The sequence below is a fragment of the Homalodisca vitripennis genome, unplaced genomic scaffold, assembly GCF_021130785.1.
Source record: "Homalodisca vitripennis isolate AUS2020 unplaced genomic scaffold, UT_GWSS_2.1 ScUCBcl_2571;HRSCAF=7477, whole genome shotgun sequence".
NCBI classification, from domain to species: domain Eukaryota; kingdom Metazoa; phylum Arthropoda; class Insecta; order Hemiptera; family Cicadellidae; genus Homalodisca; species Homalodisca vitripennis.
In genome coordinates, this window is record NW_025778687.1 from 6,255 (window position 1) to 70,140 (window position 63,886).

The following is a 63,886-nucleotide window of genomic DNA, read 5'->3' on the forward strand; positions in this document are numbered from 1 at the left end:
TTTCGAGGTGATAAACAACCAGGCGACGAAACCAGATGCTCAGTAATCGGGGGAAAGGGTAAAGCTTTCTTAGCCTAATTAAGGGCACAAAGAATAGGCTTACTCCTCTAACATCAACAAGTGGGCACACAATAAGCTCAGAGCTTGGACGTGTGAGTGATCTATTGAATCCTACCCCAATATCACCAAAGCAAAAAAAAAAAAAAAAAAAAATAACCCTGGCAGTGTGTGAAGTGCATCTCAGATGCTGCCTTCAGAGTTTTTAGATAAAAAAGTGCTATTTATTGGATGATATCTGGATGATATTTATACCAATGTAGTCAGTAGGTACTAAACTACAGATTTATACATATTATAGGTCTTTATTATCTGTAATTTAACAAGATTGGTAAATGCTCCATCAAAAATATAATTTCGAAAGCATGCGCCAGTGCCTGGAGAAACTACCAAATACGTAATTTCTAACCAGTTACAGGACTGATATCTACACCATTGCCAAATGTCACCAAATACAGAAATTAATTATATCTTCAGCACTGTAACTGCCGTTTCAATTCTACTTGTTTACAAATAAACATTCTCCCAAACCCTTACATCGGGTCCAGTAAATTGTGTAAAATACATTGTTCGGTTAAAGATTATAAACTTCTTTATAATTTGATGAATCAAAATAAAATGTATCTCCTTGAAAGATGAAGATCTAATACATCGAAAGAACTGTCATTAAGGTATTTTGTGCTGCAGGGTTGGTAACAGTTTCTAAACGAAGATGGAGGTAATTTCTCTCACCCACAACGGGCGAAGAGCCAATTTGCCTTTTCTATGATTCTTGTTTATTATATTTTATATTATTGTTATCTATTCAAAAGAGAAAATAATGAACAGTGTAAAGTACATATTGTATGCCAGTAAAAACATATTATATGCAAATAATAGTTTCATTTCATCCTAATAATAATTATAAATGCGAAAGTGCCTTTGTTAGTCTGTTTTGCTCTCATGCATTAACTATTCAACCGATTGTATTGAAATTTTATTTGGACATTGCTAGGGTCCGTGGGATGAATATAGGCTTATTCTTATTTCGCAAACTTTCTGGGCTAATGCCTTACTGGTCTCTAAGGCAGCAAAAAAAATCCCATTTTGATCTTTCAGGGTTCGCCACTCAATCTAAATACTCAAATTCACGGCTAATTCACGGTTTTTCACGTTAAAAAAATTAAAATTCAAGGTCGGAAAGTTTTCATAAACAACGTTACCGGTACAAACAAAATCGTGTTGTAGAGGGGCGAAGTTGAGACGTAAACACTACAGACGCGGCAGAGCGGTAAAATACAATATAAAACTTCTTCCCCATTTGACTAACGATGTCATTGGTCGTGCAGGAATTGACGGAAACGTCTAAAAGAACGAAATAACAATAGGATCTTCGGTTACGACGCAAGCAATGAGCGGCGAGCGCCCGATTTTATGTGCGATTTGCTACATAATGAATACTAACAAGGCATATTATTTTTACAAAACATCATCATAACAGTCATACAAAGCAATGACAAAGACAAATTTCAATATAATTAGCATGCACATAGCTCATAATTTTCTTTAACTTACAAGTTTGTTGAAATCTGAAGAGAACTTCAGACACAGGTTAGACAAGATGCAGGGTGACAGGATTCGTACGTTGGCTAAGGCTAACTCGTTTGTGTCCATGAAGTACACTTGCGTGATTATTAAATTATTTTCTTGTTTAACACATTATTATTATTTCGATCAATTTCTTCCACAGGAAAATTTTCACATAATCACAGGTTCACATTTTAATTAGTACATAAGAAAAGGCAATTTTATTGAAATTAAAATAACATATAAACGTTAAATGTATAAAAATTATATACAACTTGGTTATAAGAAAAGTTATTTGGTACCAGTTTATACAAAAAAAAAATTATATTTGTACACATAAATAAAGAAATTGATAAAAATGTCTAGAAATAAAAGTGAATTACGATTTGCACTTTTTGCTAAGTTCCTGTATCTTATCGTCTAACTCAGCTGCCCTTTTCCTGGCGTCGGACAAAACCTGGAATTTTTTGTGCTTCCAATTCTTTTTTTTTCTATTGCAGCTTGCTTCCTCTCTTTCTCAGAATTAATTTTGTCTTTCATTTCTTCTCGTTGTTTTGCCAAGTGCTCCGAGTAGTGGGCGTGGGAATTTTTGGGCAGCATGAACTAATTCATTAGTGATTTCCATTGCCTCCAATCCTCCTGCTGCTGATACGCCGTCACAAACTTTTCTCAACGCGACTAAACTCTCCTCCTTCAAGTTTTCAACTATACACTGTTTGTTGACAGAGAAGCCTCTTTCAACAGAAGAATTTTCCGTGAGAAAGTGTCAGAATGAGTTGAATGAAAAGCTTTAAATCTTTATATCAATTCTCACAATAAGAATAAGATTGGAGTGCCGAGCTGGGGAAACAAATCTTTCATGTTGAGGACATGAAACCAGCTGTTGTCCGAGGATGGGGGAGTGGAGTACACGATATACCCCTCCCCTTCCACTCTCATTGACAGTAGACAACAAAGGTTATTTTTACCATAACATCGCTGCACCACATTACAATAAATGAACCTTGTATGATATATTTTTCATCTGCATGAAATGATTAATAGCGTTAACGTAGTCGTATGGAAACCCGACAAAATTATACTTGGACGACTTCCTCGATTTGTAGTTTTGTAGTAATAAAGCTTAACACTACAAAGTTACTTGACGTTTGTTGTTTCCTGGTTAGAAAAAAATGCAATAGTTTTTTTTTCCAACGTTTTTATAACATGACGTTTCATTTGTAATATTTTACTAATACATTATACAATTTAAACACACATTCACCATAAAAGATTTAAACCGTGTACACTCGTAATATCCATGCAGCTTAGGAATCATAAAAAATATTATTGATAAGGAAAACGCATATCAACTACCCGTTTAATATCTAAAGAGATGGAAAAATATAAATTGTTTTCTCAAACGACCTTACTTGGTAATTAAAACAGTTATATAGGCCTATAAAGTTATGGTCTCGCTGCGTTAATTGATATGTGTCGTGTAGGTTCTGCTTCCGTCACATTATTATACTATTTATTTACGCAAGACCCTAAATTAATTCAATTTATTGTCCACCATAAATTAAAATTTTTTATAATTATTACATTGTGTTAACAGTCATTACACACAAACGATATAGATAATCGTACTGAATAGCATTTTTCTCATTAATATTTAAATAAAATAAGGATTTAATAGAATGAAATTAAGTTAAAATGTAATTTAACCAATGGGGCCATTTCTAAATTTGCCCCTTTCAAATCTGCAGGAGGGGATGGAATCTTTCCGGGCCCTGCTTCAACAAGGGCCGGAGAATTTCCTTACCCTTCTATGGTGAACTATTCAGGGCGAGCCTAGCTTATGGGTACATACCACAAGTCTGGCGTCTCAACAGGGTGGTCTTCAATCCCTAAAAAAGGAGAGAGCGGACTACTCTGCTGTCCCTAAATCTTTTCGTCCCATCAGTTTATCTTCGTTTCTACTGAAAACATTAGAAAGACTGGTGGAGAGGCACCTGAGAAAGGGAGTTCTCTCAGACACTCCCCTTCATCGCAACCAACATGCATACCAGCAAGGCAAATCCTGTGAATCAGCACTGCACCAACTAGTCAGTAGGATTGAGGATAGCCTGTCCGCCAAGGAATTGGCATTGTGCACCTTCATAGACATTGAAGGAGCTTTTGACAATGCCAAATTCACTGCAAATGGTAAGTGGAGCACAGCGACGTGGCCTCGAGCCAGCCCTGTGCCGGTGGCTTAGGGCCATGCTGTGCTCCAGACGGATCAGGGCCGATCTCAATGAAGAATCGCTTGTGATCGCACCCACAAGGGGATGTCCTCAAGGAGGCATCCTGTCACCTTCTACTGTGAGAATCTAGTAGTAGATGGTCTACTTGAGGACCTTACTAATAATGGAATCTATGTCCAAGGATATGCAGACGACATAGTCCTTATGGTACAGGGAAAATATACAAATGTTGTTGTTGATATCATGAATACCAACCTTTCAACATGTACACAACTGGTGTCAGGGAGAGGGGACTGAAAGGTAAATCCCTCTAAGACAGTAGTTGTACCATTCACTAGGAAAAAGAACCTAGAGTCTCTTTCTAGGCTGAAACTCGCATCCACTCAGCTTGAGTGGTCAAAGACAGTCAAATATTTAGGACTGACTCCAGACCATAAGCTTACGTGGAATGATCATCTTAATAATATCCTGCACAAAGCAAAAGTGGGCGCTCATGACGTCCAGGAGACTTGCAGGAATCTCATGCGGGCGTAAAACCCCATATAGCACTATGGCTCTACAAAGCAGTTGTAAGGCCTCAAATCACTTATGGTTCATTAGTCTGGTGGACAAAGGTAATCAGGTAACTGCCAAAGCCAAGCTTGAAAGCTTACAAAGGCTTGGCACAATCTTTGTAACCGGAGCATTCAGGAGCAGTCCTCAGCGACCCTCGAGGTGGCGTTAGGACTTCTACCTCTTGATGTCCATATAAAAGCTGAAGCGCGTAAGTCAGCTTATCGGCTGATGGTTGCTGGCTGCTGGAGGAATGGCGCGTCTAACACGAGCCATGGCGCCATCACTGAAGCTGTAAATCCCAAGCGCTATTCTCGAAATGGTCTCCGACATAATGAGAACGGAGTTCGTATTCAATAAGCCATTCTCTGTTGACTTCTACTCCAGAGATGAGTGGAAATCGCAAGATAACATCCCAACAATAAGAAAGAGCTTTGTCTGGTACACGGATGGCTCGCTTATTAAGGGTAGAACTGATATGGAGTGTTTAGTCAATCCCCTAGAACTGCCCTTTGCGGCAGTTTGGGTCGGAACTGCTCCATATTTCAAGCCGAAATCTATGGTATCCTAGCCTGTGCCAACCTAGGCCTCACCAGAGGGTACCAGGGAATGAACATCTGTATATTGTCAGACAGTCAGGCAGCTCTTAAAGCTCTTGACTCCAACAGCATTGGATCCAGGCTTGTGTGGGAGTGCTTTAACACTCTCTGCAAGCTTGGATCACGCAACTGTGTGCGTCTTGGTTGGGTACCGGGCCACACAGGCATAGGTGGCAACGAATGCGCCGACAGGCTTGCCAAAAGCGGAGCAAGCATGCCATACACTGGTCCAGAACCGAGTTGTGGTATAAGCAAGTCAAGCCGCTTACCAAAGTATAAACAAATGGTCCAGGAAGACACACCGCTTGCAGAGTCACCAAGGACAAGCACTCGGCAAAAGACTGCTTGCCGATTCTAGCTCTGGCTTCACCAGATGGGCTGATGGGGCTGGGCAGGGGATCGGGTTAAGCAAAGTGATTCCTTGATCACTGGACACGGCCACTTCAGGGAAACACCTAAACACTCTAGGTTTACGAAATGAGGACTCGGAGTGTAGACTCTGCAATAAGTCTGAAGAGACTGCAAAACACATAATACTGGACTGTGAGAGACTGGGAGCAAGGAGAAGGGCTCTTTTCGGTGATAAACAAACCAGGCGACGAACCAGATGCTAGTATCGGGGAAAAGCTTCTTAGCCTAATTAAGGGCACAAAGATAGGCTTACCCCTCTAACATCAAAGGGGCACACAATAAGCTCAGGTTGACGTGTGAGGATCTATGAATCCACCCTCAATATCCCAAAGCAAAAAAAAAAAAAAAAAAAAAATAACCCTGGCAGTGTGTGAAGTGCATCTCAGATGCGCTTCAGAGTTTTTTAGATAAAAAAAAGTGCTATTTATTGTGGATGTGAAGATATCTGGATGATATTTATACCAATGTAGTCAGAATAGGGTACTAAACTACAGATTTATACATATTATAGGTCTTTATTATCTGTAATTTAACAAGATTGGTAAATGCTCATCAAAAATATAATTTCGAAAGCATGCCGCCAGTGGCCTGGAGAAACTACCAAATACGTAATTTCTAACCAGTTACAGGACTGATATCTACAACCATTGCCAAATGTCACCAAATACAGAAATTAATTATATCTTCCAGCACTGTAACTGCCCGTTTCATTCTACTTGTTTACAAATCTAAACATTCTCCCAAACCCTTATCATCGGGTCCAGTAAATTGTGTAAAATACATTGTTCGGTTAAAGATTATAAACTTCTTTATAAATTTGATGAATCAAAATAAAATGTATCTCCTTGAAGATGAAGATCTAATACATCGAAAGAACTGTCATTAAGGTATTTTTGTGCTGCAGGGTTGGTTAACAGTTTCTAAACGAAGATGGAGGTAATTTCTCTCACCCACAATAACGGGCGAAGAGCCAATTTTTTGCCTTTTCTATGATTCTTGTTTATATATTTTATATTATTGTTATCTATTCAAAAGAGAAAATAATGAACAGTGTAAAGTACATATTGTATTGCCAGTAAAAACATATTATATGCAAATAATAGTTTTCATTTCATCCTAATAATATTATAAATGCGAAAGTGCCTTTGTTAGTCTGTTTTGCTCTCATGCATTAACTATTCAACCGATTAGTATTGAAATTTTATTTGGACATTGCTAGGGTCCGTGGATGAATATAGGCTTATTCTTATTTCGCAAACTTTCTGGGCTATGCCTTACTGGTCTCTAAGGCAGCAAAAAAAATCCCATTTTGATCTTTCAGGGTTCCCACTCAATCTAAATACTCAAATTCACGGCTAATTCACGGTTTTCACGGTTTAAAAAAATTAAAATTCAAGGTCGGAAAGTTTTCATAAACAACGTTTACCGGTACAAACAAAATCGTGTTGTAGAGGGGCGAAGTTGAGACGTAAACACTACAGACGCGGCATGAGCGGTAAAATACCAATATAAAACTTCTTTCTTCCCATTTGACTAACGATGTCATTGGTCGTGCAGGAATTGACGGAAACGTCTAAAAGAACGAAATAACAATAGGCTTCGGTTACGACGCAAGCAATGAGCGGCGAGCGCCCGATTTTATGTGCGATTTGCTACATAATGAATATATAACAAGGCATATTATTTTTACAAAACATCATCATAACAGTCATCAAAGCAATGACAAAGACAAATTTCAATATAATTAGCATGCACATAGCTTCATAATTTTCTTTAACTTTACAAGTTTGTTGAAATCTGAAGAGAACTTCAGACACAGGTTAGACAAGATGCAGGGTGACAGGATTCGTAACGTTGGCTAAGGCTAACTCGTTTGAGTCCATGAAGTACACTTGCGTGATTATTAAATTATTTTCTTGTTTAACACATTATTATTATTTTCGATCAATTTTCTTCCACAGGAAAATTTTCACATAATCACAGGTTCACATTTTAATTAGTACATAAGAAAAGGCAATTTTATTGAAATTAAAATAACATATAAACGTTAAATGTATAAAAATTATATACAACTTGTTATAAGAAAAGTTATTTGGTACCAGTTTATATACAAAAAAAAAAATTATATTTGTACACATAAATAAAGAAATTGATAAAAATGTCTAGAATAAAAAGTGAATTACGATTTGCCACTTTTTGCTAAGTTCCTGTATCTTATCGTCTAACTCAGCTGCCCTTTTCCTGGCGTCGGACAAAACCTGGAATTTTTGATGCTTCCAATTCTTTTTTTTTCTATTGCAGCTTGCTTCCTCTCTTTCTCAGGAATTAATTTTGTCTTTCATTTCTTCTCGTTTGTTTTGCCAAGTGCTAGCCGAGTAGTGGGCGTGGGAATTTTTGGCAGCATGAACTAATTCATTAGTGATTTCCATTGCCTCCAATCCTCCTGCTGCTGATACGCCGTCACAAACTTTTCTCAACGCGACTAAACTCTCCTCCTTCAAGTTTTTCAACTATACACTGTTTGTTGACAGAGAAGCCTCTTTCAACAGAAGAATTTCCGTGAGAAAGTGTCAGAATGAGTTGAATGAAAAAGCTTTAAATCTTTATATCAATTCTCACAATAAGAATAAGATTGGATGGAGTGCCGAGCTGGGGAAACAAATCTTTCATGTTGAGACATGAAACCAGCTGTTGTCCGAGGATGGGGGAGTGGAGTAACACGATATACCCCTCCCCTTCCACTCTCATTGACAGTAGACAACAAAGGTTATTTGTTACCATAACATCGCTGCACCACATTACAATAAATGAACCTTGTATGATATATTTTTTCATCTGCATGAAATGATTAATAGCGTTAACGTAGTCGTATGGAACCCGACAAAATTATACTTGGACGACTTCCTCGATTTGTAGTTTTGTAGTAATAAAGCTTAACACTACAAAGTTACTTGACGTTTGTTGTTTCCTGGTTAGAAAAAATGCAATAGTTTTTTTTCCAACGTTTTTATAACATGACGTTTCATTTGTAATATTTTACTAATACATTATACAATTTAAACACACATTCACCATAAAAGATTTAAAACCGTGTACACTCGTAATATCCATGCAGCTTAGGAATCATAAAAAATATTATTGATAAGGAAAACGCATATCACTACCGTTTAATATCTAAAGAGATGAAAAATAAAATTGTTTTCTCAAACGACCTTACTGGTAATTAAAACAGTTATATAGGCCTATAAAGTTATGGTCTCGCTGCGTTAAATTGATATGTGTCGTGTGTAGGTTCTGCTCCGTCACATTATTATACTATTTATTTACGCAAGACCCTAAATTAATTCAATTTATTGTCCACCATAAAATTAAAATTTTTTTATAATTATTACATTGTGTTAACAGTCATTACACACAACGATATAGATATCGTACTGAATAGCATTTTTCTCATTAATATTTAAATAAAATAAGGGATTTAATAGAATGAAATTAAGTTAAAATGTAATTTAACCAATGGGCCATTTCTAAATTTGCCCCTTTCAAATCTGCAGGAGGGGATGGAATCTTTCCGGCCCTGCTTCAACAAGGGCCGGAGAATTTCCTTACCCTTCTATGTGAACTATTCAGGGCGAGCCTAGCTTATGGGTACATACCACAAGTCTGGCGTCTCAACAGGGTGGTCTTCATCCCTAAAAAAAGGGAGAGCGGACTACTCTGTCCCTAAATCTTTTCGTCCCATCAGTTTATCTTCGTTTCTACTGAAAACATTAGAAAGACTGGTGGAGAGGCACCTGAGAAAGGGAGTTCTCTCAGACACTCCCCTTCATCGCAACCAACATGCATACCAGCAAGGCAAATCCTGTGAATCAGCACTGCACCAACTAGTCAGTAGGATTGAGGATAGCCTGTCCGCCAAGGAATTGGCATTGTGCACCTTCATAGACATTGAAGGAGCTTTTGACAATGCCAAATTCACTGCAATGGTAAGTGGAGCACAGCGACGTGGCCTCGAGCCAGCCCTGTGCCGGTGGCTTAGGGCCATGCTGTGCTCCAGACGGATCAGGGCCGATCTCAATGAAGAATCGCTTGTGATCGCACCCACAAGGGGATGTCCTCAAGGAGGCATCCTGTCACCTCTACTGTGGAATCTAGTAGTAGATGGTCTACTTGAGGACCTTACTAATAATGGAATCTATGTCCAAGGATATGCAGACGACATAGTCCTTATGGTACAGGGAAAATATACAAATGTTGTTGTTGATATCATGAATACCAACCTTCAACATGTACACAACTGGTGTCAGGGAGAGGGACTGAAAGTAAATCCCTCTAAGACAGTAGTTTGTACCATTCACTAGGAAAAAGAACCTAGAGTCTCTTTCTAGGCTGAAACTCGCATCCACTCAGCTTGAGTGGTCAAAGACAGTCAAATATTTAGGACTGACTCCAGACCATAAGCTTACGTGGAATGATCATCTTAATAATATCCTGCACAAAGCAAAGTGGGCGCTCATGACGTCCAGGAGACTTGCAGGAATCTCATGGGGCGTAAAACCCCATATAGCACTATGGCTCTACAAAGCAGTTGTAAGGCCTCAAATCACTTATGGTTCATTAGTCTGGTGGACAAAGGTGAATCAGGTAACTGCCAAAGCCAAGCTTGAAAAGCTTACAAAGGCTTGGCACAATCTTTGTAACCGGAGCATTCAGGAGCAGTCCCTCAGCGACCCTCGAGGTGGCTTTAGGACTTCTACCTCTTGATGTCCATATAAAAGCTGAAGCGCGTAAGTCAGCTTATCGGCTGATGGTTGCTGGCTGCTGGAGGAATGGCGCGTCTAACACGAGCCATGGCGCCATCACTGAAGCTGTAAACCCAAGCGCTATTCTCGAAATGGTCTCCGACATAATGAGAACGGAGTTCGTATTCAATAAGCCATTCTCTGTTGACTTCTACTCCAGAGATGAGTGGAAATCGCAAGATAACATCCCAACAATAAGAAAGAGCTTTGTCTGGTACAACGGATGGCTCGCTTATTAAGGGTAAGAACTGGATATGGAGTGTTTTAGTCAATCCCCTAGAAACTGCCCTTTGCGGCAGTTTGGGTCGGAACTGCTCCATATTTCAAGCCGAAATCTATGGTATCCTAGCCTGTGCCAACCTAGGCCTCACCAGAGGGTACCAGGGAATGAACATCTGTATAATGTCAGACAGTCAGGCAGCTCTTAAAGCTCTTGACTCCAACAGCATTGGATCCAGGCTTGTGTGGGAGTGCTTTAACACTCTCTGCAAGCTTGGATCACGCAACTGTGTGCGTCTTGGTTGGGTACCGGGCCACACAGGCATAGGTGGCAACGAATGCGCCGACAGGCTTGCCAAAAGCGGAGCAAGCATGCCATACACTGGTCCAGAACCGAGTTGTGGTATAAGCAAGTCAGCCGCTTACCAAAGTATAAACAAATGGTCCAGGAAGACACACCGCTTGCAGAGTCACCAAGGACAAGCACTCGGCAAAAGACTGCTTGCCGATTCTAGCTCTGGCTTCACCAGATGGCTGATGGGGCTGGGCAGGGATCGGGTTAAGCAAGTGATTCCTTGATCACTGGACACGGCCACTTCAGGAAACACCTAAACACTCTAGGTTTACGAAATGAGGACTCGGAGTGTAGACTCTGCAATAAGTCTGAAGAGACTGCAAAACACATAATACTGGACTGTGAGAGACTGGGAGCAAGGAGAAGGGCTCTTTTCGGTGATAAACAACCAGGCGACGAACCAGATGCTAGTATCGGGGAAAAGCTTCTTAGCCTAATTAAGGGCACAAAGATAGGCTTACCCCTCTAACATCAAAGGGGCACACCCAATAAGCTCAGGTTGACGTGTGAGGATCTATGAATCCACCCCAATATCCCAAAGCAAAAAAAAAAAAAAAAAAAAAAATAACCCTGGCAGTGTGTGAAGTGCATCTCAGATGCGCTTCAGAGTTTTTAGATAAAAAAGTGCTATTTATTGGATGATATCTGGATGATATTTATACCAATGTAGTCAGTAGGTACTAAACTACAGATTTATACATATTATAGGTCTTTATTATCTGTAATTTAACAAGATTGGTAAATGCTCATCAAAAATATAATTTCGAAAGCATGCGCCAGTGGCCTGGAGAAACTACCAAATACGTAATTTCTAACCAGTTACAGGACTGATATCTACACCATTGCCAAATGTCACCAAATACAGAAATTAATTATATCTTCAGCACTGTAACTGCCGTTTCATTCTACTTGTTTACAAATAAACATTCTCCCAAACCCTTACATCGGGTCCAGTAAATTGTGTAAAATACATTGTTTCGGTTAAAGAATTATAAACTTCTTTATAATTTGATGAATCAAAAATAAAATGTATCTCCTTGAAGATGAAGATCTAATACATCGAAAGAACTGTCATTAAGGTATTTTGTGCTCTGCAGGGTTGGTAACAGTTTTCTAAACGAAGATGGAGGTAATTTCTCTCACCCACAACGGGCGAAGAGCCAATTTGCCTTTTCTATGATTCTTGTTTATATATTTTATATTATTGTTATCTATTCAAAAGAGAAAATAATGAACAGTGTAAAGTACATATTGTATGCCAGTAAAAACATATTATATGCAAATAATAGTTTCATTTCATCCTAATAATATTATAAATGCGAAAGTGCCTTTGTTAGTCTGTTTTGCTCTCATGCATTAACTATTCAACCGATTGTATTGAAATTTTATTTGGACATTGCTAGGGTCCGTGGGATGAATATAGGCTTATTCTTATTTCGCAAACTTTCTGGGCTATGCCTTACTGGTCTCTAAGGCAGCAAAAAAATCCCATTTTGATCTTTCAGGGTTCCCACTCAATCTAAATACTCAAATTCACGGCTAATTCACGGTTTTCACGGTTAAAAAAATTAAAAATTCAAGGTCGGAAAGTTTTCATAAACAACGTTACCGTACATAGAAACAAAATCGGTGTTGTAGAGGGGCGAAGTTGAGACGTAAACACTACAGACGCGGCAGAGCGGTAAAATACAATATAAAACTTCTTCCATTTGACTAACGATGTCATTGGTCGTGCAGGAATTGACGGAAACGTCTAAAAGAACGAAATAACAATAGGCTTCGGTTACGACGCAAGCAATGAGCGGCGAGCGCCCGATTTTATGTGCGATTTGCTACATAATGAATATAACAAGGCATATTATTTTTACAAAACATCATCATAACAGTCATCAAAGCAATGACAAAGACAAATTTCAATATAATTAGCATGCACATAGCTCATAATTTTCTTTAACTTACAAGTTTGTTGAAATCTGAAGAGAACTTCAGACACAGGTTAGACAAGATGCAGGGTGACAGGATTCGTACGTTGGCTAAGGCTAACTCGTTTGAGTCCATGAAGTACACTTGCGTGATTATTAAATTATTTTCTTGTTTAACACATTATTATTATTTCGATCAATTTCTTCCACAGGAAAATTTTCACATAATCACAGGTTCACATTTTAATTAGTACATAAGAAAAGGCAATTTTATTGAAATTAAAATAACATATAAACGTTAAATGTATAAAAATTATATACAACTTGTTATAAAGAAAAGTTATTTGGTACCAGTTTATACAAAAAAAAAATTATATTTGTACACATAAATAAAGAAATTGATAAAAATGTCTAGAATAAAAGTGAATTACGATTTGCACTTTTTGCTAAGTTCCTGTATCTTATCGTCTAACTCAGCTGCCCTTTTCCTGGCGTCGGACAAAACCTGGAATTTTTGTGCTTCCAATTCTTTTTTTTCTATTGCAGCTTGCTTCCTCTCTTTCTCAGAATTAATTTTGTCTTTCATTTCTTCTCGTTGTTTTGCCAAGTGCTCCGAGTAGTGGGCGTGGGAATTTTTGGCAGCATGAACTAATTCATTAGTGATTTCCATTGCCTCCAATCCTCCTGCTGCTGATACGCCGTCACAAACTTTTCTCAACGCGACTAAACTCTCCTCCTTCAAGTTTTCAACTATACACTGTTTGTTGACAGAGAAGCCTCTTTCAACAGAAGAATTTCCGTGAGAAAGTGTCAGAATGAGTTGAATGAAAAGCTTTAAATCTTTATATCAATTCTCACAATAAGAATAAGATTGGAGTGCCGAGCTGGGGAAACAAATCTTTCATGTTGAGACATGAAACCAGCTGTTGTCCGAGGATGGGGGAGTGGAGTACACGATATACCCCTCCCCTTCCACTCTCATTGACAGTAGACAACAAAGGTTATTTTTACCATAACATCGCTGCACCACATTACAATAAATGAACCTTGTACGATATATTTTTCATCTGCATGAAATGATTAATAGCGTTAACGTAGTCGTATGGAACCCGACAAAATTATACTTGGACGACTTCCTCGATTTGTAGTTTTGTAGTAATAAAGCTTAACACTACAAAGTTACTTGACGTTTGTTGTTTCCTGGTTAGAAAAAATGCAATAGTTTTTTTTCCAACGTTTTTATAACATGACGTTTCATTTGTAATATTTTACTAATACATTATACAATTTAAACACACATTCACCATAAAAGATTTAAACCGTGTACACTCGTAATATCCATGCAGCTTAGGAATCATAAAAAATATTATTGATAAGGAAAACGCATATCACTACCGTTTAATATCTAAAGAGATGAAAAATAAAATTGTTTTCTCAAACGACCTTACTGGTAATTAAAACAGTTATATAGGCCTATAAAGTTATGGTCTCGCTGCGTTAATTGATATGTGTCGTGTAGGTTCTGCTCCGTCACATTATTATACTATTTATTTACGCAAGACCCTAAATTAATTCAATTTATTGTCCACCATAAATTAAAATTTTTTTATAATTATTACATTGTGTTAACAGTCATTACACACAACGATATAGATATCGTACTGAATAGCATTTTTTCTCATTAATATTTAAATAAAATAAGGGATTTAATAGAATGAAAATTAAGTTAAAATGTAATTTAAATTCCTTACATTAGATTAAGGATTTGTATACTTTTTTTATTTTATGAAAACAATAATAGGACTATATCTGATACAATAAAACTCCAATACGAAAAGTGTTTACATTAAACGACAATCTATCAAGTAATTAAATTGTGTTATTAATCTCGCGTTCAATCCGAGAATGCCTTGTTTACAGCCGCGTAGCGTAGCCAAGGCCCGGAAACCTGGCGACAGACAAAGACAGGCCTCACGTGATTTGAACCGGAAGCGTCATCTCCCACCGGCCCTTCCTTTTCCTCATTTGTTTATAAACCATATTATCAGTAAAATCGCTCAGATAGCAGCACCTGTCAAACTTCGTGGTCTATCCCCTACATTGCGTGCTACTTTTTACTTTGCAATAGCGAAGGTCAACTTTCCCCATATGATCGTCTGACGACGACCCGTGTTGATTTTATTTATTCAAAAGTTGTAGAGATTTTCACGGTATGTAAACAAAATTCACGGCTTATTTAAGGTTTTTTCACGGTGAACGAAATTCACGGCTTATTCCCGGTTTCACGGTTTTCACGGTCGGGTGGGGACCCTGTCTTTAGAGTTGTATAATATGAATTGAAAGAGCCTTATAACAACATATTCCACATGTATTTTTATTCACAGATATTTGTTCAAACAAAATATACTATAGAAAAAAACTAATACATCTTTTTATTAGTTATTTAAAAAAAACTATACAATTTTTTAGTGAAAATGTCAACAAGCACTCTGTTAGATATTATGTTATATTTCATTTATTACTCACAGTATTTTAATTTTCTACTTATTTTCAATTACCTAATTAGTTTCTTACATGGAATATATTTCCTATAAAAACATAAAAATCTACTATAGGCTCTAAATTTGTAGCTTGTTTTTGGGGTTTTCACTAAAAGTATGCGTTTTTTTATTATTTTTTTGCCTGCAAATAATTACATCCTTATAGGTATGGTTCCCTATATTATTAATTTCTAATAGTATATTCTTTTTACAATATAACAATATTTTTTAATTTTACACTTACTTACTCTAAGCTATAGAAAAAATACTTTGCCTATTACAATTTTTGTAACATTCGTTTTTATACAAAACGTATTGCAGAAATTCTAATTTTATCTATACCAAGAAACTAAGCACACACCCTTTTTCTGCATAGAATTTTTCACATTTTGGCTGTTTGAAATTTTTAACAAGCTTTTTGTACTGCCAAAAAGGGGTTAAGGTTAAAAGTTTTTTACCAGCTCAAACCAAACTCAAACAACACTGTAACGACTTCTAACTTTATCATGTTTAAGTTTGTAATATTGCTCAACTACAAAGCCAATACCGCTAAAAAATCCAGTTATCATGTAACCCTTGTAATCAAAATAAATTGAAAAGATTACGAATTTAATCTTTGACTTTTGATTCTGTTTTTTTCCTTGACCATTTTTACCAAAACTAAAAAACTCATAGCGTAGCGACTATTGTGAAGGCAGAATAAAGCGAGAAAGTAATTTGTTTTTTTTTTACTAAAAAGCTGTTGATCTCTTACTGAGCCATGTTAGTGGTAGTGATGAGATCGTAGCTTCCACACCAAGAGAGGTCCAGCTTGACAAGATGTCGACAGCGGTCAGAAAGTGACGACAAGGTGCCATCGTTGACACAATGCCAGTAGGGCTGTACAGACATTACAGTTTTCAGGACATTAGAATTAGTCATATATAATGAGATATATAAAATTAACAACATCAAAACTCAGTAAAAACATTATTTAGTCACCTCAAGAAATAATAATATAACAACTAGAATAAATACTTTATTATAATAATCAGGTATTAACACAATTGCAGTGCTGTTTTTCTTACAATACTAGGAAAGAATGCATTTAACTAAGAAAATAGATGGCTTTCAACTCTTTGTTAAATGTTTATAATTTACAATGTATGATGTGAAAGAATTATAGGATCTCGGACATTTGCCATTTTTATAGTTTCAAATTTCTTGGTTCGTGTCACATGTTTGTGCTTTTGTTCCTGTGCAGTAACATCTTCGGTTCATTCTCTCTAGAGTGAACTTCATGCTGTTGGTATAAAATTTTGAGTGGTAGTCAATTGCAACACTTTTTAGTTTATACGTTTTTTGTGATGTATTAGGGTTCTTTTGACATCTGAAGAAGAGGATGGATTTCAATCCTCAAAACGTAGTGCTTTTTAACATATAACGATGTAAATGTTCAAAATCCTATTATCCAAGATTTCCAAGTTAGTGTTATGCAATACACTTGATTCCTCTCTACATCTTCAAGGGCAATGTCATGAAGTTCTTGAGATAGCATTTGATTCTGGTTACTCAGTGACTCCTACTAAGCTTCGAGCAGCATCAGATAGAACTTTCTACTGATAAGAGGGTTCGGAGGTTTGCTAGTTATTTGAGATAACAGTATACCGAGGCATTTTATAAAGTAAGAACCTTTATGAAGTGGAATAAAAGAACCATTATTTATTAACATACATTTTATCAGAAATTAAAAGAACATACTTTAATAGTATATGCTTAATATATTATCAAACACTCCAATAAATGAAAAATTTTTATTTTGTGAGGCCTTTCGTGCTCAAAGAACACATCGTCAGACCCACATAACTGAAATAAAAGTAAATTAATAATACAAACAATTTAGATTTAAATAAAAACATATGTCTTGAAAAATACAAAGACATATGTCCTCACAAAATAAAAATTTTTCATTTATTGGAGTGTTTGATAATATATTAAGCATTTAGTTTCCAATAAGAAGAAGCTGGTAAAATGTATTTAATAGTATAGTTATAATTAACATTTAAACATTTGTTACGCTGTGACACCAAGTGGAGATGGTCCAATAATTCCCAATGAAAAGAATTTATGTTCCAGCTACAACACGAGGCCGAATGTAAATCAGAACGACGCTACTAGAGAATATCCTCTGTGGCAATTTTAAATGGTGCATTTCGTTTGTTATAATGTTACACAATACCTCTCAGCATTTATTATCATTTTTTTGGCAGAAAGTGTATCAGAAAACTACCTTTCTAATCTAATAAAAAATCATAATTATATGTGATGGAAAATTCATGCATAAATTTCATGGTCGTGTCGGGGAATTTGGATGATGCCACTCACTGGATTGGATTTAGTATCTTGAGTGTAGTACACAGTGGTCATGGGACCATCACTGGTAACAATGTAACTCAGGAACTTGTTACCATCCTTGTTATACCTTTCCAAAAATGGCAATGAATGTGACACATGGTTTGTTTTGTAAGAGGTTTGTCAGTAATAATTCATAAAACAACTGTTTTTGTAAACCTGTAGGAATTTCTGATTAAGTTAGTTAATAATGAAGCACCTCCTCCTCCTCGATTCCTTTTACTATTTACCTCTGGTCAGTTTTATGTGGTTGGATGATGAGTACAGACCTATTGTGACGTAAAATCTGTAGTTCAGTTTTAACCCTCCATCGGGCACTAAACAGAGTTTTCCTCCGTGTATGTTTTATTATTAAAAATAGTACTACTTTTCTGATGTCGGCAGTCGTTTCCCGCAGTGTACTTCACGAGCATCTTTCGGGGGAAACGAAACAATAGCCTCCCGCTTTTATTTATCAAAATGTGTCAGTATGAGGTCTACTTCCGTGCGTGACTGGACGATTCCTCCGTGAGCGCCCGATGGTGTGTTTGTAGTGCTTGGACGAAATCACCGTGAGCGCCTTATTGTGTTTAGTTTTTATGTTGTAATAATCCGTGTGCGCCTAAATGTGTGACCTGTGATGGTTTCTTTTTAAATTTTACTATATATTTTATTTGAATTTTGTGAAATGGAGAATGAAGACGAGAGACTTGTTAGTACAGTACCAGTGTGCTAGGGAACATTTCAGTAATGATTATGGAGTGAACATCGTCGCTATAACAACCAGAAGGAAAATGTTTTTGAAATTTTTGTGCAGTGTGTAAAAAAATTTTTAGTAAAGAATAAATTTTTATTTCAGAGCAATAATTGACATTACAATTGTATAATATCTCAAGAATTGAAGTAAGTTGTTTTTGTAAGAAGTTAAAAACTAAGTTAATTTCCATACATATTTACAGAAGGTTTAACATTTTTACAATTAATTGCATTATTCCTTAAAATTAATCATGTTGTTATTATACAATAACATTTTTTAAGATTTTGAATTTCTTATTTGGAAAATTCATTACATAAGAGTGTAATTTTTATTAAATTTCTAAAAATGAATATATTACATTGTAATTAAATCAGTATGAATATTTAAACAAATAAAAACAGTTTAAACGATTATGATATCCATTATTCGCCAACCTGGAGGAAACCTCCGTGAGCGCCTGATGGTGTTTCTAATTTTAAGCGCCTGATGGAGGGTTAATAACTAGTGTCGTGTTTTATTTTTATTAAGTGGAGGTTTTAAAGTTAGTGTACATGGATGTAACACACAACATGGTTGTTTTGATTACTGGCTTGTGCTTGTCACAACACTCCGATATGATTTGTTTATTAAAAGATAGACTGTAGTCATGTGTTGTAGGTTAGTTATTCACCTGAGAAAGAGATCAGCTTTCAGATCTCAAAATGCAGTGTTACACAATCTTCACCAGTGAAGATCTATCAATGGAGTTATCCCCTTACCCATATATATATATATCAACATTGGGATCAGTGTTGTGCCATTCCTGGACATACTTAGGGTTACCCATATAATAACAGTGGCATCAGTTGTACACCCAGTTTAGGTTCTAATGAACAGGTATAAGATGGGAATTTACATCCATAGTGCATTATCAACCTGAAACTCACCCTGAGGTTCACTTTGGTGTATAGTAGAGAGTCGGTGGCCAGCTGGTGGAAGTGACGGTTGACCTTGGCACACTGACATAGTGAGGGTAGATCCAGAAATGAGAACACATAGTTTGTCGTCTCATCCTGTAGAAATAACTATAATGATGTTTCTGGTTTCTATGGAATGCTTAAAAACTTAGAACTATAAACACTTCACAAACATTACTATTTTTCTATTTTCTCCATCAGTTGACAGATGTAAGAATAAGAATAAGAATAAGAATATTTATTTGCCATTCGGCCATAGTAGCAATAGACATCGTCAGGTGTTTAATTTACTTAAAACTAAAAAAAAAATACGGTTTGCCAAGGCACTGGAAATTGACAAACTTAACAGTTTAAAAATATTTTAACAACAACAACAATAAAAACAAGTTAAAAATAGCAAAAATAACAAATATATAGCAACAGCCTTGTCACACAACAATAAAGCAAGAGCTTACGTCATCAAACCAGCAAGGTGCGTCAAAAGGCAAAACTTAACAATTCTAAGATGAATATAAACAGTAACAAAAAAAAGACAAAATAAATTCAAAAATAATAACAGCCTTGTGATTAACAGCAAGTCAGAACAATAACAATAAAAGAAACAACAATAACAAGTCAAAATATAGAGTCAGCAATATCACAGTCCATGAAACTCATTTAAAGAATAAAAAGGGTGGTTTTACTAACCAGTCCATCAGCTTTCTCTTGAAACTCTTTATATCAACTGTATGGGCTTTATGGCCTAATTTATTAAAAAGTGTAATTGACATTGCATTGGCATTTGACTGTGTTTTACTAAGTCTAGCAAAATCTTTATTTATTTTATAACTATTTCTAATATTGTAGGAATGAAGTCTACCTCTTATAACATAATCACCCTAGATTAGATTTCACATTGACAACAAGTAAATAAATATATAAACAAACAACAGTGGGTATAGACTCTCTAATGAATAACGGCTTACAACTAGTTCTTTGGTCTGAGTCAGTGAGCACTCGTACAGCTTTCTTTTGGATTAACAGAACTCTGTGTATTTCTGAACCATTACCCCAAAGTTGGAGCCCATACAGTAAAATACTGTTGAAAAAGGCAAAATAAGCACTCCTTAGATATTGCTTAGGAACATTTTTCTTTAGTTGCCTCAACAAAAAAACCACTCTACTAAGCCTTCCACATACATAGTTAATATGATCTACCCATGATAGCTTATTATCTAGATAGATGCCCAATAGCTTAACACTATCAGAGAAAGTACTGGGGGAACTCATGTTTTTCAGTGTAAAGCAAATATTTTGTGTTTTGAGATCATTTAAAACAAGTTGATTGGCATTAAACCAGTTTTTAGCATACACAACATTTTCATCCATAAAAGTGGCTAAGCTATTTATATTAGAGTTAGAACTAAAAAAAGTGGTATCATCTGCAAACATTATCACGTTAGCTTGAACATTGTGAGGGAGATCATTCATTACAACTAAGAACAGCAAGGGACCCAGGACCGATCCCTGTGGTACCCCATACTCAACACAACGCGAAGTAGAGAGAGAACCTCCAACACTTACCCTTTGTTCACGTCCCGTTAGGTAAGACTCAAATAATGCCAATTCAGTACCAATTATACCATAGTGAGACAATTTAGAGAGCAGTAGGTCCCTAGGAACGCAGTCAAAAGCCTTGGTTAGATCAAAAAGAGTAGCCACGGTGGAGGCCTTGGCTTCAAAACTATTTATTACAGCTTTCACCAGGACTTCAACTGCATTCACGGTGTTTCTACCTGCTCGAAAGCCAAACTGACAATTTGAAAGAATATTGTTACATTTGAAAAAATTACTCACTTGGTTGTTCATGACAATTTCAAGGAGTTTTGAAAAAATGGGTAACAAAGAGATGGGCCTAAATGAACCAGGTTGGTCCCTGGGACCCTTCTTGTAAATAGGCACAACCTTGGCCGTTTTAAAACACTTAGGAAATATACCAGTAAACAAACATTGGTTTTATACAAATTGTAATAGGTAGCACAATTGAAAAAATAATTTTCTTTAAGAGCTCACTAGATACACCATACGCATCTTTACTTTTGGATGCTTTCATTTTTTTCACCACACACAGCACCTCCTCACATGACACAGGAGACCTAGTAATGACTGCCAACCTAGTATTACGCATGCCTTCCAATACACTTATATATATATATATATACTTATATACATATAAGTGTGTTTGAACATGCATATTTTCTCATTATAGATATTGTGAGTTATTTCAATTTAAGATGATATTAAATACATATATTTTTAAACATTCAATTTGCTGGGTATTGTTACGGTGTTGAACAAGCTTTTTATTTTCTGTATTCTAGTTCCAGGTAAAAAAAGTGGTGAACTTAGCTTCTGCATTTTCTAGCACTCACAATAAATATCTGAAGGGAATGTACTCAAGGCAGGCAAGAGAAGGATCCACTGTTAACCTTGGTCATGGTCTCCACTGCACCAGTCAACTTCGCTGCTGCATCTTCTAAACTCTTGTAGTCAATATATGTAGGCAGTGTACTCACCGGCAGGCAAGAGAAGGATCCACTGTTAACCTTGGTCATGGTCTCCAATGCACCAGTCAACTTCGCTGCTGCATCTTCTAACTCTTGTAGTAAATATGTGTCAGTGTACTCACTGGCAGGCAAAGGAAGGATCCACTGTTAACCTTGGTAATGGTCTCCACTGCACCAGTCAACTTCGCTGCTGCATCCTCTAACTCTTGTAGTAAATATGTGTTGGCAGTGTACTCACCGGCAGGCAAGAGAAGGATCCACTGTTAACCTTGGTAATGGTCTCCACTGCACCAGTCAACTTCGCTGCTGCATCCTCTAACTCTTGTAGTAAATATGTGTTGGCAGTGTACTCACCGGCAGGCAAGAGAAGGATCCACTGTTAACCTTGGTAATGGTCTCCACTGCACCAATCAACATTGCTGCTGTATCTTCTAACTCTTGTAGTAAATATGTGTTGGCAGTGTACTCACCGGCAGGCAAGAGAAGGATCCACTGTTAACCTTGGTAATGGTCTCCACTGCACCAATCAACATTGCTGCTGTATCTTCTAATTCTCGTAGCAACTGTCTGTAATCACCGGCCAAAAACTGATTTAGTGTGTTCTCCAAATCCACCTGAAACCCAAAAAGTGTTCATGTCCTTATATTATTTTTTTTATTAAAAATCTTTGATTAAGTAAATGTTATAAAAAACATATTTTATCTTAAACAAAGTAATATACATATATTTGGAACTAATAATTCAACATATTCATGAACACATTATCACAACTATCGATACACAAGGAACTGACAGAAGACTTTATAAAGATACAGCTAACTTTATACCCATTCCTACTGGTCACATTCACTTTAACCCCTTGAGGAAGTAATTAACATAGCCTCTATAGGACTGAATGTTTGAATTCATTTTAGCAAAAATGCATGGACATATTAAGATATTAATACAATGACTTTGGATACAGATAAATTATTCAGTTTTTCACGGCATTTTAGTCCATTTGGTTCCCCTACAAGTGTTTGTTGCTTTCTCCGAATAATTTTTTTAGTATATATTTACAAATTTTGTTAATAAGAAAAACAAAAAATTCAAAAGTAATTCAATATTCTATTACATTTTTGTTTATCTGTTTCAATAATATTTTAATCAAAACAACACAATGTTTTTTACATGGAAAACCAGTTTTTATTGAATTACTTAATTAAAATGCGTAATAACAAAACAATAAAAATTCAATTACTTTTTTTACTTTTTGATGATTTTATGACAAGCTCCTGAATGTTATCTGGAAGATGAGATAAAACTGTTTGTTACACTCAACTGTTATTATTGAAATGATAGTTAAAATAAACAATTTACATTACATACAATGACCATTCATTTACTTTGTATAATTCACTTGTGCCAGCCTTTGAGTATCTTTGATATCTCAATATCACTGTCAAAGTATCTGTCTACTTCTGAAGTACGCAAATTGTCTGGATCTGTGAGGTAGCGGAAGAACTAAAAATTCATTCAACAACTATAAGCAGTTGAACACTAAAACACTGAGAACACGATACATAGAATGTAAGCAGAATATTGAAGTGACGAAAATTGAGCATATGGCAAAATGTAAACAATAACAAAACAAGATAGATGTGGTTCCAGTATGCAAACATAACAAATCTAAACGGAACGATTGCTCATAAGGAAGCAGGAAGGCACAAAACTGCAATTTAGTGGAAAAACAAACAAATACGTAATTGTTTAGATTATTCAGTCCCGTTTAGCCGTAACGAGTGTCGTTCGGGTAAGTTCTCCAATAGGTTGATGGTAACAAAAAAAAACTATGTAGCGTATTATATGCTTAGTTACTATCTACAATTATTTGATAAATAGCTATACTATTATTCCAATCTAGTTACTGTTACTATATTTACTCAGTAACTTACATGAGGTGGCACGGAATGTATGTTGAGATCCATAATCTTGCGGGTGAGATCGCCTGCCTCCTTATCCTTGGGGTCAAGTTCACCGCCCGGGGAAGGGATAGGGGTTGGCCTGCGGGTCCCCACTAGCAGCAACGCGTCTATCTCTGTGTAATAGTCTAGCCGAGAATGATCAAATTCCAACCTCAGCATCCTAAATACATTGTTATAATCACTGTATGTCAAGATCACAAAAAATTTTGACAGAATCACTTATGCAAATAGTTTAATAGTTACTTGCTTAACTGTAATACAATATTCACAGACATGGCTATAGAAGGGACACTTAAGGGAAAGAATATATTAAACCTCTAAGTGGCAAGCGACGTCTGAGACGTTCTATTTACGCCGCCGTGACGTGGCAAGCGACGTCTTAGAAGTCGCTTCACATTGCCGCTTATTGCTAGGCAACCGATAATTATTTTTACGCCTAGTTTGCACAGTTGCGTTCACCACTAAATTTCAAATACATTTCATATAGTATCATCAACATCACGATGAAATAATCAATGGTACTAACTGAAATAAATCCTAAGTTTTCTCCCGCGGTCTGTGGCAAAACTAGCTGAGTAGGCCTACGTGACTGTTTCGTTTCTCTTGGCTTGTACATATAGCTATATATTTTCTTTATTATTATAACATTGTCTATCTTTTTGGTTTGTAATAAATTTGGCATTGTTTTTACGATCTTGTGTTAGTTTGTTTATTCACTGTTTTCCTGGTACCAAATTTCATTTTCAAGTTTGATCACAAACAAAAAACTAAAAATAATAATTTACTATAATAAACTGATCTGGTAGATCTGTAGAAAAACTCTTTCTCTTCAAAGTAAAATATAGTATGCAAAGATTCTACAGCATTTAGGTTGTTTTTTACCAGTTTCAACAAAATAACTTTTTTTACTATTTCGCAAAAATTTTTTATTTTTTTATTTTTTTAAATTTTTAAATTAATAAATTTATTTTTTTATAATTTTTAAACTTTTTCCTTTGTTATTTGTAGGTAATTATTATTTCTACCTTTTGTATATAATGGATTTTCTGTAACTATGTGTTTGTTATTTTTTACAAAGTGTCAAAGTTACAATTTTTAGTTTGGTCAATCAAAATTATTGGTTTTTCACATGATAAGTCCAATTCAGGTTTCAAGAAATCATCTTATTTTGTCATAATATGAAAATTCAACTCTTTCCGAAGAATTCAGTATGCAACATGACTAGGTTAGAGTAAAAAATATATTTTTGGTGAATTTTTAAAAAATACTCTGGAAAGTGGCCAAAAAGAGCTTGCCACTGTGGAAGTTTAGCATTGCCACTTCTAGGGTTAAAGCAACTTACAGTAGGCTCCACTTAACAACCTTTGTATCAACCTTTAGATGGATTAGGAAGACATGATTAGACTTGACTTCCATCGTGTCAACAACACAAGTTAAAGTCTAAAAGACAGATAAATCACTACAGGTCTCTGTGTTTTAAATGTGTTAGTGTCTTGCTACTGCCTTTTACAAATTGTAATTCTAGGAACTGTGAACCATGTCTGACGAGAGTGAGTAAGTGATTATTAGAGTACTACATTTCTTTATAAATATGAGGCGCACTGTTATAAAAGTGCAATTATGGATTATGATCACTGTTTTAAAAAAATGATAAAAATAGTTTGAGAGCAACCGGAGTAATAAGTCAAATCTAAGTTTTCGAATTCATACCAAGTAGAAACATTGCTTGCACAATTAAAACAAATATTCGATTTGAGGAGCAACTGAAGACTAAAGGAAAATCAGATTTATTCTGTGGTTTCCTTTTTACCACCATGATTGCCCATAAGACCAATGAACAATGCTCACCTTACAGCGAAATTTCATAGTGTGACATGCATCATCATTAAATTCAGTGTTTCCTATATAGAAATGAAGCTTCATGCAAGATATTAAGTATACAGATTAGTTTTTTCTTGAGATATTGTGCAGACTGACATACAGACAGACGGAAATAAATTTTCTGAGCCCCTTGAAAACTTGGCTAACACTAGCCAATCAACAATCTTAGAAAATTTTACTATAGATAGAATGTCTCATCTGGATTCTGGATCTAAACCAGTTATAGAGAATTAAGAACTGAACATTTCAGTTAGTCCTTGCACTTATAACAATGAGTAGTGTAATCACTATGATATTGTTCTAATCAAAAAATATGAAACAGCTGTTCAAATCTTATTTATTACACCAAAGAGCAAAAACAAATAAAGTGATAGACTGAACAAACTTCAAAAATAAATATGTACTTGTAATACCAATATCCACAGAGATAAAGATTGTTAGATAAGAAACTGCAGTTGGTATCGAATTAGAACAAAGAAAATAACCATTGGTTACTACTGACTTTGGATCAATTATATTTATATTTTAAAATATCAAAATGTACTATTTTCTTTAAAAAAGTTATGACATAAATCTTTGAAATTTCTGTTTTATTGCACTGATTTACTACAGAAATTCTAAATTCCACGATACTAAGGCACATCTACGTTTTTTTTTCTTACAATATCGATGTTTTGACTTAAGTATGAACTGGATATATCTTAACGTTTGTGGTTAGTGATTTTTAACACGCTTTTATAAGCTTCGGTTGTATCTATGTAACGGAATCTTTGAGCATAATTTTCACCAATTTCCAGAAGTCTGATTAATGTGAAACTTTGCATACGTATCAAGGACCGATGACAATGCAATAATTTGATCATAGTTTTCCATTATCCTTATAAGGACCGCCAGGATTAATAAATTCTTTTATAGATCCTCTGTGATAGAGCTAGCGCGCGATCTGCGATAACCCAGGTTCAAGTCTCCATTCGTCTCGGTATTCTCGGACGTGCTTGACTCTCTTAATATAGTAATATTATAGTAGTCATCCAGTCTCTGCCATTTCCAGTGGTTTCCTTGACAGCCAGATCTCTAAGTACACGATCCATGCATGTTCTTTGTTTAGTATACATTACATAATACTAATTTGAGTTGTTGCTTTACAGAAACATACATAGTATTTTTATCAGACAAGGCCTTTAGTGTTTTATAACTAAAAAATTCCATTTCAACAATATTCCAAATTTGTCTTGCATTTTCAATTTTATTTACTACAAAATAAAGTTGAACAAATACAGTATTATTGAAGATGTAAAGCTAATAAATTAAATAATAAATGTACCAAAATATGGGTATATTCAAGTCTGAACTACAATAACCATTAGTTTTGTTATGTATGTGTATGTTTGATATATATATCAAAGAAAAAGTGAGGGCTCTGTGGTGTAATGGTAGCACACTCACCCGGCAAGTGAGAGATCCGGGTTCGAGTCCCGGCGGAGCAAGTACTTTTTGCGATTCAATGTTTATTGAAATTGTATATATATATATCAGAATATAGCAATTATATGATAAAAATATAAAATGATTTACAATACGATAAATTCAACTTAGTTAAAGGTGTAACATTTTATAATAGTATATCTCAAATAAGTAATAGCTTTAATACAGCTCAGTAAGAATGATAAATTATATATACTAGCCAACATTACGTTTATTAAATACTTCACATACCTAACCCTCAAGTCCGGCAAAGGTGTTTCAAACAGCCACAGTTCCTTGGTAGCTGAGATGCCAGCCTTCGATTTTTACGACAATAATTAATCTAAAGAGAACTGCGAAGCTCCGAGTCTCCAGGGATCAGAGCCGACATCTTAAGTGCAAGCTCGACGAGTCATATTGAGGCGATGCAGGTTGCTATTTCTCCGTTGGTAGCTATTAATAGGACAGAACCTTTAATGGGGCACCGATGACAGAAACGCACCAAGCGGGCAAAAATCTGTCTGACCCGACATCCTTGATCTAGGCTCGCGATTGTTTGCTGCTGGACAAGCCTATGTAACACTTAGTCGTGTAAGATCTTTAGACGATATTCGGATTGAAAAACTTGATTGCTCTAAGTTAACAGGAAATACCACATGCAATAGTGAAGCTTTAAATGAAATGAGATTGCGGAATGATTCGTAAGAAATACCACATTTTCACAAGAAACTAATTGATACATCGAACTAAAAAATTAAAAATAAATAATAGTTTGAAAAACGAAAAAAAACACACTTTTATAGCTAACCAAACTAAAAAATATAAAATAATTTTTAATTACAAAGAGTTTATATTATGGTAGTAGAAGGCAAAACAATCATTTATAGTCAATCACCTCAAAATAAAATTATAATAAAATTTTAGTTATTATCAGAATAAATTAATTCAGAGTAAAAAGCGTGGGGTGCATTTTACTACATTTCATAAGTCTCCTCTCAAAGATAATTACCGATATAATGATTGTAATATTTAATATATCAAGCACCCCACCACGCTTTTTACTCTGAATTAATTTATTCTGTTAATAACTTAAATTTTATTATAATTTTATTTTGAGGTGATTGACTATGAATGGTTGTTTTGCCTTCTACTACTATAATATAAACTCTTTGTAATTAAAAATTATTTTATATTTTTTACTTTGGTTAGCTATAAAAGCGTGTTTTTTTTTTCGTTTTTTTAACTATTATTTATTCTCTTGAGGACATTCACAAGGTTATTCACAGATGTAAGTGACAAATTGGTTTTTGCTGTACTCAGTGTAGGTTCAAACTAGAAGGTATCACTTTCAACATCCTTAAAAACAGACATTCGCATTCTCCATTATTAATTGGTCTACATCCTTAAAAACGGATGCTAGCACTCTCTGACCTTAGCTCAAAAATGAACATAAGCATTATTTAACTGTAACTATAAACATACTTCAAAACAGACGTTAGCACTCTCCAATCTTAACTTTCCACATGCTTAAAAATGGATGTTAGCACTCTCCAACTATAGCTTAAAAGCTAACAATAGCACTCTTAACTGTAACTATCTACATTCTTCAAAACAGACATTACACTTTTCACCTTCGACTCCCGATATTCCTATAAACGGAGATTAGCAGCCTCTAAACTAATTTTTCAAAGTATTTTAAAACAAAAATAAGCATTCTTCAATCTTAACTCTAAATACCGTCATTATTGAACAGTAGCACTACTCAATTCCAAGTTTCTACATTCTTAAAAATGAATAATGCCACCCTACAACAGTATCTCTAAATGTCTATATACTACTGTTGACCTTATATGTTTGTATAAATGGACATAATCGCCCTCCAAACATATCTTTCAAAGTACCTAAAACAATTAACCATTCTTTAACCTTAACTTTCAATCTTTTTTAAAACACAAACAGCACAAGTGAATACTAAGACCAAAATAAACGGTTTGAATTGCGTGGCAGATATTTTTCATAGGAATCCACCCCCACTCCAAAAATAGGGTGATCTTAAATATGACTTGATGACTTACCTTGTGGGAAAGTCAATGGCATTGATCGGTGGAGAGAAGATATGAGGCTTGTGGCCAACCAGCCTGGCTTCGCCCTCCCACAGCAGCCGCCACCGTATGGGTGCTGATGTGGTGGCGGCCCATATGCGCACCACAGAGCCAGGGTTGTACGTTTCATAGACGCTCACGCGGAATGGGTACACTGGCTCATCAAACGTCACATCTACAAAATTGTTGTCATTTTACAAAAAAAAATTACTTGCATACAAAAACTACAATCAAGTTCGTGATTGTGTATTGAAAGCAAATATACATTTGCATTGAAACACATTGACTGACTAAGGTTAACACCATCCTGCTGCTATACTGTCTAAACGTCTCATTCCGCTCTGTGCCATGATTAATGTGAAAAGGTAAATAATACTTGTGTAATCGAACAGCAAAAAATTTTTTTCAAGTTAAGTGCAATGTTTGTTTTAATGACATTAATTTTTATATTTCAAAATTTTACTTTGGATAACAAGGGATCCAAAACATTACAATGACCGTAAAAGCTGTTTCTTTTCAGCTGCCCTCTAGAATACTAACATGTTTTTTTTTTCAAAGAATAATGTTTTTTATTCATAGATGAGGTTGCCTCAGAAATCACTGGTTATTATAGTTTTTTGTAAAAAGAGTATAACTATTATTACTTAAATATAATCATCATCATTTATCTATAATAATAATTTAATTGAATTCTGTAACAAAGAAGCCATATTGGTTGTATTTTGGTAGCTTCAACTAATGACGATACAAATTTGTCCCGCTCACTTTATAAGTGGATACGTATCACTGGCAGATTTAACATCTGTTAATCGAAGATGATACCTGAGTAAGGTAGAATACTTTGATATTAAATATGTTAAGAACAGTGTTTCAACATACCCTGGAAACTTAGACAATAGTTAAGGTTATTTACATTTTTTTTTTCAGGAATAAATCTTAAACTTTTTGAACATTTGAAACTTTCCTAAAAGTATAAAAAGGCTTTGATTTTCTATAAGTGAAATATACGTTCAATAATAAATTTTAGTCCAGATTATTTTCTAAATATTTATATTTAAATAATGCATATTTTTAATTTTTGCTAAACTTAAAAAAAATTAAAATTTTACTCTTACTTTACAATATTAACATGACTGTTTCAATGAGAGATTTTTTTTATGTGTAGTCAAAAAATTGTTTTCCATTCCACCAAAATAAAGACCGCTATCTAACTCTTGTAAATCAGAAGGTTAAACTTAGGAGTGGTTTTGGGGGTCATTTGAAAACAAACTTATATTTCCTTATAAATACCAAAGATTTCATCAGGCGACGGTCTTTGAAAGGCCTCGTCCAAAAAAAAATAATTTGGAATAGTATTGTACTTATTTACATTTAGTAGTATTTATAAGTTTTTTCTAATTGCTCCAAGCATCATATCTAATTATTGTACTGTGGAGATATGTATATGAATTAGTAGCCTCTATGTTGTTTTATATGAACCGTAGCACTAACTAGTTGGCTGACCAAAACCTATTACTCGAGGGGCTGTAAAACTTTAATTTCTATCTGTCAGTCTCTTCACACGATATATCTCAAAATCAAACTGACCTATAGACAAAATTGTGCGTGAAGCTTCAGTTCAATGATACTATATGTCACTCCATAGGATTTGACTAAGCATTAGCGAATATTTGTACATTGGTCTTATGGGTAACCATGGTGGCAGCGAGTAAATAAGAGAATAAATAAATTTGTTAACAAACTCAGTACATTTATAAGAGATCTTAACATATGATCTATGAACACTAGTGGCCTAAGTATACTTACACATACATCAATTTATTATAACTTGGTGTGATAACTTGTATTCATTAAACACCGATATGAAAAACCAATTTGATGAACAAAAATATGAATATATCATGTGGCAAGGTATCTCGAGAGAGATTTCATCTGTAAACTTGAAATTTTGTATGAAACTTCATATCTACATAAACAAGAATGAATTCTATGATGGTGTATGCCCAACCATGGACTTTGGCTGCGTACTGGAGCCTATTATTTAGTAGGCCAACACAATTTCTTTTTTGTTTGCCGAGAGATGTAAAGATTTCTTTCCCGTACAACTGTCTGTCATTCTGTCCGTCAATAATGGAATTAACTATAAATTTGAAATTTTGCATTCAACCTTAGCAAAACCTGTTAAACGTGACACTTAGTGTGGCGTATTCCTACGTTGTAGTCTACATGTTTGGGAATTAATTATAATAAAATTACCTCAGTGCTTCTGACCAATGACACAAAATATTTATAGATTAAATTCTTAGAGAAATATCAGCTTTATTTCCATCTGTTAAACTATACCATACTGGAAAATGTGGCATAGTCTCTTTCAATGGATTCTACTTTAAGGAGAGATAATGGTTTAACATGACTCAAACAAGGGATTTAGGCACACAAAGCCAGCTAAGTGCTACAATACTTCCGTCTACAGAAGCCATAGCCTCGCACTTACCAACAGACTTGTGTTAGCACAATAGATTCTGAAAATTCTCAATCTGTGATTTTTCAGCACATCTACCCACAAATTCAAACTTTCGCTTCATTTATTAATAAATAACTTTACAGGATTACATCAGTATAGAATACATGTATTTAAAGTTGTAAAAAAATTTAAATAATTTTTTTACACTTACCAATAAAATCATGGCTAATTATTTTCCCATAGTTCTGAAGCATGAAATCTTGTCTTCTAGAGGGAGCTTCATTCCACCAGTTCCCGTAGGTACGCTGAAAACAAGTAGGGTTTAGCGGCTTTGTTTGATATAACGTTTATGTCTGCCTGTCAGAGTAACTTAGTGATATTACATTGTACGATGACATATTCAATTTTAATATCTGATATAACGTATATATTACAGCATTGGACTTGTTTGGGGAAATTTAATTCACTTATAGAACAACTATTATAATCCCAACACTTTTCATGCATTGATTTCTACAATTAAATGGGAAATGCATGAAAAGAACTGAATATATCGAAAATCATAAATTGCGAATTTATCCTTACACAGATAGATTACAATAATACTATCCACTATTGTCTTATGTATTTTACACAACTAACAAAATCAGTACAATACCAAAATACTAAGTACAGATTTATACTCATTATCTATAGAACATCAAGTATACTTTAAAAAGCAATCCTGCTTTGTTTAACAATTTGCTAGATATTAACCTTTCGATCGATATAGATGAGTATACTTGCAAGCAGAGCACTTGCCATAATCGCTACTGTAGAGTAATTCTAGCACCGCCACTATCAGCACTCTGGAAAAGTCACGTGAGCTATCTTGCCGTGCCAATCAGCTATCTGATGTGTTTTAACTGGCCTAGAGTCGGAGGAAGACAGTTAAAACACTGTGATGTGGGGGAGGGGCTGATAGGAGTGGGAGGGGTTTGATGGGAAAAGAACAAGATGTAAATCCTTGTACATGCGTGAAGAGTTGCAATGTCGCTTCATGTGTTATTCCATGTTTTTCAGAATAACATGAACTAAAAAGTTTCTAGGATTGTATTCTAAAATTGTTTTATAGTAAAACAACTGTGGAATAAACTGTATTTTTTTATAACCTGAACAAAATAGGCCAATACAGTTGCAAAGAATTTATTTGTGAATTTTAATACAATACATAATTAACAAAAGCAACAAAACAGTTGCGAGGGGGGTATCCAAAAGTTCCCGGAATAGCTCTGCCGTAGGCGGAGCTTGCATAGTACAAATTCTCGCCGCTTGGCTCTTGTAGCGCTGCTCTTTGCCACCTGTGAGTTGACCTGACGTGTTCTATCCCCCGTGCAGTAATAGTTTTTGCTAGTGTTGTTTTGTGATTGTGCCGTTTTTTACGATGGCAAGTTTGAGTGATAAGCGTGCAGCTGTGAAATTTTGTATTCTACTTGGCAAAAACGCTGCTGAAACAGTTGAAATGTTGAAGACGACGCTATGTCGGAATATGTTATTACGAGAAAGATACTGGAGAATGTTCTATACAACTGGACAAGGCGAGTTCAGAAGAATTAAATAAAAGAATTTCATAAGGAGCTATAACAGTTTCAATAAATTATATTATAAATTTCATAACAGTTTTTCTACCATCACACACGCGGGCAAACCGTACATTGTCATCTGTCTATCTATGAAAAAATGGTAACTGGAAACGAAAATTCTTCAAATTTATGGAGCTTGCGAATGACTGCTTCTGCTGCGAAGTTTTCAGTCTTATTTTCCATAGACTCGGACGAAACACTAAAATTTCTAAGACACAACTACCTGAATGAGATAGATCTTGTACAAGCCCTGTTACAGTTCTAAAGCAATGCCTATCTACATCGAACTAGACTTTACACAGGTGACCAAAAATTAAAAAAGTCATTCGATAAGATCCTGGACAAACAACACCAAAATCAGAGAAGAATAGAAAACCTAGCAGTGAATAATAATTCTAAAGTCTTCAATACCTGGAAAACTAAAGCTTCTCATGTTATGACCCGAGTTCAAAGTGGTAAATATAATTCAAACTCAGATTTTATTTCATCCGCAATGGTGGAACAAAAGGAATTGTGGAGAATGAAAGAAGAACTCATTCTTAAGAATTTCTCTCATCTCTACCAGGAATACAATCTAGGCCAAAAGGACAAAATTACTCAAGAAACAAAAAATATTCTGACCAGCTCAAAAGAAAACTATGCCCTTCTTGACCTGGAAAGTGGAATGTTCCTCACTGGAAACCCTGATAAGAATTATCAATGCGGTTTTGATGGGACACACTTCATACAATTAGTAAAACATTGTAGCGTAAAACGCTAAATATTCTGCTGCCCCTAACACCTCAATCACTAACAATATTAATCTGGTATCCGACAACACACAATTAATTAACGACTTAAGATTATACAACAGCGTAAAGGATGTAAAAATTGAGAAAACCTCTTCCATTGAGACTAATTTGAACCTAGTACAGGGTGTGCGTTTGTGCCAGGATGTGGCAAGACATCCTTTATTCTAGAGAATTTTAAATAAGGTGTCTTAGTTCTGAACCCAACCAAAAAGGGAGCTGCAGACTTCATAGATCACCTAAAAAAACAAAAACCTGAACTCCGAGACTACCCAAAGAATTACTGTAGAACAATTCACTCCCGACTTATCAACTCCACTAACTACTTGAAAGAAGGAGGAGTTTATAAAAGATTGATTGTAGATGAAGCGCTCACGCTACATGCAGGGGAAATATTGTTTGCTGTTAAAACTTTCAAAGGCTAAAGAAGTCTTCTTGATTGGTGACATAAATCAAATTCCTTACATCAACAGAATTAAGAACTGCAAAACAAAATTCTGAGGAGGACATCACCAAAATATCAAAAACCTCTCATCAACTAAACCACTCATTTAGGTGTTCACTAACCACTGCCTGCATTCTCTCCAAATACTACACCAAAGGGATGACGACAAGCAATCATGTAAAGAGAGAACTTGTTAAGCTCTCCCTTGATAACATCGATCGTTTGTCTACTCAGAAGAATTACATAAAAACTGTTGGTTTTCAAACAAGACGAAAAGCTAAAACTTGCAAAATTGGGCCATGATGTGTCAACTATACATGAATACCAGGGTAAACAAGCACCTCATGTTGTAGTTGCAAGGTTATTAACTTGCAATGAAGAGATCTACAACTCACTCTCACACTGCCTTGTCGCAATTTCACGACATATCAAGTCCTTTACGTATATTGCTCCATCTCAAGAAGACTAACTCACAAAATGGATCCGTAATAGTCAGCAGTATTCTGACTCAGATCTTTTAAACCATTATAAGAAACCTGAGTTAAACGTACTGAGGGAATCAAACAAACCCAATCCAAAAATACACTTCTACAACCATTGACATCGAGGGAATCAGACAAACCCTGTCCAATAAAACTGTAACCCTTCTTCACAACTATTGACATCGAGGGAATCAGACAAACCCTGTCCAAAAAACTGTAACCCTTCTTCACAACTATTGACATCGAGGGAATCAGACAAACCCTGTCCAAAAAAAACTGTGTCCAAAAAACTGCAATCCTTCTCCACAACAAGGATCAAAAGTATCTACTTCCAGTTGTTCTTTATTTTTATTTGCAACAATCAATGCGGTATCATCAGCAAACTATTTATGTAGGTAGCAGTGTTTTTTCACCTTTCTCTCAGAATTTATAACCTTCCACAAAGCCTTGGATTTGTTTTCAGCCTGTTCTATAAACTCAACATTTTGCTTTTTCCTCAGGTCTTTAAGTTTAAGGTCATAATTTATATGAAGAATTAAACAAATAAGCAACATAAAAACAGCCATGACAGCATACTATTCACTTTTCAAATAACACCTGAGGTATGGGCTGATAGTCTGGGGAGGAACTAGTGCCACACTCCTTCAAAGAGTCTTGATAATACAGAAAAGGGCTGTAAGGACACTTAAGGGCCTGAGTGTACGGGGCACTTGCAGAGACGCCTTCAAGGAACTCAAAATACTGACTGTAGCATCACTCTACATCCTTGAAAGTATCCTCTACATCGTGAATTCTGGCCAAGCCAGATTGGGAGACCAGCACAACTACAACACAAGACATAGGCACAACTTCACACTTAATATACACCACCTCAGCCTCTTCGAAAAAAGCCGTCCTACCGAGGCGCTGTCTTCTACAACTGTCTGCCTGAAGAATTGAAGAAACTACCAGTGAGAAACCTGAAGACATCACTGACACAGTGGCTGCTGGACAGACCCTTCTACACCCTGCAAGAATTTCTAAACTGGAGGACTTAGAAGAAATGACAACCTATGTCATTTGCTAAATGTTTTTTATTGTATATATTAATTTATTTTATTGTATCTTGACGCAATACTGTACTCTATGTACATGTAAATAAAGATGATTTGATTTGACTTGACTTGACTTGACTATGAGGAAAACCCTAGTGTACAAATGGTTTTCTCGGTTTCAAAATGGTGACATGTCTATTAAGGACATACCTCGTTCTGGACGACCATCAACTTCCCGAACAGACGAAAATCTTGTGAAAGTGAAATAAATTGAGCTTGCAGACCAACGACAGACTATCGAGCAAATCTCAGAGGCTAGTGGGCTGTCATGGACCTTAGTTCAACGGATTTTAACTGAAGACTTGGACATGAAAAGGGTTGCCGCCAAATTTGTACCTCGTGCTCTCACTGACTTTCCAAAGGAACGTCGAATTGATGCCTGCCGTGATTTGAAGCATCAACTTGAAGCCGATCCAGATTTCTTGTCAAAAATAATTACAGGTGACGAATCTTGGTGCTATGGGTACGACCCAAAAACCAAACAACAATCCAGCCAATGGAAGACGGCATCATGACCCAGACCAAAAAAGGTTTTAGGGAATGAAAATCACAAATAATTTTTTAATAACTTTTTACATGAGGTAAACGATACAAAAAACATACACTGACATTCAAAATTGCTACTTACCAACAAAAGTAAGAACTTGGAATTGTACAATCTTGTAACTATTAGTTCATATTAATTTTATCAATCAATATTGGGTAACAAACTGTACTGAAGCACAAAAAACAATTTACAAAAAATTATTTACACAAGTATTATAATTTATGAAACACAAAAACCCTTCAGCCGTTATCTTCATCACGGGTCTCCTCTTAGCACCACGCTTATCTGGCTTCCAGAAGTGCTCTAATTTGTGGTAACAGTTCTGATGCCACTGGGCACCAATAAGTTGATTTCTTCCTTATATTTGCATCCAAGCACACTACACATAGTCTGTTGTTTTCATTGGACAGCTTAGCAAGGGAGTGAGAGCAGAATCACCAGCAGGGGCCTGGGGTGGGGTCTGGCAGAGGCAATGTATTTTGTTCTTCTATCAAGCTTTTTACAGTACTACACATAAAGTTTAGCCTACTCATGGGTTTGTCAGTGTTATTTTGATACAAAACATATGCGTCAAACAAAGGCATATCAGTTGGATTGTAAAAAATATTTTTCCAAAATTTTTTTTGTTGGACGGTCACAAGTTGCGTGATAAATACACTTATCTTTGTTGTCTACGCCCCATGTACCAATTATATTTATCAATAAAAACTGGTTTCAGACCTTCCTTACCACTACGGCTTCTTACAATTTTGTCCTCTGCATGGCAACCGGTAGTTAGATAGTAAACAGGTTTCGAACATAGATGCTTTCTCTGGGCTGTAACTTATTCATGGTTAAAGTTGGCGGTAAGCCCTTAGATCTTTTATTTATAGTTCCAGTTAGATGTCTCCTTCTCTAATAATTTTTGGGCCAAAGGTATTTTAGTGTACCAATTGTCGGTGAACAGATGGTATCCCTTGTCCAGAAACTGAGATTTGTTTAGTAATTCTAAAATAACTTTCTGAGTGAAAGGAGAGTCACCATCCGATAAAACATCTTTGCCATCGTACAACTCAACATGAAGAACATAAGATGTCTTGCTATCGCAAACTTCAAACTTTTTTATTCCAAAACGGGCATGTCTCTTATTTGGCATATATTGTATAAATGTGCATCGATTTTTCATCCCTATCATTGATTCATCTATGCAAATTTGTTGGTCCGGAATAAAATGCTTGAGGAAGGCTACATTCATTGCATCATAAAATGGCCGCACTTTGTGCCAAGGATCATAGCCTGGAGTGTTTTTTTCAGCAGCTGGTCCAGAATCTAGAACATTGACCAAATGAGCTGGAATTTTCTCACAGACATCATGTCAGAATAAAATCTAGTGTGCTGATATGGGTCTGTGTCCCAATAATCAACAATGTTGTTTTGAAAGTTCAAGCCCATATTTATAATCATAGCTATAACTTTTTTTATTTCAGATACACTCACACCAAGCCAGTTTTGTAACCTCCTGTATCTCCTCCAACGACCAGATCTTTGTTTTTAATTTGTTCATGAGCATACATGTTTGTGTGCCTGACAATCATTTCCCACACAGATCTGGTAAAAAACAAATAAAAATAGTGCAAAGAAGAAGCATTTCTGGGTGGACAGTTTCTTATTCCAAGTGTAGAAGCTCTTACTTTGAATTCAATATCTTACATTTTCTGGTGGAGTAATAAAATTATATTCCAATTGAGGTTATGAGATTGTTGATTTCTAGCAGTAAGCCTAGGTCTTGGTACGGCTGTACTAGGACCAGCAACATGGTCTGCTGTAGGTAGGCCTAACAGGTCAAATTGTTCATTTTGGCTTACCATTTCATCTGTGTCAGAGTCGAAATTCTTGGAAATTTCTTGTAGATCAGGAAACATACTCTTCATCACTTCCTGAAGGGAAGTCAAACAGTGAAGAATCGTCATCACTATGTTCTGATTAAATGTCTAAATCGAAATCCTCATCGCTGCTTATTTCATGATCAACTAGTTCTTGAATGTCACTTGAACGATCGTGGAAATTACGATCCATTAAGTAAACACTCACAAAAAACTTACTACTATTGAGTCATACACACAACCATCATTACAACAAACTCAAACAAACAATAAACCAGACAGAACACCATGTAGCTGACGAAATAACAATAGCCGAATGAACCAGTTGACTCATCGCTGAGCATGCAGTATGCAGGAGAATGTAAACAAACAGTTCAGAGATTATAAAACGTATGGACATGTAACGTAACGATAAAATTATTTATTAGTGTATTATTTACATAAATTGAACCTTCCTCTTTCGATTTGTATTAATACCGATACTCTTTGATTGTGTTTTAAGTACATAATATTGAGAAATAAAAGACATGTTAAAACGCCCGATATCGGACGCGGCAACCTAGGATGCGACGAAAACGCCCGGTATCGGGTGTTTTCCAGTTCCAGGGATAATTATAACCATCAATATAATCAACCGATAGGCCTACTAATAATTAATTTGAACAATTAACTTAAATAAAGTAATATTTGACTTTTAAATATGTGACTTAATCAAATTCAAACTAACAGTCAACTTTAGTATCAGTTACTTTATTACTGTATTCTGCTTATCCTCCTGAAAAAAATATTTATGGTTTTAGGGGATGGAAATTACAAATGACTTTGTTTTTTTAATAACTGAAATGTAAATGTCAATTTGTGGTTATATTTGTGTACTATGCTTCTTTTCAGTGTTATCTTCTCTCAAGAGCTTTGTAAGTGTTATCAGTGGTCAGAACTCCTGAGTTAAACTCAATCAACCGCATGTGCAATACCCCACAATGTCTCTTCAATAACAATGACATCTATTAAGCAATTGCGGTGCATTACCATTAATACTGGCCGAAGGCACTCGTGTCAGCTTAATAGGGGCTGTTATACTTAGGTCTAAATTGACAAATATGTGTTATTTGGGTCAAACTAGTCTGATTTCAGCATTAATGTTATTTTGTGTATCAAAGATGACATAATGGCTGACAGCAGCAACCAATATGAGGTTGACTTACGATCATAATAAGACCATGTAACGCTCATAGAACAATTAAATATTACTTTGTGCGAAAAAATTAGTTCCAATTTTAATGTTCTATAACTTTGTTATTTGTCATTTCCACCCACTGAGACCTTATAGTGTTTTGTTCATGCCTGCAGCAATAGACTAATAACACAAAACTCTTAGTTTGCCACTCCAGCAGTTTAGTTTACAATTACTGAGGACTACAGATATGTATCGAATGATATTCTAGTATTCTATATACAAATGTGTATTGATGATGATTAAACTAATCAATATAAAAAACCCATGTCCACTTATAATACTCTCCCCCAAAGCAATCTATTGTTCCATTACTAATAGGATATGCTGAGATAGGTAGCTAGATTAACCATTTTTACAGATTTCAAAACGTTTATCCCACAAAATGTGCTACTATATAAGATATACTAGGCTATATAAGATAACATAACCTACTGAGGTAAGAAAATTCAATTTACAAACAAAATATTCATATTCCAGATCTGACCTCAACTCACCATCACAAATGCTTGTGGGAAATCTCCATAATCAGGGAATTTACTTGGTTTTCCAGCTATATTATACGCTGTATATGAAATACTAATATCACTTCCATACTGAGAGCTAAAATCTACTACATCTTGAACAAACTGTTCAATGAAAGTTATTTCTGAATCTTCTTCATCTTCTTGTAAGGAATTCTCAATCATTGACAATCTGACGTCAGCCATTATTTATACGGCTTGAATACTTTTTCAATTTCTACTTCTTTAATTGATTGATTAAACTAATGATAATTACTCAAACAACATTTTGTCACTCCAAAACGACGGTCCACAACCACCTCTGCAACAAACACCTCTAACCTACGGATGAACACAGGAACGATAAAAGTGAAACACTGAATTTGAAACGTCTGAAAATGAAAACAACGATTTGTCGATTGTTCCGAACAATCGACTCACTCGATTACTTTTCACCACTGCTGGTTTGTGAGTGGTTTATTCGCTGTTTCCGATTTTCACTCAACGGTCAACACTAGTTATCCAGTTGTTTCACTCCTCATTTGTTAGACAGACAGCTGGTTTTTAACTAATTAGAAGCTGGAACGCATACTTAGCAACTTAAGGAAGGCGTGACATATAAATTGTACCAGCGTATGCCAAGACGCTCCAACTTAACTATCTACAGAATTTCTCGACAACGATTTCATTTGTAGACTTTAAACTTTGCTTGACACTTCATTTCTATACAGCCATGAATGATTTCGATGAAAATGTATGTGTATCCATGAGATTTGGCTAAGCGTCATCAAAGTCTGATATAGTACCGCTGAGTATAATATCATATTTTATCTTCTCTCTGTTTGAAGGCTATAAAAACTACTTTCTGTATTGTTTTCAGTCTGTTTGCAGGATATCTTGAGAATAATATGAGCTATATACTTTAAATTTCGCATGCAATTCCAGCGTAGCCTGTACGCAGCACGTGGCGTAGCGCAATCCTGTCTCGTTGTACATTGATCGAAATAATTCATGAACGAAATTACTCCGTAGCGCTTCGGGTAGGTTTTTATTATTACTCGATTATTCAACTGAGTAAAACAATAGTGAATTTGGAAAACAATCGATATATCGCTCGATTGTCTTTGCAACCGATTACACTAACCACCAATTAACGGAATGATGCCACTTTAGCATTAAAATACCTTTCCTTCGGTACGAGTTTTTCCACCATATATTTATAGTGGAAAATATAAAAAAAAAGGTAGTGCGTTAAAAAGATACCTGTCCTCATACGCTTGCCATATCATTCACTTTTGGGCTATTTAAATTAAAATGTATAGTCTGTTCACTATTTATAATTCTACAATTGACATGAATCTGTATTATAGCTGACAGAAATGTTACAATAGTTCACGTTGACTGCCGTAGAAGCCAAAAAGGTAGAGTTGTTTTTCAAGGTTTCGTCACTACTACACTATATACCAATACCTCTGCGTGTCGATTTCCATCTCCTTCCTTTTGTTGGAGTTGGTTGCTTATGCATGGTATCCCTCTATGATCCTATTGCCCTTTGCTCAGAGAAGGCGATTCGTGACAAACAACAAATGACCCTTGTATTAATGCCGTAAGTCTTGTGGATCTTTGGGACAAAGCTCTTCTAAAAGCTGTCACAAACCACTCATCCATCACAATCAAGACGATGCGCCCTCTGCTCATATTAGTAGCTATTTGCCTAAACAAACCTACACATCACACATTCAGGATATCGTCTTGGTTTTTTCCACTCAGTAACTGTGAACTTCCTCTCCTTTAAAGAAAATAGGGATCATGTTATAAGCTGATTGTAACTCGATATTAGGAACAAATTTAAATTTTATGGACTAAGGCAATAACTGTTGGCAGGGGCGAGCACCTAACAAGAGGACTTTATGTATTATTTTGGAATAGTCATTAACCATTCTTTAAATACTTTTACTCTTACTAATAAATAACTTGTGGACTATGTATAATTGCTTTCTGCAACTCCGGATAGTAGTTTGGAAGTTTCGGAATTCACGAATTAAAAATCTTCCTGGGACATGGGTCTTAATCGAGTTTCGAAAGGTCTGAAATCTGATGTAAGGTTGAAAAACAAGTTGGGTGGCATGACTGAAACTAACGAGATTTGGAAATTTGAGTCAAGTATGCACCAAAAGCAATTTTAATATTCTTGTATCTTTCAGACGATATTGTGGCCAATCGGCACGTCTGTGCGTAACTATTTTAACACGGACTATACTTATAATTTTGGGGTAAAACTTTAAAACTGCAATAATAAAGACTTCAAGCTGGGTAATTTGATCAGTGAAGGCAATAGAAACATGACCAATTTCAGGATGGCTGTTCAACTTGTGTTGTGAAAATTTCAAGTTACGTAACTGTGACAATGAGACTGGTAACTTGAACGTTATTTAATAAGACTTCAACAAGGGCTTTGCGCAAGAATACTGGAAACATTGACCTCACAGTGAATCATATTATTCAGGAAGCAATATTGCTTTTAGAATTAGGTTTATATTTACACACTTTTGAATACAACCAATTTTCCTACACTGATTACAAGAGTCGTGTCTTTCAGGGCATTTGTTCCTAGGGTGAGAATTGCATTCACAATGAAAATAATTCGAGTCAGAAGAAATTGGATGAGTGCTGGGGCGAGAAGCACACATAAATATTCCAAGATTTATAATCTTAACCACCCTTTACAAAACTGATCTGTTTGTACGATAGGCAAATGTTTTTACCCTATGATCCATGCTTAAACATAACTACTCGGCGCTTTGAGACGTTTGATTCCTCAGAATTGGCATTACACCAAGCAACAATGCTGATAAGGGTATGTAGCAAACGTTACTGCGATTGTGCTAAGCCTACAACTTGAATGTCATTAACAAAATAAAATGTTTTAACATGCAGTCCACTTTAATTACACTCTCATGTCGTTAATGATAAGGTAGAGCATTAGACAACATAAATCGCTAGATGAGAGCCTTAACAAAATGAATGTAATTGTAAAGGGTAGAAAACCGGATTTTCTGACATTTTCCGCCGTTCAGTGATACAAAAAATTAGTAACTCTGCGTTTCGAGGTCTGTTATCTGATTTCACCTGTCTCAGGTGAATAGTCATCCTAACACATAAATATAATCCAGGTTGAAATGAACAAATCATCCCTTAGCGTTGTGACATGAATAAGCAGGGAATCACAGCAATCTTGCTGTGTGTCAGTTCCATACACACTAACTCTAAAACGTGCACTCGATAAAAACAAAACCTTAATTAAATTTATCTGAAGAATATAGTTCACAATAGGTCTGCACTCACCGACCAACCACAGGGAACTGATACGATTGTCTTTATTTTAACTTAGATTGTACTGATATACTATTCACCTAAGGAAGACATCAGATTGAAGATCTCGAAACGTAATGTTACTGAATTTTTATATTATTAAATTTTGTAAAATTTCCGGAAAATTCCTGTATCCTGCACACCATCCTTCCATTGCCAAAAACAAATTTCAAACAAAGGAAAGTAGAGAAATTTTACTATCGTAATTGGTAGAAGGACCCTTTCCTTAAGATAACTCACCAACAACTTCAGCAATGAACTACAAAACACTACATTATTTGAGTTAAAAAATTAAGCACAAGAGATGGTATATCGTCAGGACGAACTGTCTTGCTAATACTCAACTCGCATGTCTCTTTTAAATTTTATAAATTATTGTCAATTATCAAAGTATAATTCAAACAAGTTAGCAAGGGGAAATACAGTGTAACTATTTGAATGGGAATTAATATAAACAGTGCAAATAAATAATTTAAACAAACCAAATCTTATGACCATTCAATTCAAGCTGTCCCAGTTTTTAAGAGGAAATCAAATATAAAATAAGAAATTTAACTTTTTTAACATCTGCATTTCTTTTGACTAAGCCGGAAGGGATATTTTATTTATGTTTTATGACATCGGTACTGGCTTGGACTTTAGACTGTCACTTCTCAGTACTCACTAATAATCAAAGATAGATGCTGCTTAGCGCAGACATTTTTATTGCACGATATATTGTCCATTTCTGCCTGCTATATATTGTATTATATTGCTATAAGAGTACCTCATAAGAATAGAGACTTACATGACAGGCAGAAGTGGACTGTTAGAAGTTTTTCCGTTTCACCCGTTACTAGCTTCCGTGGTTTGGATATTGCATAATTATTATGATACTTACTTACTTGATTCTTGGTGATATCCCACTAGAAGCACTTCTGTGCCGTGGTCGTCATATTGAATGGGCCTCTTCACGATTCTAAGTATTCTTCTAGAGAGTAGTATGGCCGTTCCAGCAGATATTCTTTGAATTTAATCTTGAATTTTTCATAATTTTCAATTTTCTTGATTTCAGCTGGCACTTTGTTGTAAATTTTTCCACTCATGTACCTAGGGCTCTCCTTTGCTAAGCTGGATTTAACTTGAGGAACATATATATTCTCTTTTTGTCTGGTAGCATACTTATGGATTTCTATTTTCCGGAATATTTCAGGCTTTCTTCGAACTATTAGTGCAGATTCAAGAATGAATTGTGCTGGTACTGTAAGAACTTTTAATTCAGTAAACAAAGGCTTACAGTGGGTCAGATATGGCACCTTACATATTGTTCTTATAATTCTCTTTTGAAGGAGGAATACCCGTTGGGATGATGGACTATTTCCCCAGAATAAGATGCCATAGTTCACAGTGCTGTGAAAACATCCAAAGTAAACCTTCATTAGAACATCTTTTTCCACTAAGGGCTGGAGACGACGGACCATGAAGCATACAGCTGACAATTTAGTTGACATTTGCTCGATGTGGTGTTGCCATCTCAAGTCATCGGAAATAGTTATGCCCAAATTTGAGCCCTGTGGTACCCCTGTGTTAATAGCAGGTGAGACAGCAGAGCGGAAGTGTTTAGTGAGTCCATCTTGACTTGAATGTCTAATATTATGCCCAGATATTTTATACTTCTGTCAATGCTTATACTTGATCCTTCTAAACGAAGTAAGGGGTCGCAGTCTAATTTTTTTCGGTTGTGAAATTTTAATGCCTTGGTTTTTCCTCTGTTTAGCAACAGTTTGCTCTGCTTGCACCATTTACTTACTTCATTTAATCCATCTTGTGCTTTGTATTGAAGAAGCTCCATGTCTTTATCATGAATCAAGTGACTGACGTCGTCTGCAAACATCCAGATTTTCACCGGTGGCGACAGATTCTGGCAAGTCATTCACATAAAGGAGGAAACAACACAGGGCCCAAATTTGAGCCCTGTGGTACCCCTGTGTTAATAGCAGGTGAGACAGCAGAGCGGAAGTGTTTAGTGAGTCCATCTTGACTTGAATGTCTAATATTTACAACCTGTCTTCTATCTTTGAGATATGAGATGATCCAATGTAGTGGTGCACCCCTAATTCCTAATGTCACTAGCTTTTTACAGTGTAGGGTGTGACAGCAGGTCAAAGGCCTTGGTCATGTCATAAAATATGCACAGTTGTTCCCCAACCACATCTAGGTTGTCGTACAAGTTCACTACCAGGTCAAGGATTGCATCGATAGTAGATCTATTCTTCCTAAATCCATATTGGTTAGGGCTAAGTAAATTTCTACTGTTCAAGAATGGAATTAATCGTTTTAGGAAGACCAATTCGAAAATTTTTGAGATGGCACTTTGAACTGCAAACTGGCCTATAGTTTTTTACTAGGTCTTTCTCACTATTTTTATGGATCGGTACAACTTTAGATGTTTTAATTCCCTTCGGAAATATACCTTCATCGAATGATTTGTTGATAATTTCAGTGAGAGGCTTTGCAATCGTGTCTTTACACGTTTTTAGTAAATTACATGGGATATCATCTACACCCGCACTGTTTTTAGAGCTAATCTTATCAATTATATCCAAAACTTCTAGTTCATTAGTATGCTGGAGGTGAAAATCCTCCACAGATGGATGGTAATCCACATCATCATGGAAAGATTCACAATATCTATCCTCAGTTAATTTTCTTATTTCCGAGATAAAATAGTCGTTAAAAATATTCGCCACATTACTTGGGTTAGTAATGGGTTCGTCATTAACCTTAAGTGTAATATTACAGCTATTTACAATATCGTCACATGTTAAAACTTTTTACAACATTCCAAGATTTCCTTATTTATATTTTTGGCATTTTCGATTTTAGATTTAAAAAACTGTTTCTTAGCGTTGGTAAGCAAAAACACTATGCCGACTCTTAGCGTTGTGATACTCACGCTTGGAATTTTCAGTCGCCTCATTGCGCGTTCGCCAGTACATTTCTTTAAGGTTCTCTTGCGACACAATAACCTCTTGGGTTATCCATTTAACATGTGAGTTGTCCTTACAGCTAAAAATTGCCTTAGGGAAACATACCTCAAACAAATATATAAAAGTGGAGTAGAAGACATCAAATGCATCGTCAACACTTAAGTTCATATTATTACTATATACAGGCCAGCATTGCTTGGACATCAAATATTCAAATGTGGTTAGGTTAGGTTTTGTTACTTTCCTCTTCTCGATTTTCTTAATTATACTAGCAGAACTTAGATTTAGGCTAAAAAACTATAATACTGTGGTCAGAAAGAAGTGGTGGCAGCACATCTACAGAATAAGAGCGACTTTGCAAATCTGTGATAAAGTAATCGAGTTGACTTTGTCTGTTCGAAACCTGATCAATTCTCGTAGGGCTTTTGAAGGTAACATGAAGGTTACTCGATTGTAAAATATCAGCAAGATACTCTTTTTCTAGGTTATCCTCTAGATTATCGACATTTAGGTCACCACAGACCACAATTGGAAAATCACAGTAATCATTCTTAACCGTGTTGAACGTGTCTTCTAGGAGTTCCATGAACTGTACGTAATTAGCCTTGTAGGGTGGCCTACATACATTTATTAGAACAAATTTAAATTTGTTACATGTTACAATAATTCCGCAACACTCAAATATATCCTCAACTGACAACGTATTAAGTTTATTTATGAGACCGGTCTTGAGAGTACAGTCTGTTCTCATAAAGATAGCAACACCGCCACCGGTTTTATTTGATCTACAAAAATTAGTAACTTGAGTATAGTTTGCAATTTTAAAATATTTATTTTTTTCATTATCTAACCACGGTTCTGCTACACACACCAGCTCTGATTTTTGTTTGTACAAGAGTGTCTCTAAAATTTCCACTTTCTTCACAATTGATCTACAATTTAAAAACATTAATTTAAGGCTAGGCCTACTACTAGGGTTGTTAAATACTGACTCCATTCTCCTATGATTATATCCTTTGGTTATTATGTTATACTTGTTAACTGAGCTATATTAAATGTTACTGTATTTGTCAATTACAACACTGCTTTTATTTTTACTCTATGTCTTCACCCCTATTCCAAAGTCCAAAGGTAATAAAAATGTATCAAGCAGTATAATATCCTACATACTGACGATGTACTCTGTTGTAGACGACAGAAGTGCAGTAATCTGAAACTGAGAAATTGTTCATTTCGAGTAATCGAGTGGACTTTAGTCTGAGTCAACATTATCAAAGTTCTCAGTTCAGTGTTTTATCCAGCTTTTTACGTTTTATCAGTACGTTACATTTAAAACATTTATTAAAAATTTGTTAGAGCCTAATTTAAAATTGTTGCCGTGTTTATAATTTTGCTGTTTGAACAATTCTTAAAGATTGCCTTTCTACGGCTAACATTAACTATGCAAAAAGTATGAGAAGTTGGAAAAAATTGAGAGAAGGTAAAATAGTTTAGGCAAATAAAACATTTAGCTACTCTTTGTTTAAACCTTTGTATTTGCGGATTTTTAACGTAAACAATAATTTTATTACCTCTTATGACCTTAAGACGCTGAGCATGAATTGAGGTATATTAATCCATACTGTGCTTGTTTTAAAAAAATAAACATTGGCCAATTCCCAGTAGACTAGGCCTTGTACCAAACATAAATGGTTGATTTTTTTGCAAGGTTAGAATTAATTTATAGTTCTAGATGAGTCCAATATCGTCAAATCTTTAACCCTCCATCTGTTAGACGACCAGTGACAAATCGCTAAATATGTTTCTCCAATGTTGAATGACTAGTCACTCTTCGATTTTTCAGTCATCTAGTATTTAATTCAACTTTTGCTATTGAAAATAAATATTAAGTAGAAATAAATATTATACCAAATTAGGTGTGATATTTCACTGATTAATTTTGGATACATCGTTTATTGGATAATAATGCGTAGGCCTCATAAGTATGCACCAAAATTATAAACTTGCAATACAAATATTGGTTTGCCGTATTTGGTCGCACACTTCGAGTGAGCTTTTTCCTTATACGGTTTTCGATTAGGAATGATTTTGGCTACATCTCTGCATTCATTAATTTTATTTCTCAACAAGATTATCTGCTTCAAAAATCAGTTTTGTTGATATATGTTGCAAAGAAAGACCTTTGACGAAACCATTGTTTGCAACATTTCTGTGATGTTGGACGCCTAGTTTCACTAGTCGCTAGTATTTTGTTGTTTCTTGTAATATTAATAGAGTTGTGTTAGTATCAAACTTTTCTGTGTAAAATTTGCCTTAAGTGGTATAAATATATACAAAGGATAAGTAAATTACAAGTGTTTATTTTATACTCAAACTTTGTGATTTCGAGAGGACTATAGCCACCATATTGATGCACCAGCATAACTCATTTTGTATTCTAAACTTTTATTTGTGAATTCTAAGCTTGTATCTATAAACTATACCGTGATCAATGGTTTATTTGTGATTCACTTATTGTACAATAATTTAGTGACATTCACAGGTTGGTAGGCTAAAATTGTGATATATAAAAATCATTATAGCTAGGCCTACACCTTGATTAAAAGTAATGTTTGTTTCATTATTTTTTATTTATTGAACACTATGAGGGACCCAGTAAATAAGTGAGGTGAACTTTAGACAATTAGTTTTGATTACAATAAATTTATTTTCATTTTAAAGCATTTTCTGTCAGTAGGCTATATTTATGTGTTTTTACAACTTTTTATTTCTTGACAAAATACATCCACAAAACGTTTTTAGATATTTAAGGATAAAAAAAAACAAAAAATACATTTTTATTTTCAGAACTTTTATGCTCTGCATCATAGAAAAGGTCTCCAAAATATAATAAGCATATAGAAAATGTCTAAAAATATTAGAATGTGAATATTATGTCATTTGTTGTATAAACACAGTTGTATGTTTTGTATATAAAAAACACTTTTTAAGATATTTTGGATATTTTTGTTTGGCTTTTAGTTTTTTTTTCACTTATAATGGAAAAAAATCCTAAATTAAAATTTAAAAAAAAATAATCCAACTGCATATAAATGTTCCTTGTTTCGTACAGAAAAATAAAATATATAATAAAATATTCCTTTTCATTGAAGGTGTTCTCCACTGCTTCCACTAAGCTGTGGAGAGCCGGTGTGGTAGTTGATTTACCTTCTACATACATATGTTGAGATATATACTGAGTGGGTGTACTAGTGAGATTCTATCTCTAATGTGTCTATTGATTATTTTTCAATACTTTTCACCATGAAGGAAGTTAAGCTTTATGGGTCTGTACGAGTTAGGTTGAGTCGGATCCCTATCTTTTTTCCGTACTAAACACCACAAGTGCCTTCCTCCAGTTCTTTGGAATAATTCCTAGGGCGTAGCTGCTTCTGAACAGAATAATCAGAGTATTTAATAAGATGTTCAACGTTTTTGAAGAAAGGCAGGAAAAAACTCCATCATAGCCAAATACCAAAAAATTTCCAATTTAATTGTAATTCTTAAAGAAATGGCAACTCTTGACGTGCCGAGGACTTGATCGATGAGATGTATAAAGCTGTGTAAGGGCAAAGGACGTGCATCTAGGTGGAAAATGATAAATAATATTATTTATTTTCTAATTTCTCTATTGTTAGAAAAATGATAATAACAAAATGATTTCTGATTTTATTGTTATTTAATGCCATAAATTTTTTTTTCCTGAAGGGACAATTGTAGATTCTACACTTAGTCCTCAGGAACTTAAATGTCTTTTCGTTTCCGTTACGTTTGTTTTACCCTCAAATCTGAGTTTTACAGAAAAAGGCCTGTGTTAAATTTGTGGGTTCTTGATCTTCTGATTTCCTTTGGGGCCAGGAAGAAAGTGTTGCCTTTTGCTTGTTTTCATAAATAGCAGAACATTCCAACAACACATATATTGTGCTGATACTTGAACTAATATTGACAAGCTTCTCCACAGAGGTCTGTATTCATCAGACTGGCTTAATCAACCTGTATTAGATATTCCCAAAAGAAAGCAGTGTCCTGTTAATGTACCGAGTTCCACTTGTGCTTACTTAATCCACCTTTAGCATTAGGAGAGAGCAACATTTTTGTTGTCTGAGTTCTCTAGGCCTTGGATATGATCCTCTGTTTCCCCATGCACTTACTACAGCTCTGCCCTTATAAGGAAGCAACCCCACAGCCTGACTCCTTTCCTCAATAAGCTTCCAGGGCCTTTCTTGGCTAAGGATTTGGCTATTTAAATTTCTAAGAATAAACTTCATTTGACTGGCACCCAAACAGGAAACTACGTTGAACTGCTGTTTATCAAATTTAATTAACTAATCTTTATTATAGGTAATAAAAATGTTTCAACTTCTATGAAACATATGTAATAGTTAACCAATTAATTACAGGAACGTATGGAACAGTTTTCAAGGCCAAGAATAGAGAAACACTTGAAATATAGTAGCTCTTTAAAAGGGTCAGACTCGATGATGATGACGAGTGAGTTTTTATAAGGTAATTTTAATATGTCTTAATAATTTTTTAATACACTATACTATCAATCCAACAGGAATTTCACAGGTTAATATAATCAGCAGAATTGAATTAAGGAGTAGCTTGATAACAGTCCCCACTGAGGGACGTTCTGATGATGAGCTATGTTAATAATAAAAGGTTTGGTTACTCAAACTTGATTGTTAAAAACTATGCACAAAACTCTTACATTTTAGTAAATTTTACAAAATATGAGTATTGGGTCACCTAATAATATGAAAATGTCTAGTAACAGATGCCCACACTGGATAACTGTAAGGACGTTCTGTAACCATATAAATTTAAATATACAACAAAATACAGTATCTTTAACTTTTTTATGAACTTAACACCTACAATGCCAATTTTGGATAAAGTTAACATTACGTACACTGAACACAATAAACCAACTAATGAAAATGAGTCTATATTGAAACGAGTTTTTTTCTTACATTACTTTTTAAAGGATTCAAGAATCTTAGTTTACTTTTCAAGTTATTTTTAAATAATGAGGTTTGATTACAAAACTGATTGTTGACCATATGACTTGGTTAATGAATATTAGTGTCCATGTTCCAACATGGTGGATTAATTGAACCAAAATCTTGAGCTGTTTTACATTAATTTATATTCATTTAACTTAAAAGTTTTGTATTTCCTCCAGTTGAGCACACCTTGCAGATTTGTACATTCCTACACCAACTATTGGCTTGTCACCTCCTCTTTGTTGACCTTGAGGATTTATGATTATGATTATGATTTAGTTCCTGTCCTTGCAAACCCTGTTGAATTTGATCAAACTGTGCAATTCACAGTTTTAGTCCAATTCCATTACAATTGTTATTATAGCTTTAGTTAACCCTTTTACTGCTGATTTCCGGTATATCAGACGTCTATCTTTTTTTACTGGATATATTGTTATGTCTCCAAATCCTTAAATATTCTGTATTTTGGTCATTTAGGTGCGAGGGTTAGAGAGAGAAACGCTTTTGAAGTACTGGATTTATATTTTCGTTCTCTTTGATGAAACTTACCAACACATGTGGCATGCTAAAGGGGGGTACATGCTACCTGCTTTGTACAGCATAGATGTTGAAATATTTTTAAGTGTATAGACATTACATTTTTTTTACTCTGTAATGTGTAGTGTGCTTTTTGTAAACTCTTTAAGCACTTCCTTATTCTATCAATAGAATGTCCAAAAATCTGGACTAGGCCTAAAAGAAAAAAAAAATTGCTTATATCATATCATAATATTAAAAATAAATGTTCATGTGCCTAAACACACTTTTTAACTTTTTGTTATCAACCTTAATTTTATTTTAATTACAAATTTGGTTCACATTAACATTTGTTATTATTGTTTGTAAAACTACCAGTTAAATAGAGTAAATACATCTTAAAATTACTCAAATTCAATGAAACAATAAGAAAAGATACATTTAGTTTTTTTATGTTTGGTATTTCCCCCTTTGGCAATTTTGGCTAGTACATTATAAATAACAACACTGGCAGTAAAAGGGTGAATACTTTTTTTGCAAGTTCAAAACAAATTACAAGTAAAGTTCTCTCAACTTTTGTTGGCTTTTTCAAATGCTCTGTAAGTTAGGCCTACTATCACTAAGTCCTCTGGATTTCAAGTGACAATTATTCTGGTTTAGAATACCACACATATAAATAATCACATGTCACTCAAAGAGTAAATTGTAAAACTATCAACAATAAGCCTAACTTTAAATCTGGAATTTTTTCTCTCTAGGGTGTTCCGTCTCTCAGCTCTCCGGGAGATTTGCCTGTTGAAGGAGCTGAAAACACAAGAACATTGTGCGTCTGTATGACGTGCTTCACAGTGACAAGAAACTGACTTTTGGTGTTCGAACACTGCGACCAGGACCTCAAGAAGTACTTTGACAGTCTCAACGGCGAGATCGATCTGGACGTTGTAAAATCATTCATGTGAGTATTTTTTAATCTAACAGCAGACATGTCATTGTTTGATACGATTAGATTTTTAAAGAGAGTATAAAAGCACTCCTAATCCCCAGCGTGTCAACCTAATCATATTGTGCACCCCAGGTTTCATTAGTAGGGTCTGCCACACCCTATACTTTCAGTGAGATCCAAGAGCCCTATGCTGACTTCAAATTCATCACCTTTCAAATTCAATTTTATTTCATTCATTTCAAATTCATTTAGTGATGTAAGTTGGGTTAGTACACCCAGTGGGGGGAGGAGAGGGTGTAAATATAAAATAGGTAATTTACTCAATATTCATTTATTTAAATAAACAAAACTAGGGTATGGTACTTTTAGTGTTTGAGTTTTATACAACACTTAGTTTTCATGAAGTATAGATCAAAACTAAGATTGAAACAGTCATTTGATGTCTTAAAATTGAAATTAACAACAATATTTATTCTTCCAAATTAAAAAAGTGTCTGCGTATTTTTGAATATTTCAAACGTTTTCAAACGTTGTCTTCCTCCTGTTTAAATGGTTTTTAAAGTATTTTTATTTTGTGTAAGTGTACTTTAATAATTTAAAGTCCTTTTTGAATACTGGTGAAATAATAAATAACAAATAAATTGACACAACTTTGAAAGAATGAACAGAACGCAACGAAAGTGTTACTGACCAATTCAAAAAAAGTAACCTCATAAAATCTGTTATTATACTACATGTTAAAATGTAAAATTGACTACTACTCAGTTTTGTTTTACAAATTTGTGTATTCGCAATTTTCTCTTTGCCATCTTGTAATCAATAAGATAAATGTAAAAAACCTGATTGCCATTACGCTCTGCTTAAATTGTCCAACTTAATGTTACATATAGAGAAAATAAATCTTCGTGCAAAATTTGAAAACTGACCAATTCGGTGAATTTGTTCTCAAGACATTGTGTGGAAAAACAGATAGGCAGAAGTAAAATATTTCCAGCCCCTCAAGTGGTAGGGCTTTTTTAAACGTTCAGTCAGTTAGGTACCATAGTTTGACGCCATTACACTTTTTATGCTGTTGTAAATAAAGAACTTTTGACTGTTTGACTATTGACTATTGACTATAGTTGGCTTTAATTGTTAAATTTACTGGAAAATATCAAATAGGATGTGGGAGAAGAAAGTGCTTGCTACTCAGGAATAGGCCTAATAACAATATTCATTCATTCAAATACGTGTGGAGGATTTTTTCAGTTTATTTTTTTTTATTAGAGAGTAGATGAATCTTCCTTAAAAAAATTAAATTAAAGCATTAAAGCATTTTTTCAGAACTTTTTAGTTTGGACTGGGTGACCCATTTAATTCTATTTCTTAATTTTCTAAACTTAATTTTGTTCCAATTTATAATTTATGTGAATATTAATAACTTAATAGCGCTTCAACAACTCTGAAAAATCCCAAGGTTTAACTTACTTCAAAAAGGAGTTCTCATTAAAATTCAAAAATATCTGGGCATTTTTGGATATTGTGTATTTACCCTGATTCATAAATTCCTGGGTGTTTTTTACAGCCCTACCTGGATGTTAGGTTTGGAATAAATTTCTTCTACCAATCTCAAGCCTTTCACAATCCACAGTAATGTGATTAGCAGTCTCCTCTGACTGATTACATACTCTACACTTAGGGTCTTCAGTAGTGAGTTCTAAGGTGCTCAGTAGTGAGAAGTGAGATAAATTATCTTTATCATAAGGCATTTACTTAGATTCATCAGCCAATTCATTCAGTTTGTGTCAGTGCCTCTGATGAGTTTCTTACCAAATGATTGCCTAGAAATTGTTACAGTTTTTGTTTGAAAAGTTAATAGTTCATATTATTTTATGTTTGTTTATAAAAAGATTAATAAATAACTTAGGAGTTTATACAACAACATAAGCGCACGCACGCACACACGCATGTGCGCACACACACACACACACACACACAGGAATCCATACAGAAGAAGAACATACACCCATGCAATTTTGATAACTTACAATAAACATATATAAATCAATAGATTTTAAAATTAAAAAAAAGTAACAACCTATTTTAGAGTAAAAATTAACATAAAAACAAATCATCATACATATGAGATAGAAAATACATAAACTTATTGTAAAATTGAATCATCAGATAAAAAAAAATTTCTTTTAGACCAAAATTACCACAGAATACATTATTAATCTTAATATCAAGGAGATTGTTTATGCAAAGTAAGTTTACAACACCTGGAGTTATAAAGTGAATTTAGATCAGCTGGTTACTTTACAATAATGGAATTTTTATTCTTTTGAATGATGGCTTAATTGGATACCGAGAAGAAGCATTTCTCATCAAAGTTAATAAACATTTGAGGTTATTAAATACAGTAATACTTTTATTATTTGTATTAAATTGGTGAATCTCGATTTTCGAATCCAAGAACAGAAAAAAACATTTACTAGATGATGAACACTTGAATATTGGATGGACAACCAGAACTCTCAGATCTGCAAAAGATTACTACTACCAATATTATATTAAATCTACACTAAGCTGACAAGAATGATTGTAAGATGAATAAGTGTCAATGGAACATACAAAGTAAAACTGGATTTGAACTCAAGTAAGATCTACCCAAATTTATGATTCCAAATTTTTCTCAAAATTTTAAAACCTATTTTTGTATAAATTCAAATTTAACATGTACCACAATTTTATCTATGTTGGATATAATTTTTTTTAATGTTCCCGTGGCAGTATAATCCACGAAACCCTGTATGTGACAAATATAAACTCAATAGCAATTATTGTAAATCAAACGTTTATTTATTTATATCAATAGCTAGTTAAGCAAGGGGCAAAGTATGGGTTAAATAAAAAAATAAAGCAAAAAGAAAAATTTAATAAGACACTCTGCCAATTATGGGAGTGCTTATATTTGAATCATTCCCTAATAGCTTGTTAAGCAGTTGACTTTGCTTATATCACAAGCTGATTCAGGTTGAAATGCTTATTTGAGGCATTTTTTAACAGTTCATCACTGAGTTCATTGCCCTTTAAAAAACCAGCATATCCAGGAACCCCAAATAAGATTTGCTGAATCATGACTGGCTAGAATGGGTAGTCTTAAAGCATTCCCATTCCAGTCTTGAAGTAAGTTCTGTAGAGTTAAGACCTTTAATAGCAGTCTGACTATCAGATAGTATCATTATCCGTTGATCGATATGATTCTTAGTGAGTCCTATACTTTAGCACGATCTAAAACAGTGTAGATTTCAGCCTGAAAAACTGTGCAATGTTGTCTCAGACTTTTACCTTGGGAAAAGCTGTTCTGGGAGATGAAAATTTGTACATCATAGCCAAAATTTACCTTCCATCAAGGAGCCATATGTGTATCAGACTAGATCACCTTTGTTTAGCTTTATTCACTCTTTCCTTTCTACAATTGTACCAGAATATTATAGTTACCAGGAAGGGGGTTACTAGATACAGGCTTTTTGCCATAATGTCTGATGTTATATCTAGTATTGAGTCGCATACCATTCTAGCATTGGGTTTCATACTAATTGAGCTTACTGCCATTGGTTCGCAGCTATTTGAGCGCATATAATTTAGTTTGATTATTTCTATTCTGAGCAGTTTCATTTTGCTGACCACTTGTTTATTTATAGTAATTCACTTAGGCAATCCTGAATTTTGGTGTAGGCAATGGTATAGGAAGGAATTTAATAAATAACATACACGTATTGTTAAACATATGATATTTACAAATATCATTCATTACTCTCTTCATTAAAAAATCAGTCAGTTCCTTCAATATTTTCTCTCTATATGTTAGGAATAAACTAAACTTTTATTTACATTAAGACATGAACATAACATAAATATAAAATTTCTCTACAGTATGTTACTAATTGATCAAATTTATATTGAACTAACAAAGATGAAATGTGAATAATTTTTTATGTCGGTTTTAATAAAAGATTAAGGCCCCGGGGGGCCACGATACGAGCGGTGAGCGGCACTCGAGCGTCACCAGAGCGGCGAGGGGTGGTCACGATACAAGCGGCGCGAGTGTGTTGCAATATGCCTTCGAGTGAGGACCCTAGTACATCTTCTGTTGTTATCGGAAAATTCAATGTTGAAAAGGCGCGTAGTTCGGGGTTTGCAAGCGTGGGATAAAACGATGGGGAGTTCATCCAATTAACAGGAGAAGAAGGGTTTATGGAGAGTACCAACCTTCTCATCAAACACAGTTGAAAGAAGATCCAGAACGTTTTTTCCAGTACACTCAGATGAGCGTACTGACGTTTGATTTTATTCTAAATAGACTGAAGGGCAGACTGGAGAAGAAAAGAATCGGTTAATTGAGTATCACTAAGCTTCTTCAAAGCAACAACGTCCCCTTTTTCTTAAGTTTTGCCGGAGGCTCACGTGGTTCTTGTTCCTCTGCCATCTTGAATAGACTGAAAACCGTGGGAAAGAAGCATGACTCATCTGAGCATCGTACAAAAAGTAATCGGGCAGGGTTTGGCCGTGCCTTCGACGCTAAGCGGCATGCACCGCTCACCGCTTAAGTCTATCGTGACACCCCTCCTCTTCACATTAGCACGACAAAACATATGGGGCCCGATTGCAAAGCGTTGGCAGAGCGGTGCCGCTCTGACGGTCGACGGTCGACGCTCATCGCTCGTATCGTGCCGCGGGCCTAAGAGGCATTCTTCAGTTCATGAAGTAGGAATATATTGCAATAAATTACTTTATTTTTCATGGACATAAAAATATCTTAGGCTATTTCTCACAGTTTTTGGTGATATACAAGTTTCCCAGTTGCTTGACTAAGGTCATTTTGAAAATTCTGTAACGGTTGAAAAGTGAATAGAAGTACATTAACTCGTAAAAATCTGTCTTCTATGTACATAGTGGACCTCGAACGACCCTTTTCCTGGTCTTCTGCGAAGAGTGCCTTGCTCCTGGTACCATTTCCACAATCTTTTTTAAACAACTGAATGACACACACCTAACCGTCTACCCAAATTCCTTTAGGAAACACTTTTAGTATCAAAGTTACTGCTCAACTGACTTCTGTATAGGAAAAAAAACCCGTCTAAAAACCCACCATTACAATGAAAAACCAAGCAGAACACAACCATCAAACTGACACAAGTTCAGCAAGTTATAGAACTACAACCTGAATTTTTTCCTCATGTCATTCTTTTTTGGAACCTGATAAGCAAATCAGCAGTATTTATCTTTAACAGAACTATTCGGGAAATGATACTATCTTTATCTGTAGACAAAGTAATACTCTCTCGTGTATTTATATTTATCCTACACCAAGCAATAGAAGTGATCCCTTAAATTTTTTTTGAGATGTGTAGTTAAGCATTAGCAACAACTACTTTATATTCACTTCACTGAATAACTAATGCATAAAGGGATAAGATTTGAGTTTCATGTTTGAAGAAATTTATTTAGACATCTGCGAACAACATCAAATTGTACATACATTATACTTCACCATTTTATGTTCTATTGTCTGATTTTTCAGGTTTCAGTTACTGCGAGGTTTTAGCGTTCTGTCACAGCCATAATGTTCTACACAGAGATCTTAAACCACAGAACCTTCTTATCAACAAAGGTACAGTCCCTAGGTTCTTTTTAACTAAGTAGTTAACTATTCATATTATTTCCGCAACTCCTTTCATTTAAAATATGGATTGAATCACTATATATCACGTTATAGTGTAACTAATTTATTTCAAACGGAATATTGATGTTTTGGTTATTCAGTAAATACAGTTATCACAACTTTAACCCTATCCTGGTCCAAAATTATGCAACATGCTTCTGTTGTTATCATCAACTGAGTGATTCAGCTGCTCTGTTATGGGAGAATATTTTCATATTTTTGTTATTTTAACCTCTCTATTCAAACAAAACTTGTAAATATCATACATTTCTGCAGCAATTCATTGAAGGGAATAAAAACTGTTTTAAACACCGTAAATGATGTAGGTGTATATTTATGTTTGCAGCAGAGATTCAGGTAAGTACTGATGAGGTATTCTATACGAGATATACTCTCATGTTTTTCCAGTTAAAAAACCGAAGATCATATGATCGTTCTTGATTTATGAGATAACCCAGATATTTTGTCTATTGGCGGACGTATGATGTGGCAAAACTCGCCCTTTGTTATGAGGTATGGGTGGGAGTGAGGAGGCAGAAAAACTGTTTTGCAACTCTTGCCAATGGCTGTCCGCTAACCCTCCTCGTTTTAATAACTGCGTAGTGAAATAAACGTGTCATCGACCCTTGAATCTGTCATCTGCTGATATCATTGTGAAAATGTTTCTTTGTATTTAGCTTTACAAAAATTGAAAATCATTATCTTTGGAACTATTAAGTCTGCTATAGCACCATTCTCACTTTATTTGGGTTACTAATTATGATCTAATAATAAATAAATTCTAGTAATATCCTCTTTTACTCTATTGTGTTTGACAAAAACTTCTTTAGACAGTGTCCCACCCTCTCCATCTCCCGAAATCTATTCCACCTGACTTCCAAAAAATCTTGTCTTCTTCCGGGCTAAATTATTTTTTTAAACAAAATAAAAGAAAACAGTAAAAAGTTACTGCAACTAAGCATAGATGGTAATTCTCTCATATATGCACCTTTCAGAATGGAGAATTGAAGCTGGCAGATTTCGGGTTGGCGCGAGCGTTTGGTATCCCAGTGAAGTGCTACTCAGCAGAAGTGGTAACTCTCTGGTACCGACCACCCGATGTTCTCTTTGGTGCCAAATTGTACACTACTTCCATTGACATGTGGTCAGCTGGCTGCATCTTTGCCGGTACGATAAAATCTATTTGACACTTCTAGTCTTAGTTAAAGTAATGTTTTGTGTACACTTTGAATTAATACAATGATTCTTATTTTTACAATTGAAATGTTAAATGTTATTGTCACGTTTGGTAAATGTTTAGTTATGTTAAATAATTGTTTTAGTATACTGTCTAATTAGTTAGACATATTAATAATTAGAAAAAGGTTTACTATTGAGAACCTTGAATTTTGTTTTTGGAAATTAATTGAATTGTTAATTGGCTATATGATTTTATGGTCTATCTGCACACATGACTTTTAATAGATGAAGTTCACAATAAAATCATTAAAACTAATTTCACCATTCGTTGATTTAATTTTTAATATATGAAAATTGATTGAATGAAGGCAATGGAAATACCACAATAGGTACTGCCTTTATTCGTATTATTGGAATGAAATTAGTTGAACTTACATCTTGTAACTTGCACACATTTTCTCTATCTGCAGGTCCTTATTCTGTTAAAATGGAATTGAAAATGCGTTTCTAGATGCAGAAAGTAAGATATACATTACTGTACTGACTGTCTGAACTGCCCCAAATGAAGTTTAAATCAAGAAAAATACAAGGGATTCAAAAAACAGTCTTCTTTAGTTGTACAGAAACTTCACAAAATGTGTTTGCTTCAATCCTATTTGTGTAAGCAGGTCAAGAAGGGAACCCTTTTTAACTGGCAAATATACCTTTTCTAGATTAAACGTATTTAACAAATAAATTGTAAAAATGAAATGTGATGGGTATAAAAATCATTTAAATTTAGGAGAAGGTAAATATCCTTTTGATTTGAGTTTATTTCACTGGAAATTTCATGCATGAGAAACTTTCGGAGCTATTTATTTTAATTTAAGATCTTTACTGCTGGTCTATACTGAGTGGGACCAGACAGAATACCCATCCTCTGCACTGTAAGATGTTCTACCACAGTCTACCAACGTGTTGAGGATACAAGGTGGTATCAGAAAGTTCTCGGTCTGTACTCACCATTTTTTTGACGTAATTGTTTTATCAACGCTTGAATTTTATCAGCCATCATAAAAACCTTGCTACATAATGATAACATAACAAAGCCAAAACTTGTAGGACATAACCTAACCCCTCACAACAAAGAAACTTGGCACGACTCAGCGGCTGTTGCAGCAGAGGCTACTGGCGCACTGGCTTGTAAAAAAAAATGATGAGTACAGTGTGGGAACTTTCTGATACCACCTCATACAACAGTTCAAATTGTAAAGTTAAGCAGCTAAAAGAAAGCAGGCCAGTTTTAACTTCAATTAGGATAGTGTTATCTACGCTGTATACAATAACTATAGTGTGTATGTTTCATTTTCTTTGCCACAAAAAAACAACAATCACTTTAGAATTATCACTTAGTCCATTTAACATTGAAACTGGCAGTTAATGTTTTCCTCTTCAGGCCATTTTTAATATATTGTACCTGTACTTTAAAATTATTTTTTTACAGAAGAATGTTGGAGATAATTATGGTATAAAAAACATGCATAAAACCATTAACCCTTAACTGATAACGTGAGTGAATGTAACATGATTGGTAAACGTGGGGTGTCTCAGCACCCCCAATTTTTTTGTGGTTTTTTTGTATTACTAATAGCTCGTTTTTTATGTTAGTTCTTCATTAGATCAGTTAGGTTGATCAATAAAAAGACTGTAGTTTTCTATTTAAAAAATTATATTTCATTAAACAAATTTTTATACTAATTTTACAAAAAACTTGGATTTTTTTAGTAAGTTTTAGTATATAACAAGCAATAAACGCCCATGAAAGTGTAACTACCATATACGAAAACATGTGGTTTTCTTAAATTACATATTTATTCAATAGTAAAAATATAAAAAAAAATACTAAAGTACTTGATATAATTACTAAGTTCAGTACCATATTTAGTCCAAATTTTACATTAAAATTTAACTGTCGGATTCTTCTGTAAAGTTATCCGGAGGTTCAAGGCAGGGGCTCACAGATGGTTTTCATGTGTGTATTACACATAGGCTTATTACATTTGTTAGCATGTTGTCTTAACCTTCATATCCTTCATCCTGGGGACAAAACTGAGCACCTTACCTTTCGACCAGCGAACGGGAGCAGCAGGTGGAGGTACATCATCAAGCTTAGCTCTCTTTGCTTCTCTCTTCCGTTATAGCTTTAGGCAAGCGGCTTGTTGTAGCTCTTAACGTCACTTGGTCGTCCACAAAACTTAATCCTAGCTCTTCTAGGAAGCTTTTTACGACTCAGCTTATTTTGAGGTACGTTGCTATTGAATAACACCAAACTATTTACACCTGCTAGGTCTAAAATTCTAAAAAAAAAAAAGCACTAAAGGCCAGCGGTTAGTTTTTCTTGATGTAGAGTATGTCGTACATAGTTTATCAACAACGTCTACTCCACTTTTTGTCATGTTATAGAAAGGTTATTATATTGGGCTTGTTTGTCGTCTCCAGTACTTTCATCGATTGAGTCATCTTCCAAGTGCATGGTTGAAAGAAAAACACAACGACCTTATTTCTTTTTGGTACGTATGAAACACGATTGTTTTATCTTTCTGATATGCAAAAATTGAAGACTTCAAAGGTCTATTTTTACTAATAAGTTCTGGAGGTAACTCCTTTTTGTTTTTTTTTTTAAAGTCCCTACTAATGTTACATTTAGTGTTAACAATAAATCTGCCAAGGGAACACTGGTGAACCAATTGTCGGTAGTTAGGTTTCTTCCTGTTCCATGAATGGGTTGAGACAAAACGTCATTGATACATCAACTGTACTGTTCGATACCTGAAATGGTCCATTGGGTTGTTTCTGGCACATAAACCTCAGAGTTCAGAACGTACCATTGTTCTAGCATCTTACCAATGAGTACACCTTTTAAGCATATTTGGCCGGGTATCGCTAGGAATATAAGTACGAAATGAACAGCCTCCTCGAAAAACCGACTAGCTGCTCATTCCAGAGTACAGTATTCAGAAACACTGTAATATTTCTTACAGTTATTATTGAACATTTCAAAAAATTTCTCGGAATGCACTTAGCTTGTCTCTCTCTTGCTTTCTAGCAGGCTGAGTGTTTATGTCATCAAACCTGATGTATCTCAGTTAAAAATCTAAATCTCTTCAAATTCATAGTGGTTTGAAAAAATATCAATCCCTAATCTGTCAACATTCCAAAGATCGTCAAATTTTTGATGACCAGATTTGACTAATCCACTGAGAATTAGTAGGCCCAATAATGCCTTAATTTCTGTAACGTTGGTTTATATAAGTACTTCTGTCGCTTTTTATTTTTTTTCTGAGTCTTTTTTCAATTTTTATGTTTAGTGTGCACTACTATTTTTTCAATGATATCGTCCATTTACAAATAATGAGAAACACTCCTTAGGAGTTTTGCTGTTTTTACCTGCAGCCCGCACTCCTGGTAAATGTGTCACAATGTTTTGCTGCCGTGTCCTCACATTTCTGGGCAACGCATGTTTCCTCCACTTAGTAAGATTATTCCTTGCCGCAGTTGTATGTTGGGTCGTCGTCGTTGGTAACAACCACCGGTTCTTCATCTCCAGATTGCTCAGATTCTGAAAGATGGTTCAGAAAGTTCAACCTCAATCCTCTTCAGAAATCTTCATTTTGTTGAAGAAGCAGCTGACTCACTCGCATCCTTTCAACCTCCTGAAGGAGCCTTTGTATTCTTTGGCATTCTTCTTGATCCATACTGCAACATAAAATCAGAAGCTATAAATATAAATACTATTTATGTTAGGATTAGATTAAGTTAAACAGATTGTAAAAATTAGGGG

The 63,886-nt window shown here is 34.9% G+C and overlaps 1 protein-coding gene and 1 pseudogene across 2 annotated transcripts; one reads left to right on the forward strand and one right to left on the reverse strand.

Moving 5' to 3' along the window:
• Window positions 1–15,974: 15,974 nt before the first annotated feature.
• LOC124372124 (F-box/LRR-repeat protein 4-like) lies at window positions 15,975–40,587 on the reverse strand. 2 transcript variants are annotated; one of them, XM_046830491.1, is made up of 8 exons: window positions 40,327–40,587; window positions 31,967–32,060; window positions 29,265–29,466; window positions 23,815–24,004; window positions 22,404–22,494; window positions 22,235–22,287; window positions 19,305–19,430; window positions 15,975–16,130 (listed from the first exon to the last, which is right to left on the reverse strand). In XM_046830491.1, exons 1-8 carry the CDS (start codon window positions 40,537–40,539, stop codon window positions 16,002–16,004), a joined length of 1,098 nt encoding a protein of 365 aa, XP_046686447.1. In that variant the 5' UTR covers window positions 40,540–40,587; the 3' UTR covers window positions 15,975–16,001. The 2 variants fall into 2 exon arrangements, with proteins under 2 accessions (XP_046686447.1, XP_046686445.1); XM_046830489.1 differs by lacking the exon at window positions 22,235–22,287 and having other exon boundaries at window positions 22,351–22,494.
• A 4,957-nt stretch (window positions 40,588–45,544) lies between these two features.
• LOC124372125 lies at window positions 45,545–60,054 on the forward strand (annotated as a pseudogene).
• Window positions 60,055–63,886: the final 3,832 nt, after the last annotated feature.

Coding starts and splice junctions, on each gene's coding strand:
- LOC124372124 (XM_046830491.1), bottom strand. CDS start 40,539: ATGGCTGACGTCAGATTGTCAATGATTGAGAATTCCTTACAAGAAGAT. Junction 24,005..29,264: donor GCCATTGACTTTCCCACAAG/GTAAGTCATCAA, acceptor CAATGTATTTAG/GATGCTGAGGTTGGAATTTG. Junction 16,131..19,304: donor ACACCAAAGTGAACCTCAGG/GTGAGTTTCAGG, acceptor ATGTCTGTACAG/CCCTACTGGCATTGTGTCAA.